At 43.4% G+C, this 70,212-nt stretch overlaps 1 protein-coding gene and 1 long non-coding RNA gene across 2 annotated transcripts; one reads left to right on the top strand and one right to left on the bottom strand.

Moving 5' to 3' along the window:
* Positions 1-12,887: 12,887 nt before the first annotated feature.
* THBS4 (thrombospondin 4) lies at positions 12,888-61,701 on the bottom strand. The gene is made up of 22 exons (XM_045566099.1): positions 61,419-61,701; positions 57,178-57,381; positions 36,990-37,237; positions 34,342-34,450; positions 33,925-34,007; positions 33,555-33,606; positions 33,145-33,350; positions 31,604-31,741; positions 29,286-29,354; positions 26,461-26,613; positions 24,578-24,682; positions 24,242-24,349; positions 23,816-23,975; positions 22,706-22,824; positions 21,771-21,823; positions 18,826-19,019; positions 17,721-17,899; positions 17,002-17,050; positions 16,717-16,913; positions 16,010-16,182; positions 13,655-13,794; positions 12,888-13,113 (listed from the first exon to the last, which is right to left on the bottom strand). Exons 1-22 carry the CDS (start codon positions 61,504-61,506, stop codon positions 13,052-13,054), a joined length of 2,889 nt encoding a protein of 962 aa, XP_045422055.1. The 5' UTR covers positions 61,507-61,701; the 3' UTR covers positions 12,888-13,051.
* On the top strand, positions 13,892-25,822 carry LOC123648363. The gene is made up of 3 exons (XR_006738589.1): positions 13,892-13,960; positions 15,295-15,393; positions 25,673-25,822. It is a non-coding gene; the product is annotated as an uncharacterized LOC123648363 (long non-coding RNA).
* Positions 61,702-70,212: the final 8,511 nt, after the last annotated feature.

Genomic DNA, 70,212 nt, shown 5'->3' with positions numbered 1-70,212 from the left:
GCCAGGAAGCTGCCTGCCCTCTGTTCCCTGGAAACTTGTTCTTCCTGGCAGGGATGTTTAGGACAAGGTTCTCTTTGGACCCAGCTAAAAACTCTCAGGATTAAATACGTGTGGTTATTCCAACAGAAAAATACCTTTGAAATAGAGCCAGACAGCAAGAGAATCCAGAGCTTGGCTTTGAGGTTAATCCAATTCTAAAATACACTATACTTTCGCAATTGTGATCAGTATCAGAATGACGAAGGCTTTTACTCACATGAGGCCTGGGCTAAAACCACCTGGATCTGTGCACTTTTCTGTACTCCTCACAGCGTCTGGTACTTGCTCGATGGGTATTTGAAGAATGAGTGACGAATGGACAGACAAATGGCTCTTTGCTTTGTTCACAGAGAAGAGTCTGTTCTGTGAATTTAGGCTGAGGGACAAGGGGGAGAAGTCTTTTGTAGGCAATTCCTGAAAGAAAATGAGGCTTCAGCGTTCATTCAGAGCCTGATTTGCAATAATTCAAATTTGGATGGTGGTTTCCTATGTAGTGGTGGCTGCTCTTTGCTGAGATGTTTGTTTTGGTAAACAAAGGGGTTCTTAAGCACTGAACTCTTAGCACTTAGTCTAGTGCTAGGAGCAGCATAAGTGTTTAATAAATTGTTGTTGTTTGACTTTCTTTGAGTAGAGTCTCACTTTGTTGCCCGGGCTAGAGTGCGTGCCGTGGCGTCAGCCTAGCTCACAGCAACCTCAAACTCCTGGGCTTAAGCAATCCTCCTGCCTCAGCCTCCCGAGTAGCTGGGACTACAGGCATGCGCCACCATGCCAGGCTAATTTTTTCTATATATATTTTTAGCTGTCCATATAATTTCTTTCTATTTTTAGTAGAGACGGGGGCTTGCTCTTGCTCAGGCTGGTTTTGAACCCCTGACCTCGAGCGATCCACCCGCCTCGGCCTCCCAGAGTGCTGGGACTACAGGCGTGAGCCTCTGCACCCGGCCTGTTCTACTTTTGATGAACTTTACTGGTTATCTTTTGCTAAAAAAGGTGGCTGGTTTAGAATGGGGTTATTTTTAGAGGATTGCTGCCCCCTAGTGGGTACTTTGGAAAGAGGCCAGCAGTTGAGGCCTCTTGCCGCTGACCTTGATACCGTTGGCCTCTCCAGTTCCACAAACACACGCTCTGTTGAGGGGTGGAGGGTGGGGTAGTGAGATGACTATGGCATGGTCCTCAGCCTCCGGGAGCTCACACACAGGGCCGAGGGGACTTTTGAGATGTTAGTTCTTAAACCCCGGTCCTCAGAGTTCTAGTGGGAGAGGCTGGAGTCGGGTGGAATGGTTGTGAGGATAACGCCTTAAAAATACACTCATGGAGAGAACTTTCCATTAAAATCTTCCTTCCATACATTTTTCTCAGACAGTAGATGTCTGCTTCTGTTTACTCTAGGGGATGCTAGTGGGCAATTAATGAAGGACTATTTAGTAAAATACCCCAAACGTGGCAACAGATGTTCACACTTAGTTGGATATCTCTTCTTTTGTGGATACATAGGCTCTCAACAGTGAATTCCTACATTGTTTTTGTAACATATAAATTTAATGTGACTTAGCAAGTTAAACTTAATGACGGAGAGACCTGTGTGCTGGATCACAGCTTGGGTAATGGATTGAAACAAATCCTTTCTCCGGAGTATTCCCGTCCCAAGCTGTGGTTTCCCAGGGCTCCTCCTCCTCCAGGGCAGGCCGGATCCTGGACTCAGCCACCCATCTGCCTGGAGCACTCAGCTCACGGGCTATTCGTGGAATTTCTAGGGTGAATGACGTGGCCTGGTCTAAAGACAAGCATCTTTTACTTTTAAGAACAAATCGAAACAGGAGCTGAATAATCTGGGTCCTATTTGTAGTGGCTCAAGAAACTAAACTTAGAATGAGTTGGGGTCCAGCCTTGTTGGTGTGAGTTGGAAGGTAAAACCAAGGGCATTTGTTTTATTTCAATTTTAGTTTTTCCCATTTATATTAATATCATTTAATCACCCATACTTCACTTAGCCAATGTTCTGCTGAACCAATTTAAACTGCTTATTAGTTTCTTTAGCCCTTTTTTGACTTTTAAGCTATTCTCATTCTTCTTGTAGAAGCAACACGTGTAGAGTTGTATTTTAGGGTGGTGTGTGTGCCTCGCAGGCTCCTCGTCTCTGCACGTGGGCTGGGCTGCCTGTTCTGCCTCTGGTGACTGGGGGTTGAGTGCACAGTGTCACCAGAAACACGTTTTGGAGTGGGGAGCACAGGGTGCTGGTCCTGGCTGTCCTGTGGCCCACGTCCCTCCCCCGAGCACAGGCCCCTGTGGGGCTGCCCTCATGTCTTCCCTTCCTCAACTTTTCTTCCATCTGCTCCCCTCTCTCAGCGCTGAGCAGAGCCCAGCTCCCCATTCTCATTCTGTAGCCCAGTCCTCGCACCCAGTGACCTCTGATGCCAGCTCTCTTTGGGGCTGTTCCTCAACCCCATCTCCCCATTCCGGAATCCCAGGGCTTGTAAAGCTTCAGAAGATGAAGCCTTATCTTTGGTGGCTGCTGCTGCTACTAACCATTGCTCCTTGGTTACTGGATGTTCCTGGGGGATCTGGTCCTCCACCACATGGGGCACTTTTCCAGGATGGCTACAGTGATGCTGCTCACCTGGGCCTGCCTGCCCACCACTGCAGACTCGCTATCGGGAGCCCTGGCTTCTGCTCTTAGGATGTGGGCGAAGTGTCTGGTCCACGGTCACTCACAGGTGCCCCATCAGAGGCTCCTGCCACTTCCTCACGCCATGTGGGAGTGGGGCAGATACAGCCACTCCAGACCCTGCCACCCTATGCTCCCCTAGCCTTGGGGTATCCCTTTCTCCCCTTCCTCTGGCCACCCACCTCTGCCTCTGGAGCAACTCCAGTTTCATTCCTGGATGAGTCTGATTTTTCCAAACAGTATCCTTGGTGGCTGTTTTATTTTTTCAGGTAGGCTCCAGAAACCCAAACATGAGCCTACACTTTAGACCATCAACATCCAAGGTCATCAAGAATATGCTGGGGCAGCACCGTGAGACAGTGACTCATTTCCCTCTCGTACTTCCCTTTGCCCCAGTCCTCCCATTCAGGCAGAGGGAGCCTGTTATCTCAGCGAGGCTGCGGCAGTGTGAGTCAGAGCCAGCCTGCAGACTGTTCTCAGGGTCATGTATCCAAAACTAAGCCCACAGGGGAAGTTTGGGGTTTGGGAGGGTGTCTTAGTCCATTTTGTGTTGCTATAGCAGAATACCGCAAACTAGGTAATTTATAAAGAAAAGACATTTATTTTGTGCAGTTCTGGAGGCTGGGAAGTCCAAGATCAAGGTGCTGGCGTCTGGTGGGGGCCTTTGTGCTGCGTCATCCCCTGCTGGATGGCAAGAGGGCAAGAGGGCACAGAGAGCAAGAGGGCAAGAGGGCACAGAGAGCAAGAGATGGAGCTCACAGCCTCCAGCCCTTTTATGGTTGACGTTAATCCATTCATGAGGGCTGCAGCCTCACGAATTAAACACCTCCCGGCGGGCCTCACTTCTCCACTGTGCTACATTGGGGGTGAAGTGTCCAACACATGAACTTTGGGGGGCACATTCAAATCACAGCAGGAGTAAGTAAAGGAATGCTGGGAACAGACAGAATTTCTTTTCTTTTCTTTTTTTTTTTTGAGACAGAGTCTTGCTCTGTTGCTCGGGCTAGAGTGAGTGCCGTGGCATCAGCCTAGCTCACAGCAACCTCAAACTCCTGGGCTTAAGTGATCCTACTGCCTCAGCCTCCCAAGTAGCTGGGACTACAGGCATGAGCCACCATGCCCGGCTAATTTTTTCTATATATGTATATTTTAGTTAGCCAGATAATTTCTTTCTATTTTTAGTAGAGATGGGGTCTCACTCTTACGGAGGCTGGTCTCGAACTCCTGACCTCAAGCAATCCATCCACCTCGGCCTCCCAGAGTGCTAGGATTACAGGCGTGAGCCACCTCGCCTGGCCCAAGACAGAATTTCTTAACCAAAAGCAGGAGGGATAATGAGACTTCTATCCTCACACCAGAGAAAGATTCTCCTACCCTGAGAGAGAGGGGAGGGGAGCTCTGTGGGGGCCTCTTACAGCCCCACAGGTGAGGGCCAGTAAAGAAATGGCTATACAGATTTGGGGTCCCCACTTGCCCCAGAGCATGGGGGGAGTGGGTGCTGACTATGGTCATGTCAGGAGGAATCTGGGGATAGATGTCCCCCTCCCCAACACTTTGGTACTGAGAAGACATCCTAGAGTCTTGATTCTATAGGAAGGCTGGACACTCCAAGAAAGACTAAGGTTATATTTCTCTTGAGTCTGGCACAAGTTCTCAAAAACAAGTTGAAATTTGGGCAATAAAGTTTTTCTTAAAAAGCTGAGTTCAAGGCCTGTTGCATGTCCAATATGGAGCTGAGGAGGTAGACCATGTGAGGAAAATATTTTTTATTCTTTTATGATAAGCCAGGGAAATAAGCTGAAGTTAATTTTCCGTCAAGTTGTCCAGCCAAAATAGGAGAGCTTCCATTCTGTAGGCTTCATGCTCCCCCAGCGCTACAGAGGAGTAGATATATGTAGGTAGCCTTATAATTTTTAACATAGTGGGGAGAGGAGAGAGAGGTGCTACTTGCCACGTTCCCAGACCAGGGACCCAAGTTAGGGCTAGTGTGTTCCTCAGGCCATGTGTCCTGGCACATGAGGGGTTTGAGCTGAGAGCAGGATCGCTCGGGTCACTCAGTAATGCTGTGGCCAGCTGCTTGGTGATGCCCTGGAGCCAGGGCGATGCTGCACCAACGTCCTGTACCCTCTGCACAGTGACAGTTACCAACGTAGAAATGGGCTGTGCTCTGGAATAATTGTCAGCCACTTATTTAGAATTGAGAATGCATTTCCCCAGATCTCCCTCACCCCCAAATAAAAAAATCCTGTCAGTATTGACTGTCATGGTGCTGCTTTTGGTTGGTTTTGTTTTTTGCTTATGAGGGCAGCTTTTGTACACAGAGAATACAATTTATGGTGACTTTGGTTTTTAAAATTAATATTTAATTAAAGTCACAAACTGTAAAACCTTAAGTTCAAAAGTTCAACTTAAAAATCTTATTACTCTACTATACTCTATAAATATGCAAATCTACTTATTACTCTAGCAAAAGTTATAATCACTTTTAAGCTTTAATGTTTAGTGCCATTTGCAAACTTAATTAAATTTCCTTAAACATTTAAAATTCCATTTATAAATATGTCAATTTATAACAGTATATAATATAATGCTATGCTAATTGATAACATAAACTTAATATGTTTTGATATATTTAAATTTCATTTGTAAGTTTAATGTTTTTATTTCTGTCATTTGATAAAACCTTACCTACATGCTTATATAACTTATAAAAAAACTTATAAATACGGTAGATCATAAATTATCTTAACTACCTCAATATTATTTACACATTCAACCAAATTTTCCCTACCTTTCAACTTTAAATGGTAAGTTTAAAACCAAATATTCAATGACAGACAATCCCCAACTTACATGGTTCAACTTACAAGTTTTTTACTTTACAATGGGTTTATCAGAACCTAACCCATCATAAATTGAGGAGCATCTGGACTTAAGATGGTTGACATGATTTTTCGACTTTATGATGGGTTTATCAGGTACTAAATGCACTTTCGACTGAGGATATTTCTGACTTAGGATTGGTCTATCAAGAAATAACTCCATCATAAGTTGAGGAGCATCTGCATACATTTTAAATTGGAGTCACAAGGTCAGTTTGTTGGATTCTCTAATATACCAAATTCTCTTAGATATTTCAAGTGGTTTACCACATATCAAAGATAATTCCCAAACACCACACAAAAAAATTAGGATGATAGGTCTACTATATTTAAGCATTTCTATGCTTAATTCTATATCTTCTCGTGAATAAAAGACCTTTACACACTAAGGAAACTATACTGTCTCAAGAAATTTGGGGTGAACTTCACAGTTGGCTGAGGTTATTTATTGCCAGTTTGGGTGAGGATGGAAGATCCTGTGGACACTGCAAAGGTTTTTTCTCATGACTCTGAAGAAAAGGTTGAGCCCTTTCTACAGTCCCAGTGTAACCAGGGACCCCGAATATGTGCCCTGAGCAGGGGTACCCCACGTCTCTTTCCCCAGATTCATGTTATAAATTATCTAGTTCTCAAGTTGCCTCATTCTGGATAAGATTCTTTTATGTTCTCAGTTATCTTTCTAGTCTGGGCCATAAAAAAATGCCTACAGATATTTAAATAGTAGGCGACCAGCTTCTGTGTCTTCCTCATTCTCTTTGACTCTGTAGCCCATCTCCAAAAGTATGTGCACTCTTTTAGTTATTTTAAAGTATACCCTAACTTATTGTTCATAATAGTCACTTTTTTGTGCTATCAAATATTGTTCATTCTATCTAATTATATTTTTGTACCCATTAAACAACCCCACTGTATTCTCCTCTCCCTACTACCCTTCCCAGTCTCTGTTAACTATCACTGTACTCTGTCTCCAGGAGATCAATTGTTTTAATATTTATCTGCCACATATGAGTAAGAACATGTAAGATTTGTCTTTCTGTGCTTGGCTTATTTCAGTTAACATAATGTTCTCTAGTTCCATCCATGTTGTTGCAAATGGCAGGATTTCATTCTTTTTTATGGCTATATAATATTCCATTGTATATATGTACCATAATTTCGTTATCCATTTATCTGTTGATGGACACTTAGGTTGATTCCAAATCTTGGCTATTTTGAATAGTGCTGCAATAAACATGGGAGTGCAGATATCCTTTTGATATACTGATTTCATTTCTTTTGGATATATAAATAACAGTGGGATTGCTGGGTCATATGGTAGTTCTGTTTTCAGGTTTTTGAGGAACCTCCATACTGTCTTCCATAGTGGTTGCACTAATTTCCATTCCCACCAACAGTGTGTGAGGATTCCCCTTTCTCCACAGCCTTGCCAGCATTGTTATTGATAAAAGCCATTTGAACTGGGGTGAGATGATATCTCATTGTACTTTTTTTTTTTTTTTTGAGACAGAGTCTCGCTTTGTTGCCCAGGCTAGAGTGAGTGCCGTGGCGTCAGCCTAGCTCACGGCAACCTCAAACTCCTGGGCTTAAGCAATCCTACTGCCTCAGCCTCCCGAGTAGCTGGGACTACAGGCATGCGCCACCATGCCCGGCTAATTTTTTCTATATATATTTTAGCATGCCCGGCTAATTTTGTCTCTTCTTACAGCTTTTGTCTTGAAATATATTTTATCTGATAGAAGCATAGTTACTCATGCTCTGTTTTTGGTTTCCGTTTGCATGGAATATCTTTTCCATCCCTTTATGTTCAGTCTACCTGTGTCCTTATAGGTGAAGTATTCTTCTTGCAGACAACATAGAGTTGGCTCTTGCTTTTTAAAAATCCATTCAGCCACTTTATGTCTTTTGATTGAGGAGTTTAGTCCATACACATTCAATGTTACTATTGATAGGTAAGGACTTACTACTGCCATGTTATTTGATTTCTGGTTGTTTCATAGTCCTCTCTTCCTTCCTTCCTGTCTTTCTTTGTGAAAAGTGATTTTTTTTCTGGTAGTGTGTTTTAATTTCTTTTTATATGTTTGTGTCTATTGTAGGTTTTTTGATTTGAGGTTACCATGAGGCTTGCAAAAAACATTTTATAACCAATTATTTTAAACACATGACCACTCTGCTTACAGACAAAGAAATAAGCAAAGAGAAATCTAACAGAAATTCTACCTTTTAACTCCATTTACCCCCACGCCCCACTTTTTAGTATTTTGCTGTTTCCAGCCATATCTTTTTATACTATTTCTCAAAAAGTTGTTGTTATTTTTGATGTTTGTCTTTTAGTCTTCCTACTCAATATGTAAGCGGTTTATACACTGCAGTTACAGAATTAGAGTATTCTGTATTTGTGTCCTTACATTTACCAGTGAGTTGTATACTGTCCGGAGATTTCTCCTTGTTCATTAATACTCCTTTCTTTCAGATTAAAGAACTCCTTTTAGCACTTCTTGTAGGGCAGGTCTGATGTTGATGAAATCCCTAAGCTTTTGTTTGTCTGGGAAAGTCTTTATTTCTCCTTCATGTTTGAAGGATATTTTTGCAGGATATAATATTCTAGGATTGAAGTTTTTTCCATGCAGCATTTGAGTATGTTATGCCACTCTCTCCTGTATGGTAAGGTTTCCACCGAGAAGTCTACTGCCAGATGTATCAGAGCTTTTTTATATGTTATTTTTTTCTTTTTTCTTGCTTCCCTTAGGACCTTTTCTTTATCCATGATCTTTGGGAGATTGATTATTAAATGCCTTGAGGTAGTCTTGTTTGGGTTAATTCTGCTTGGTGTTCTATGACCTTTTTGTACCCAAATATTGATATCTTTCTCTAGGTTTGGAAAGTTCTTTGTTATTATTTCTTCGAATAAACTTTCTATCTACCCTAGTCTTTCTCTCTACCTCCTCTTTATGGCCAATAACTCTTAGATTTTTTTCTTTTAAGGCTATTTTCTAGATCTTATAAATCTTCATTCTTATTCTTTTTCCTTTTTCCTCTTCTGATTGTGCATTTTCAAATAGCCTGTCTTCAGGCTTACTAATTCTTTCTTCTTGGTCAGTTCTGATGTTGAGATACTCTGATGCATTTCCCATTTTGTTAGTTGAATTCTTAAGCTCTGGAATTTCTGCTTGATTTTTTAAAAAATTTCAATCTCTTTGTTAAATTTCTCTGATAGGCTTCTAAATTCCTTCTCTGTGTTGTCTTGAAGTAAATTGAGCTTCTTCAGGACAGCAGTTTTGAATTCTTTGTCTGAAAGGTCACCTATTTCCATCACTCCAGGATTGGTCACTGGTAACTTACTTTGTTTGATGAGGTCGTGTCTTCCTGGATATTCTTGATGCTTATGGATGTTCATTGATGTCTGGGCATTAAAGAGTTAGGTATTTATTTTAATCTTCATGGTTTGGGCTGATTTGAACCCATTCTTCTTGAGAAAGCTTTCCAGATATTCAAACGGAATTGAGTATTGTGGTCTAAGTCTTTGGTCACTGCAGCTGTGTGAGCACTGGGAGTGTCCCAAGCACAATAACCCTGTGACTCTTGAAGACTTCTGGTGGTACCACGTTGGTGGACTTGGGTAAAATACGGGAGAATTTCCTGGATTACCAGGCAAAGTCTCTCACTCTCCTCCCTCACTCTCTGTCCTGGGTTGCTGGAGTTGGGGGAGGAGTGATGTGAGCACTCCTTCATGACCACCAGCACCAGGTCACTCCTGATGCCAGCCAAATCTTACCCAATGCCCATGGTCACTGCTGCTTGGCTACCTCTGACGCTTACTCAACCCAAGGGCTCTTTAGTCAGCAGGTGGTGAATCCCGCCAGGACTGGGTCCTTCCCTTCAGGGCAGAGTGTTTCCTTCTGGCCTAGGGTGAGTCCAGAAATGCCATCCAGGAACTAAGGCCTAGAATCGGGGGTTTCAGGAGTCTGCTTAGTACTTTATTTTACTGTGGCTGAGCCTGTACCCAAGTTCCAAAACAAAGTCCTCTGAACTCTTCCCGTTCCTTTCCCCAAGTGGAAGAAGACTCTCCCTGAGCCACATTGCCTGAAGTTGGGGGAGGGGTGACACAGGCATTAGCTTGACTGCCACCACTGGTGTCTTACTGGGCACGTGCACCCCAAGGCTACTGGCTCTGAGCCAGCGGAGCTGCGATAATTGCACAAGGACTGCAGCCCTTGTGGCCTGACTGCCTTACAAATTTAGTCCCGGCCCCAGGTTGCTTTTTGTCAGCTGGTGGTGGGGCTAGCTGGCACTCAGGTTCCTACCATGGGGTGGAGGATTTCTCTCCTGGCGTGCTGGTCTAAATGCTCCCTCTGTGGGCACCGGCAGAATTCTGCCCTGTGCTGTGCCCCCCTGTGCCAGGGCAGCCCTGAGTTCCAATGCAAAGTCCCACAGTCACTTCACCCTCCATCGCTGGGGCACACAGGTTCTCTCTCCACTCAGTGTGCTGTCATGGCACTGCTGGCTGATGGTGGGGGTGGCAGAGGCAACGCAAGATTGTCTTTTCTGCCCTCTTTAGTGCTTCTTTCCTCGATAGAATGTTAAAACCGGGTACTGTGATTGCTCACCTGATTTTTTGTTCTTCTGAAGGTGCTTCCTTGTGTAGACAGTTGTTGAATTTGGCATTTATGCAGAGGGACTATTGCTAGAGGTTTCTATCTCCTCAGTACTTTTTTTAAAAAATAGAGACAAGGTCTTGCCATGGTGCCCGGACTGGACACAAACTCCTGAGCTCATGTGATCATCCCGCCGCAGCCTCCGGAGTAGCTGGCACTAAGGCATGTGCCGCTGTTCCCGGCTTCTCAGCAAGAAGTCAGGGTGAGTGGGCATTGGAAAGAATTCATACTAGCTGGTGAGTGATTGATGGCTGCTCAGACTCCTAAAGGTGTAAGATTCAAATGAGGTGCTTACTAACCTAGTGGAACTCTAATAGGGATTTGAATCACTGTGCTAAGGTTGAGTATAAAAAGCATTTTATTACTAGAAGCCCACAGAGCTACCTGGGGGACAGCATACCACACCTGCTAGCCCATTCCCTTATCTGCAACTGGCCAGCTTCTCTTGAGTGCTTCCTGATTTTCACTGTTTCTACTTCACTTCTTGTGCAAGTTTCACTTCTTGTGCAAGTTGTTTTCTGAACGCCTTAAGATTTCTTATAGAGGAGGGACAACTAGGACTAGGACAAGGCAGTGCAGGACTTGTGTGCTGATACATGTTTAACAGCCAGCTCTCTGGAGCCCTGATTTGCAGTGTTTGACAGTTTCTGTGCAAACACTCCCACCATGGCCAATTTTAAACTATCAACAGTTTAACTGGCTCACAAAACTCCTAAAACTTGAGTCATTGGCTCTTATGAGCTGGTGTGAGCTGACTGTGGCGCACGGCTGGACCTACCTGCTTCTTTGTTTCCCGATTGTTCCGCTTAAAGAACAAGTCTTGTCTTCCCAACAATGTCATAAGCTCCCTAAGGGCTGGAGTTATGTTCTAGATCTCCAGTGGGCCCATGGTTTCGAGCATGGTTACAGACACAAAAGTACTGATTTAATGAAGAGAGCCTGCTTTCTATGGACGTGCTGCGTTCTGGGAGCAACAGCAATTGTGCAGCTAACAGTAGGAGGCTGTACTGGGGGTGCGAGTGGGCTGCCTCCTCCTTCCACCAGCCCAGGGGGCAGTGCATGGGAGAATATAGGAGCCACAGGGCATTTTGATAAGGGAACCAGGCTCACTGGAAGTCAGACCAGGTACTATAAGAATTAAGTTCAGGTTGACATCCAGATCTGATCCTCCAGCACGCTTTGTACAGCCTAGATTAGTGTACTTTGTACACAGGATCTGGAGCGTACTTCAATATTAGAATGAAAATTCCTCAAAATGAGGATCTGCAGCCTTCCTCACAGACTGCCTAGTGAAGTGCCAAGGACTCTGGATGGAGGGAATTAAACAGCTATAAAGGTGCAACCTAACTGCACCACAGAGTGGGCGGAAGACTGAGTGGGCCAGAGAGCTCTTGGGAGGACCTCAGGAAATAACCTTTCAGTGAGATATAAAAAGAGAGGAAAGGAGCGAAGACTGAGAGATGATAACCTCCAACAAAATGAATTTATTTCTCTCCCTTGGGTTTTGTGGAATTGGGAGAGGTTTGTAGATGTGGATGTTTCAACCATAGCTGAAAAAAGGCTATGGCAGCAACACGGCCCAGGGACGGTTGGGCGGCAGCTCCTGCAGCAGGTTTCCCGTGGAGATGGGATAGTCAGAAGCAGTGACAGTTGGTGGACGGGCCTGAGTTCTCCCCACCCACTGGCAATCTTGATATAGATCAGATGTCCTGGATGACAAGGCAACACAGCTGCAGGTTGTACACGTGAGGAGGACGTCCAGAAATCCTCCACATTTCACAGTGGCCACACGTGGGTCATTGTATTTTTTAACTGTTATAAAGTCATGGTAAAACTAGGGTAAGAGTATTTATCCTTTACAAATGATTGAAGATATTTTTGGGAATTCCAGAATCATATATAACTACCTAGCAATATTCTTTGATCCAAATTCCCAGGGAATTTACAAAAATTGCCTGCATCTTTGACTTACAACTGACATGTAAGCCAGGCTAGTGCACAAATTAGGCAAGTTTCTGCCCTGTGCATACAGCTATGCCGTAGTTACAGCATCTGCTGTAAGCAGCTTTTTGAGTTGTAGGAGGGCTTATAGACATTCTATTGTCCTTATTCTTAAGGGGTGTTCATTCTTCTTTTATTCATTCAGCAAACACTAGATAGCTGCTACATTCCAGATACCGTGGGGATACTGACTGCAGTAAGACATGCTCCTTTATTTCCAATAAGCTTACAATCCACTAGGGGGAGCCAAATATATAAATAAGCCTAAGAATTAATGTTCAAGGTGCCAGAATAAAAGCTTCTGCAAGGTGGGGGTGGGTGTCAGAAAGAATTGGACACATCTGCCCCAGGATTGACCAGAAAAATTCTTGCAGGGAGTGCCCCCTGAGAGTGTGCTTCTGAGCCCACTGAGCCAGAGTAAGGAGGCTGCTAAATGAGCTCCCAGCTGCTAGGCTTGTGTATGAAGCTAATGTGGTGACCCCGGATGGGACCTCTGGCCTGGGCCTTCCGATTCATGCACATGCTCCATGACTAACCCCAGTTTGAGAGGAAAAAAAAGATCACACTGCAAGTTCCACGTGGAACCCTCAGAGAACAACATGCACCATCAAAGCCTGAACCACATAAGCAACGTCTGAGTAACACGGATTTTAAAAATGATCTCTTCTCCTTTATTGCCACATTCATATAAAAAGTTCTCATATATCTGGGCTGGTAAAAGAAAGCCACGGTGCATATAAAGAAAAGTATAGGAAGCTAAAAAATATATGGTTTTAGTGTTTGGAAAAGCAGTTACGGATTGCTTCCTTGGTTTAATTATCAAAGCGATCGAAATTCTGGGTTTGAAACTCTTGGAAGTCCTCTGGGATGGTGTCTGCAACGAGAACAGGCACAGGAAAGGTTAGCAGTGCTCCCTCCACCCTGGAATCCGGGTCCACCGCGTGCTGTGCAGGCATCCTTCCTATAGGGGGCGCTGTCTGCCTGCCCAAGAGGCCCCACAAGGTCCCCGCAGCCATTTTCTACTTCGGGCTGCTTTGCAAATTGTTGGCTTAAAGCCCGGGAGTGCTCATTCACAGGCCTAAAGAAAATTAGCAGGCAGAGTGGGTTTTGAGTCTATGATTAGATTTGCACCATATGAAAATAAAGGCTGCCTGTAAATTAAACCTGACTGAATTCTTCCCTGAACCCCAAACCCTAAACCATGCAGTTAAATTCTATGGGTCTCAGTTTCCACATATATAAAACAGGGAAAATGAGATCTACTTTTTACTTCTGTTACACAGGGACTATCAGGTTTTAATGAATATGTGGTGTGAGCTTTGGGCTTCTGGAGGGAAATTATGCTATAAAAGTAAGGTGGTATTATTTGATTCCCTGCAGTAGTAATACTGTGCAGTAATAGCAGTGCACGTTACCGTTGCAGCGATACTTGAGGTTGGACCAGATGATGTTTTCTTGAGAGAAGCAGAAAACGCCAAGTCGGCCTCCACGCATTGTGGTGTCTATGGTGACCCCAGAGTCAGCCACCAACTCAGAGCCTTCATAAAATCGCACCCTGCAGACAACACAACCCAGGGTGAAGCGCCCACTGTGAGACCCCAGGCTCCCACTTCTTAAGACACCCGTATCTTTATTCTGTTCTATACGCCACTCCTCATGGACCTGGATTGTGCTCTGTTTCCCCTTCCCTACTGGATCGGAAGTCCTCAAGGGCAAAGACTGTGAGTACATGTCTTCCCAACCTGTCTCCCAAAAGGCCTAATGTAATGCTGGGCACACAATCAAACTTCATAGGTACTTGCTGATGAGTTCAAAAGAAACAGCCTGATGTCATGAACGAGAGGCTTTGCATCTTTGTTGTAATGTGAGCTACTTTGTCTATTCAAAACTTCTGCTTTTGCTTTGGTTTGATTTCTATCATTTGGTAGAATCTCAGAGCAGTGATTTTCAGCAGGAGACAGCATTCCCTAAGCAGAGTTTTAGAAGTTTAGGGGTACGCTGGGTTGTCACAGTGGCACTGAATGACAGAAGCCAGGGATGCTGGATGGCTTACAATGCCCTGGAGAGAACGATCAAAACTCGTCCTAGGCTGGGCACGGTGGCTCACGTCTGTAATCCTAGCACTCTGGGAGGCTGAGGCGGGTGGGCTCGCTCGAGGTCAGGAGTTCGAGACCAGCCAGAGCAAGAGTGAGACCCCCATTTCTACTAAAAATAGGAAGAAATTATATGGCCAACTAAAAATATATACAGAAAAAATTAGCTGAGCATGGTGGCGCATGCGTGTAGTTCCAGCTACTGGGGAGGCTGAGGCAGTAGGATCGCTTGAGCCCAGGAGTTTGAGGTTGCTGTGAGCTAGGCTGATGCCACAGCTCTCTAGCCCGGGCAACAGAGCAAGACTCTGTCTCAAATAAAAAAACAAAAAAAACCTCGTCCTGCATCTCACACACATCTGGAGGATAGGTGAGGAGCCTGTTTAGAATTATTGGGGCCTAGAACTTAACTAATTCCCTTTTAGTATGAACATCAAGTATATTCTATGCTAATTGTAATGTAAACTGAATTTTCCAGGGTAAATTGAGAAACTACTGAATAGTTTGTTGGAAAATTAACATTGTAACATGTGCACCATTTTAGAAATTCACATCACCCTTGATACAACACCACTGTAACATTAAATCACTGTCACAAAATCTGCATTAGAATGTCATCTTCATAGTGATTCTAGTATGGGTACAAGTGTCTATCTCATCTTCTGGTGTGGTTGTGCCCAAGTAATTACATTATTTTGTTATAAATTCTTATTTCTTTATTATATTATTAAGGCTTGGACTGTTTTTCTAAAATTACATGTGTAGGTAGATAGGTTATATTTTCTGTAATTTCATTTTGGGACAAACAAGGGGGCATTTCACCATTTTTGTTACAACAAGGGGCACTGGGCTTCACAGGGCAGAGGACATGATCCACCCCCCTGTGAGCCAGAGTACATTTGACACAGTGTCACAGAGAAGAACAAAATATGAATTAGCCTTCACAGCTTCCCTTTTCCCACCAGGCTGCTTTCTGGCCCCGATGAGAATGCACCCAGTACTCCTGCCTACACGTGCTGCATAAGCTGGCATGGGTGCTGATCTGCCAGTCTGAGAATGAAGAAGTAAGTATGCTGTCTAAATTTCAAAGATGTAGCCCTAAGCAATCCTAACTCCTGAGTATACTTAAAAAAAAAAAAGGTCCTATAACAAAACAAGGCAGATACATTGGCTTCCATGAGGCTCAATTCCTGCCACGCAGCATGTGCCAGCATTGTGCATGGCTCTGCAGGGACTAAGACACAATATGACACAGGTGCTGCCCTCATGGAGTTTGTGATCCAGTAGGGAAGACAGACCATAGAGGGTTAGTGTGTTCAGTGTGTATTATGCACGAATAAGTGACTGCACAGGGCCCAGGGGCGTGACAGGGCAGGGTATGGATAAGAGGCTCTTACCTCACACTGGTCATTGTGTCTACTCTCAGGGTCTTCTGCAGACAATGGCAGAAAGCCACTGCCATTCAAGCATGCCGATACCCCTGAAAGTCCTTCTATCCCACCTTTGGCCCTACAGGCCAGGCGGGTGTTTTCTCTCCCACCTCTTTTCTGGGGCCATAATCCAGCCACCGAGGTCCTGGCTTGTCCTTGAGGACTATCCTAGGTCAGGACTGCTCAGGGGAGTGACAGCTCTGGGATGCAGAACGGAGTGTGTGCTTTGCTTCTCGTGCAAGCTGCCTACCTGATGTAGCCCACCTGGGGCCTGTGCTGCAGGAACCAGCGGTAGGACACCTTGTCCTTCCAGCCCACGTTCCTGGAGTCCTTCCACAGCAGTCTGACCTGGTCACTGGTGTCTCCCGTGTGCCACAGGGAGTTCCGGAGATGCTCTCCTGGACCTGTCTTAGACTTCACAGCCTGGACAATGACATGAGCAAGGTTTTAGGACACGATACAGAGACTACCCTTCCTGTGTCCTAGATCTGAGCTGATCGGTGGTGCTTGATTCAGGGTTACAGACTGGCTGCCTTGGATTCAGACAAAAGCATCAAACACATGTCATTTCTACTGAGGTGACCCCCAACCTTTCTTTTGCTCACCACGTTTGCCCAATGAGCGTTCCCAGGAAATGTCTGGGTAGCCTATCAGCCCTCCAGTACAAAGTTGGCCCCAATGACAAAACAGGCTCTTAGCCAGTTTCCAACACAGTGTGCCTGAAGATGCACTCCAAACCTTCCCCACCTCTGTGACCCCACTCAGGCTGAAATTCCCACCATGACAGGTGAGAATGTAGCTGGTACATAGGAATGAAGGCAAGGCCCTTCCCTCACTTGAACCTTAGCAGAAATACATCAATTTCTTAGATTAACTAAGCACCACAGAGCACAGGATTTAAAAGGAGGTTGACGAGCCCAGAAGAGAGGGAGACGAGTGGCTTCAAGCCACCAGTACCTTGAGCTGAATGCCAGGTTCGGCCACCGCGCGGAACGGGGTGGCTTGCCAGTATGTCTGCTCTGTCTGCTTCCACATGACCACGTAGAAGCTGGAGCTATCTTGGTAGCCAAAAATAAAGCCTGCATAGTCATCATCTGTCTGGGTATTTACATGGAAGGTCCCTTCGAAGTCAACACCATTAAAAGCCGTGTACCCTGTAGAGATCAGGTATGATTAGAAAAATAAGCCACAGCAGTAGCTGGAAGAATCCTACACATGTGGTAACCAAGGCCCTGGACATACCCACTGCCAGGCCAGGATCGCTGTTCATGGTCTGCACGATCTCCATGCCCTGCAGAGAGAGTTGACGGAGTTCAGAACACTCTTGAAGGGGACAAGTAAACTCAGGGAAGCCCAGAACCTCAGGTCCTGTGGGTGAGTGGCCAGTGATACCTGACTCCCATGTAAAGATTTCATTATCTGAGTAGTGGCTCTGTCTTGTTATATGCTCAAAGAAAACACATACTTGTAAAGAAGGTAAAAAAAAAAAAATCTCAAAGTTGAATAGAAATGATTTTGCTAAGACTGTCAATTAAGTTGATTCAATAAACCCTTAACTGGGGAATATACAACATATACTTCCAATGACTGTGACTTGCTCTGTGACTCTGGGTAACTAAGAGGCTAGTGGACTTTCCAGTGAGGGGGACAGGCAGAGGCAGTCCACTGAGGAGATTAGGAATGTGGGCTCTAGGATCAGACTGCCTGGGTTCCAGTTCTGGGCATCCCAGCTGCTTACTGCAGTGCTACCATGAACAATCATTAAAGCTTTATAAGACTCTATGTCCTCATCCATAAAATAGGCATAATGAAAGTACTGCGTCATAGGGCTACTGAGGAATAAATGTGACGTGAACAGTGGCTGGCCCGTTGTCAGCACCCTCTAAATGTCACCTAGAGCTCGCAGAGGTGGCCTCCATTGAGAGGCAACGCTGAGCTGTTGCCAATGGTGTGACACTCACCTGATTCAGGACCACCCAGTTGGGATCAATCTGGGCGTCCCCTTCAGGATCCAGGACGACGGTCTGGTAGGCCCTGAAGTCGGTCAGGGTGACCTCCGCGTTCTCCGGGCAGACGTCGATCCGATCGATGACCTGGTCCTGGTCAAAGTCAGTCTCACAGATGTCTCCCACCCCGTCGCCTGAGTGGGGTGAGGAGGAAGAAGAGCTCTGCAGCGCCCCCGTCCACCCCACTCCCCCGCAAGGGGCGGGCGAGGACCAGAAGGGCCCAAGCTCCCACGGCCAGGGCTGTGCTTCTCAACCACTGCTAGGAGAGGACCAGTCACGTCTGAGCCGGCCCTGGGCCCCATCCTGGAGGACTTGTGGTGGGTGACCAGGCCAGCCCGCAGAGGATACCCAGAGCATCTTGTAAGAGTGATTTGAACAGTTGCCCTCCACTCTGTCCCCAAGAACTTATTACAGATACCTGGATTCACTAACTGGTGGATCTTAAGCCTGACCTTACACATGTAGCTATAGCACTTTTTGGACTACGATGTATAGAAAGCAGAGGAATTATCATTGTTACCAGAACATCTCTAAGGCTGTAACTTCTGGTAGCCCGTAGGCTGAATGTGGCCCACACCATGCTTTGTTCAGCTGACATGATGGCAGCAAAACATTTGCCACTGCACTGCTGTGTACGGGCATGCCCTCTCCAAGTCACCACGGTGCTCACTGCTCCCCCTGCAGTAGCTGGCTCGGTGCATTGTGGTTCCATATCTGCCTGGCCCCTGCAGGCACGTGAGTTTGTGGGCCAGTCTGCACCATCCTCTCCACCCTTGCCCCTTTTCTGGGACTCCCAGTGGAATGAGCAAGCAAGATGGCAGAGCAGCGCTCCAAGCCCTTGGGGGACTGAGCTGTGGCATGTGGCTGCTTCCTGCCCCACATGAGCCCACCCTAGGGCTGCTGCTCAGCTCTGACATGGTGGGAGGCTGGTGTCTACTGTCCACACAAGCTCAGCTGCGCAGTGAAGTTGGGGGTGCTTTGGGCCGGTGCCGGGGAGAGGTGTGTCCCCAGCTGATGGGAACCTGGGGGAGCCGCACAGCCCTGGGCTGAGCCCGCTTACTGTTGCTATCTTCCTGGGCTGGGTTGGGGACCAGCCGGCAGTTGTCTGGTCCGGGAGGCACCAGGTCTGGGATGCCATCGTTGTCATCATCATCGTCACACTCATCACCAATTCCATCTTTATCAGTGTCCAGCTGGGCACTGTTAATGACGGTGGGACAGTTGTCGGTGCTGTCCTGGTGCCCATCTCCGTCACTGCAGGGGAAAGAGGTGGTTCGGATCACAGCTCAGCAGGGAACAGGAAGCAGCGGTTCTCAGGAAGATGAGTCTGTGTGAAATCTCTCCCCAGGCTTGGCTTTTTTTTTTTGTTGTTGTTAAATCAAACCCACTGGGGTCATTCCCTTAGATAAGGCTGTGGATAGGCCTCAGAGACCATTTTCCCACTTCCTCAACCTCTTGAGAAAAGTGAGTCATTTCCTACTCAAGAAGATAAGGGTCTATTTCTGTGATTTATGACCAGAGACTCCTTTCGGTCCCTGGGGACTGCTAGATGATACCCGGCTCAGAGGATGAGTGAGGGTGAGGGGCAGTGGAGCCTCAGTGTAGATCCTGGCTCAGCCCCTGGCCAGCGTGTGACCCCAGGCACGATACATGATCTCCCTACGGCTCAGTGTCCTAATCTGTAAAATGGGGATAATAGCAGTACCTGCCTGATAGGGTTGTTATCAAGACTGCAGGATTCAAATGATCAAGATTTTGCATATTAAAAATGTTTAAAGTACGCAAAAGCACTTCCTAAGTGCTCAACTCTTAGGAGGCCCCACGGTGCTTTCTGTTCTATTGTTCCTCACAGTCCCTGGCCGGTGGACCCAACGAGGACTCAGACCTGACTGCCGGGGAGAGAACGGCAAAGAGAACAGGGCCACCGCTTCCCGAGAGGGGAGCACGCAGGTCGCGCTCAGTACGGTCTGAGGACGTCTCTGAACTCTCCTCCTCTGTCCACCTGACTTTCCAGGCTGAAGGGCCACCCCAAGATGAGTCTTCCTGTGCCCAGAGCCTTCCCTGAGTCTACTGAGATGGCTCGGGGCAGCTCTGGATCAAAGAGAATGCTCCTCCTACCCTGTTCCACCTGTGACCTGTCCGGGGCAGAAACTGCCCCTACACCCTCCAGGAGAGTATAGAGGACGGAAGCTGGGGAGCAGCCCATGCCCTCTGGCGCCAGAAGGGGCCCAGAGAAAGTGAGGCCAACCAGGACAAGCTCAAACAGCAGAATTCTCCAGCACACAGCAGGGCTGCTTTATAAACAAAAGATTGTGCTAGTTCCATTAGCAGCCATTCTTTACAGCCCTGAACATTTTTATGTAAAAACAAGCAGTTCCTGTCCTCCTCCCCAGGGTTCAAGTTTGTGGGAATTAAAATGTATCAGAATGAGTCATTTGTTTTAGGCAACTATCTCTCAAGGCTGGTGGGATAGGCTAACTTAGACATTACTGTAGATGGCAATCAGAGTGCGGGATGACCTGCCACAGGGAACATTCTTGATGTGTGTCACTTAAGGCAGTTGTTAGGGTACCAGTCCCACCTTCCCCTCAGAAAGGGAGAGGGACATTTGATGTCAGACTGTCACTGACATGCTCCTAATTGTGTTGTGACACCAGATATAACACAGCCACTATTTTCTGCATGTCACCTGAGGGCCACACTGTGCTGGGCGTTTTACCTACATTATCTTGAATTTTCATCATAACCTGTGAGATGTGTTTAATTATCTCTGGTTTGCAGACGAATAAGTTGAAACTCCAAGAGAAATACGTTCACTCAGCTAGTACAGTTGGCTCTCTTTATCCACAGCTCCATAGCCACAGATCAAAAATATAGTATTTGGGGAAAAAAACAATAAAAAATACAAGTAAAAAACACAGCATAACAACTATTTACATAGCATTTACATTGCATTAGGTGTTTTAAGTAATCTAGAGATGATTTAAAGTATACAGAAGGATGTGCATAGGTTATATGCAAGTACTACACCGTTTTATAAAAGGGACTTGAGTGTCCGTGGATTTTGGTATCCTCAGGGGTCCTAGAACCAATCCCCTGTGGACAGCAAGGGACGACTGTACGCACTTTGCAGCAAGGACCTAGAGAATAATGAAGGAGATGGGACTTTATAGGAGGCGTCTTGAGTAAGGTTTGGGTTGGGAACTGGTTTCTGTAGGGCAACCTCTGATCCAGGCATTAGAAGAGAAGCTACAACTTTTCCTGCTTTGCTTTTAGAATCCTTTCCTTCTCATCCCTGCCCTGGCTGCCTCTCAAGGAATTCACTATGGAGATGAAAGGGTATAGAGCCTTGGGTTGCAGGTGCCTCTAGGGCTGAGTGGCACGTGTCTATGATTTTGGTGATGTTCCTACACCATCCCTCAGTTTGTGATCTCTCAAGCAAACTGACAGCCTTCTATTTTGGGATGATGGTGAAATCTTCCTGAACTGAAAGAATGTAATGATAAAAGAGCTAATATTGACTGAGTGCTACATATATAACAGAAACCACAGTAAGTACTTTTCATGGATTAACTCAATCTTCACGACAGACTCATGAGTTGGATCTACTGTCACCCCCATTTTACAGATGAGAATTTGAGGAGGCACAGGCGGAGGATATAATTTGCCTAAGGTTAGCCAGCTTGTAAGAGAAGGAGCTGAGATTTATATGTAGCTGTCTCACTCCAGAGCCTATCTGTGAAGCATAATGCTACGTTGACTCTCCTATAATAGATTTCAGTCGCTGGCATGCCTAGTCCCCCATCCTGACAACATCACCCCCCCTACACAGAACAGTCAGGGAGAACTTTCATGGTAACCCTAACCAGAGGCAGGACTACTGGTCTAGCCCAGTCCACCCAGAGAGATCCCAAAGCATGGCAGGTAGCAGCAGAGAGCCCTGAAAATTAAAACTCTCTCCGGATGTTCACATCTAACTCCCTGCAGCTAGGAGATGTGCCATACCTGTCCTGATTGGTGTCACAGGAGTCCCCAACCAGATCATTATCCACATCAGACTGCGAAGAGAACAGAACATGTTGTTATTTATCCCTAGGGCTGCATGTACAGAATGTTCCAGAGAAGGCAGACCTGGCCCATCATCACTGGATTTCAGGAATTATTTCTCTGGAACTGGGGTGGTACAAAACTGCAAAAGGACACCACCATATTGGTGTAGGCACAATGCTGAATTTTCAAAAAAGCCTTCTGAAATATCAAGCTACATGGATGCGCTGCCCACACACCAGATGAGCTGATTGGATAGGGGCGCTGGGGCAGCGTGGTGGCAGGTGGAGACGTGGCACTCTGGCGCAGCTCGGAGGGGAGCCAGCTGCAGGCACGGGGGTAAGGCAAATTAATGTTGCGTTGCTTCTGCAATTTGGAATTGAGCCAAAATGGTAATTGAGTCACAGAGGGCAACCATGACTCCCCTCTCTCGGGGCTCTGAAAATAAATGACATATCACACTCAATTATCCAGACTGGGAGGGGGAGTGAGAAGGGAAATGTGACGCGTCACTGAACTCAATCTGAAGTGTCCATACATGGGCTGTGTAGGGGTTTGGGGACTAAGGGACAGGAGCCTCCCAACGGTCAATTTCCACTTTCCATTTTCCTTTCAGCAGAAAAGACTCGTTTGGGGCACGATTAAGCTCATGTTACTAACCTCGTAGGCACTCTACAGCCTGGGAGGTTAGTCCCAAAGGCCTCAGATCTCCTGCAGTATTTGTCCCATCTTCACGCCTAAAGTGTTAATTTCTCCACCTCTGCTCTGTCAGGTAAGTGGCAACAGCAAAGAACTGGCCGGCAGGCTCTGTGGTGTTTCTAGACACTGGTGCAAGTGAGCCTTTGCACCGGGGAGCTCAGCCTAGGGTTTGAATTCCCCTGTACCCCACTAACCTGGTTAGGGTTGCTGACGTCAGGACAACTGTCACAGGCATCCCCCACACCATCACCATCCTTGTCCCGCTGGTCATGATTGGGAACTTTGGGGCAGTTGTCCAAAATGTTTTTTATTCCTGTGAGAAAGAAATGCTACCTTGGGTCAGGGGAACGTCACTGACTTCTAGGGGCTGTAGAGCTCAGGCACATGGGGAGGTACTTCTGCCAGGCCATCGGCACAGAGGCACTACCCTTTCCACCAGCCATCTAGATTCTGAGGGACTTAAAAATGAACAGCTCTTGGAGGCATCCATCCACTGAACTCTACTTTGTTTATGATGTCAAGGGCCAGGACAGTGACCAGAGGAGGGGTCGTGGCAGCTAGGTGGGCTGGCCCTGCACAGGGATGCCCTTGTGGATGTCCAAGTTATGACGGACACCCCAGGGCTCGGGGCAGGGTTGTGCTGGAGCTGGGCCTGGCGGGCCCCCCTCTATTCAATTTTGCACTCGATGATGTCATCCTGGTAGTGATGATAACAGTGCTTATGTATATGCTGTGGAAATTTGCGAATGCTATGAGTCAGGACTTGCTTTGGTTTGTTTCGTTGAGCTGGTTTACCAGCTCACACTGGATCTGGGGGCCGGTCGGGCTCACTGAAGGTGACGTCATGTCATAGGGAGGTGTGAACATTCTGGAGTGGGGTGTGTGTGCTGGGGGCAGGGTGGTATTTCTCAAAGGATTTTCCTCCCAGGGCCCGTGATGTATGTGTAGCCTGTGGCCCTGCTCAAAGTCCTCTCGTCCAGTTCTCCACCCCCATGTTCCTCACCCCCAAGGAGGCTGGTGGGGGAGTGGGGAAGGTGTAGTCTGGGAAGGCACAAGCCCTAAAACGACACACCCTGACGAGACACTGCTCGAAGGGATCAATGATACAGAGTCCCTGAAGCTTAAACAGGGGAGTGGGCTGTGGAGTACAGAGACCAGTCCTCCTCGGGCCCTGCAGACGCAGGCCGCAGGGAACCACCCGGAGCTGGAAGGCCCCGAGTCAGTAGTGCTATTCCCACTCGCAGAGAACCAGGGCAAAAGGACTAATGAATCCCAAATAAAAGACAAAAGCAAGACAAACCCACCATCTCCATCCATGTCGTCATCACAGGCGTCTCCTTTTCCATCCCCATCTGTGTCCTTCTGGTCGTTATTTATGACATTCACACAGTTATCACAGGCGTCCCCAAAGATATCCTTATCATTGTTTCTCTGGTCCACATTGTGAGTCAGGACACAGTTATCCTAGAGGAAGAGAAGACAGAACACTCACTCAGACTTTTGCTGAATCTACTTCTCCCATTGTTGAGTTGTCAGAACTCTGGTGGCCCAAGTTTATCAGTTGTGTATTTTAAACATCTGTGAATCTTACAGGATGAAAAGCTGCAGTGCTACGGGAACGCAGGCAAGGAAGCTACACTTAAAGTGATTAACAGAGATCGTTAACTTCCCAGGCTCGCCCATCATCCCTGGTCCGCGGCAGCTCCTGGGCCCCCCGGCAAAGCGGGTACCTGCTCGTTCAGGATCCCGTCTCCGTCTGCGTCCTCATCGCAGGCGTCTCCGATGCCGTCTCCGTCTGCGTCTTCTTGGCCAGAATTTGGCACATACTTGCAGTTGTCCTGGGGGTGGGGGCAACACAGCTCAGCGTGACAACCCACACTTGCCTTAAGTCAAGAACTATTTCTGACCTCAAGACCGAAGGACGGTGGCTGCTTGGTTTTATTGTTGGTGGCTGTTTTGCTTCATTTGAAATGCATCGAGTTTAAAAATGCAATGTTAAATGAGAACCACAGAACCTCTCCCCGCAGATGGGACTTCGGAAAGCCGCGGGGTAGAGACCCCCTTACCTTCTTGCAGTTCCGGGCAGAGCACGGCAGCTCCTCGTCGGGGTAACTGTCGATGTCCACATCCTTCCCACAGATGTAGCCGTCGCCAGCCCAGCCGACTCCACACTGCGGGGGGCAAAGCGCATCTCCTGTGTGCGCATCCCCAAGGGGACGGCCCAGCCAGACAGCATTGTTGGGTGGGATTTAACCACCATTGGATCGTATTTGAATAGTCTAATGGTTTAAAGTTCAAAAAGTACAAAGGGGGCTGTGGAGAGAAAACTCTCCTCGCCACTCCTGTTCCCAGGGACGGGCGGAGCAGTGGAAGGAGGAAGGGAGAAGGACCCGCAAATGCAGAGGGAGGAAAAGTTGGCCGGTGACAGGAGGTGACAGGAGGTGAGAGGAGAGAAGGGGGAGAGAGTCTGAGGAGCAGAGTCAGGGCCCAGGGAAAGCAAACCTTAGGGGGGGGGCACATGTTACATTTCCTGGCCTCTCTCATGAAAACAAGGTGCCTTCAGGCCAGTGCCGGCCTGAGCCTGTTCTCAGTCAGCTGCGCCCCGCCGCAAGCAGGGGTTAGGAGGCAGGATGGTGGAGAGGCCCCCCGGAGCCCCCTGCGCCCGCTCTGTTGCTTCAGCAGCGCCTTCAGAGGGCCTGGAAGGCTCCGCCGTGGGGTACGGTCCTTGACTCATGCTAATGAGGAAAAAATTTCCTCTAGGAACAAATACATTTTTAATGAACCATTTTCTGGCAGATTAAATTATTTTAGTAGTCACACCAAGTTTATTAATCCTTTACCATCTGTCGTTGTGCCTTACTGCAAATTCAAAAACATATTAAGAGCCCCATCACCCACATCCCAGGGGAGTCGTCCGTTTGTGCACAGAAAATGAGGATTTAAACAGAGATATACACTCGCTTCTCAACGACTGTGTTTTGGTAATAAACATGCCTAATCAACAAGAATTAGGGAAATTGTTGGGGTTTTTCCCTAAGCCAGCATATTCCTTCACCATGACCTTGTTACAGAATCTCTGTATTGCCAGGAAGGACAGACTTATTTATGTTTATTTATATTTTTTAACTTATTTTTGACTCTTATTTTTCTTCTTTGAACAGTGATATGCTTATTGTAGAAAATTTTGCACAAAGATAAAGAGTCCAAGTCTGAGATATAAAGAAGAGGGAAAAGGTCTCCCAGAATCCATCTTGCTGCTCAGGGGCACTGCCGGGGACCCGTGAACCCCAGACCCTGAAGGGCCGCCTGCGGAGGGCCTGGCGCCGCAGATGCCAGGAGGTGTGGGCAGCCGGGGTCTGCTGACTATCAGCGCCTAGAATCCCCGAGGACTCCGGACCCTAGGACTTGGGAATGGAGGGCGGGAACGAGCCTTCTCCCTGACTACAAGCTCAGCATGAGCTGCTCCTCTCCACTGCGACACCCCCCCCGCCCCAGGAGGGTCAGGCCAGAAGGAAGCTGGAAGTCGTAGGGCGAAGACAGTGAGGAACGACAGCAGGTATGCTTGTCAATTATACAAACAGGTAGACGGGGCAGAAGGAAAAAGGAGAGAGGGAGGCTCCTCCACCTCCCCTCAGCTGGCTTCTTAGGCCTTTCCACAGAAACTGCCTGGGGGCTGGGGCTCCACTGGAGGCTCCAGCACCCAGGTGCCCCCGTGGGGGGTGCCACCCCATGGCCATGCAGGAGAGAAAAGGCAGCTGACGGTTGAGGGACTCCAGACTGCTCCGCCACACCCCACAAACTCAGCAGACACTGCTACTGATACGTTCTGTGCTCATTTTGATTTCAGTGCTGTCACTTCGGAGTGCCTTTGCTGTGAAGCAAGTAGAAACCGGAGAGGGCTGGTGTTTAAAACAGAAGTGGAAAAATGATAAAGCAAGAAACAACTTACCACGCAGGTCACATCCCCCTGCCTCTCTTCAATGCACTGCGCGTTCACACTGCAAGGATTCAGTTCGGGATTTCTGCAGTTTCTTTCGGTTTTGCATCCCCTTGTCTGATCGCCCGTGTACCCTGGTTTACAAGGCCCACAGCGATAAGATCCCTGCAAGAACAAAGACAAGACGATGAGCCAGGGGCTCAAAACTGCGAGCCAAGCTTCTGCTGTTGTGCACGTTTCCATACATACTAGTGAGAACCATGCCTGCCTCTTTGCTTACATGCACGTCTTACAAGATCTTGTGAATGCTGGTGAAAACACCATCCACTTAGATAGCGGGGCGGGGCGGGGAGGGTGTGAATAAAAGTGAAGTCAGAAGAAGGCTGGATGGTGAAACGACAACACTGGCTCACCAGCTCTGCTGTGGTGGCCAAGGAGGAAAGGCTGGGAGTTCCAGTGACATCCTGGCAGGTGGAGTGAGAAGTTTTCTCGGGGGGCAGGGAGATGATTTGATTAAAAAGCAAGTTATTATTTCTTTCTGTTCCTTTGGCTCTTTTACAATTGAATGACAAAGGAATGGGGACACAAACGTTCGTGGCTTGCATTGAGAATTCTTTTTTAGCTGTTGCCTGGGCTAGAGTGCCATGGCTTCAGCCTAGCTCACAGCAACCTCAAACTCCTGGGCTCAAGGCAATTCTTCTGCCTCAGCCTCCCGAGTAGCTGGGACTACAGGCATGCGCCACCATGCCCGGCTAATTTTTTTTCTACATTTTTAGTTGTCCAGCTAATTTCTTTCTATTTTTTTAGTAGAGACGGGGTCTTGCTCTTGCTCAGGCTGGTCTCAAACTCCTGAGCTCAAACGATCCTCCCGCCTCGGCCTCCCAGAGTGCTAGGATTACAGGTGTGAGCCACCGCGCCCGGCCACATTGAGAATTCTTGATGGGGTAAGGCTGCTGTGGAGAAATCTGGCAAATGGGTGTTGGCCCAGCTGCAATGACACTTTTGAGATTAGGCAGGACTTTTTTTTTTTTTTTTAAACAGCTTAAAAAATATGTGCATGTATATGTTAATATTCAAAATTTTTTAAATTTTTTCAGCTTTAATGAGGTATAACTGACAAAATTGTATATATTTAAAGTGTACAATGTGATGATGTGATATATTAATACATATACATTGTGAAATGATTACCATAGTTAATTAACACATCCATCACTTCACATAGTTACTTTCTTTTTAATCCTGTTTTGGTGAGAATACAAGATCCACACTCTTAGCAAATTTCATGTGTATAATACAGTATTATTAATTGTAGTCACCATGCTGTATGTAGAGTCTCAGAACTTATTTATCTTCTATAGCTTGAGATAAAATTTACATATCATAAAAGATACCCACCCACTAAAGGTACACAGTTTAATGATTTTAGTCACTCATGCCCTCTCAGTCCAGGGGATGCTTTCCAGTCATCTTTCTTGATCGATTAGCCTCACCGGACATGTCAGCTCATTCCTTTTCTTGGCTTGTGCTCTTTTTCCTTTGCCTATTTTTTCATTTTTGGGGTTTCTCTGGAGTTCTATCCACTGTCTACTTTCCTTCTCTCTGAGTGCCTTTGTACCAATGTCTCTCAAATCTATTTCTGCACACCAGCTTTGTCCTGGTAAAAAGCTAAGAAGTGGCTAGGCCAGGCATGGTGGCTCACGTCTATAATCCCAGCACTTTGGGAGGCTGAGGTGGGAGGATAGCTTTAGGCCAGGAGTTTGAGACCAGCCTGGGCAATAGCAAGACCCTAACTCTACAAAAAAGAAAAATTAGCTGGGTGTGGTGGTGTACAACTATAGTCCCAGCTACCTGGGAGGCTGAGGCAGGAGGATTGCTGGAGCCCAGGAGTTTGAGGATGTAGTGAGCTATGATGACACCACTACACTCCAGCCTGGACAACACAGCAAGATGCTATCTCAAAAAAAAAACAAAAAAACAAAAAACAAAAAGAAAACTAGATCCCTGTATATTCCTAAGCAGTACAGCATTGTGGAGAAGAACTCAGGCTCTGTAACCAGACTGGGAGTCTTACAAGATGTGTGACGTTAGCCTAATTACATTATATTAATATTTCTGTGCCTCAGTTTCTTCAATTGTAAAACAGGGATAATAGTGCCTGATCATATGGCTATTGTAAGGATTGAAATAAATGACTTGATATTTGTAAAGTGCTTTTCCTTACAAAGAAACAAGGAAACTAGGGATTAAATAACTTTCCCAGAGACATATGGTAACTCAGAAATAGTCATACATGGAATCAGTAGTCTTTTTGTTGATTAAAAAAATTAAGAAAGTTAACTCTGCTACATCTTTCATCTTGGACAGAGTTGACAGGAACTTTTAGAAATAAAACCCATATCTGAATATTTACATTATAGACAACCCTGAGTGCTTAAGTATTTTAATTTAATACAAATGACGTTTGAGAAGTTTTATGAAAATAAAGATTACCATTTGGGGATCTTGTAGTCATTGGTAAAATACTGAACTATTAATATAAACTGCCAAGCTCTTCATATTTTTAAAATACAAGGGGTAATATTTTATTCAACAAATAGTTATCTGAGAGCCCAATATTACAACTTTGATATAAGATAAAGAACAAACTTGGCACTTACAAAATTCTTATATAAAAAATTACTCTTATATTAAACACTTTTTTGCACAAATTTTTACCCTTATTCTGCCAATCAAATATATTATGCCCATATGTTCTATGTGTGTTTGGGGGCTATGATCCATAAACACATACTTGTTTTAGTAACTGGTTCTGCTTTGATAACAGAAATACTTACCAAAGTGTTGACACAGATAGAATTGAGAACGCATGCTCCATTTCGACACTCATCAGTATCAGTGCAGATCTAGCGCAGAAAAGTTGAAAGTTTAGAGTGACACGCTGATTAAATAGGAATGTAAATAAGTTTCCTTTGTTTTGCCATCTTTATGTGAAGCAAAGACACAGAATTTCAGGTAGAACGGTGATCTGAGGGTTATTTTTGCCATCTCCCTGCATTTGTACCCATTTGTACTTAATCTAATTGAAAATGATAATCACGTTCATGGTACTTGAAGTGGTTTAGCAAAGACGACTTGCACAATTCATCTGTTCCACACCTTTTTAGTTAGGAAAGTTTTTATCCTGCTTGAGACTCAATGTACTTCTTCTACCTGAGGATTCCTCTCTTTCTTCAATTCTGAAAAATTCTAAGCTTCCCTCTATTCCTTTATATTCTTTCTTTGGCACTACAATTAGATAACATTGAATTTTCTCATTAATATCTCCTTTTGACTCTTAGCCTCTTGTTTATATTTTCTATGTTTTTCTCTCTCTCTCTGCTAGATGCTGGATGATTTCCTTAGATTCATCTTTCAGCCTATGAATTCCCCGCTAGCTGTGTCTAATGTGTTCTGCTCATCTGTTGAGTTTTTAAGTTCACTGATCGTATTTTTCATTGATAAAAGTTTTATTTAATTATTTCTCACACTCATCTGGTTTTTTTCACATTACCCTCTTCTGTAATTATGGTATTTGTTCCTTCTTTTATCTGTTTATTCTTTTAAACTTATTTTACGTTTATCATGTTTCCTCACGGTAGTTTCTTCATATAAACTGCCATTTGTGTTTATGGGCATATCCTTAGTAGCCCTGATTTTGCCTGTGGGCCCTCCACCGGCCCTGACTTTTGGAGTATCTTTACATAGTGGCATGCCTTTGACTTTTGCCAGAGCTCTGGGGATGATTATTTTAATTTTTTGGCTTGTGTTTCTGCATTATATGTGTAACAGATTTGGAGCTCATAACTGTATGTGGTTCAAGCTCAAAGCTTTGATTTGTTGTGGGTCATGTTCATTTTTGTCAAGCACATCCCAAAGCTGAAGTCAAGCTTCTTTGTTGTTGGCTCATCGAGTTTTTCCACCTCCTTGTAATAGACAGGGTAGTTCTGGAGGCCCCTGGGTTCATGGCAGGTCTTTGTCAAGTTCTGAGACTGCACGGCTGCACCACGCAGGTGACGGAACCCCAGCTCCCCACTCCTAGGCACAGACCCCCCTGCCGCCTCCCAGGAGGTGCTGTGGCATCGGCCCACTCACAGTTCTGGCTGTGAGTTCCCTTCTTTATTTCTGGAAACTGCACCATTTCCTTTCATTTCTTTTGCCCTTGGGATGCATTAAAACTTGTTAACTTTTAGCAAGGTGTTCCCTTCTACTTCAGTTCGGTCTACCATGTTGCTGGAAGTCCACAGGAAGTGTTTCTTACTGCCCTACAGCAAGCACCTGGTATTTCATTTTGTCTATTTTCCTTGGTTTATTCTTAGAGATTTAGAAAAACTTTGGGTCATCACTCTAATGGCTTCTTGTCATTCCTATGTTTAGCTTGCCTCCTTTTTCTAGTCTAAAAAATCATGCCCTCTAGAATCCTTTGATAGGCAGCTAGGAAATAATGAACCCCTGCCCTTCTTCAAAGCTAATATAATAATTTCTCTAAGGTAGTAAAATATATTTATAGACCTACCATTTGCAAGGGCTGAAAACATCAAAAAGAATTTCATAGTCAGTCAGTTAAATAATGACCAGGATATAGTAGAACATTTGGAAATAAATGGAGACTGTCATAAAGCACTCAAGTGCTTTATGGCAATTTATAGCTTATATAAGAAAAAGGAGAGGTTGCCTCAGGGGATCATTTCTACTCTTGAAATCCCCTCATCTCTAAAACACTTTCTGATTGGCAACAATGACTTTATGAAAGTGACCTAATTTTTCAAAGCTTTTATTTGTTTCTCTGATTCTCAAGTTATTCTGGAGGACAAAATTTTCAATGGCTATCAACAAATAAGTCTGAAATTATGCCACATAGCCAGTATTGCCCCATTGACTGTTTTTCTAGTGATACTCTATTATCCCAACGGAACAGCTTCCTCCCTTCTAGACATTATGAATATATACACTCAGAAATGAGTAGGAAAACTTCCTAGTTGGCTTCTTGTGCACCATGATGTTCCACATGGCACTGGCTGCTCAAGGAGGTGAAGGGTTATACTGAAGAGGTGGGAACCAACCAAAATTGTTCTGTTAAGATGAAAACCAAAGAGAAACCATAACTTTAGCCCACCTGCTTGTTTGTCTTGGCAAAATTGATCCCAACACCCTGCACCATGGGCCCTGTGAAGCCCACCGGGCAGGCATCACATCTGAAGCCAGGAGACAAGTTCACGCAGCGCACGCCCGGGTAGCAGGGATGGTATTTGCACTGGAGACCAAAAAAAAAAAAAAAAAAAGTTCAGAGAAAACTCTCTCAAACTTTTCTTCATCTATCTGTGCATTTGTTTAGTCATTTAACTGTTTTTTGGTGGAAAAAATGATAAAAGGAAATAAAAGCTTCTAACTTCCTAGTTACCCACTGAATGTCTGCCCCACACAATCTAGGCTGCCTTTCAGCAGGCTTCTCTGCTTTACAGAATAAATGGCATATCCAGGTGGAAAGGGGCCCTGATGTTAACCAGCCTACATCCCGGTGTAAGCAGCTCCCTGGTGTTCTAACCTGGAATTCACAAATCTCTGTGAAAGGACCATGTCCCTGCACCGCTCGTCAGCGGGCTGTTAGATGACTCCAAAGGCATTAGCAAACCAACTGCTTAAACGGAAGGACCTAGGGTAGGCAAAGCCAGGGCAGGTGCTTCTTCAGTAAGGTGTGATCCATCAGGGTCTGTGCCTGCCTTCATGTCTATCAAGTTCATGGCTATTCCAAGGCTTTCGGAGTTTTGGAGATTGGTTCTGGTCCTTTTTTTTTTTTTTTTTAACCACTTCGACTAATGTAAAAAACATGACCACTTCCTGCCCTTTCAAATGGAGGAAAATTCTAGTTCACAGATAAAAACCAGATGCGGTTCTGTGAAACGTGTACAGATGTTTCTCCAATTGAGGGATTACTAGAGACCATCTTTAATTGCTTACTACCGGGGAAGGTAGTCAGCCAAGTGCTGCTGTGAGCCTGTGGGAGTCTGTGGGGGTCAGCGTGCACCTAAGTTCCCCGTGTGTGCCCCTCCCTCCACTTCTCCTTGCAGCCCTCCTCCGGCTGGGTGAGAGGGAAAAGGCACATATCGGTGGCAACCTTGCCACCTGCTATGGACAGCCCATATTTTCTGGATCCTGCTGGCTCCATCCCTGGGCACTTCTAATTGCTCACAGGTTACAGGGCCACCCTAACAACTCTTGCTGGCATGAGAGTCCCCTCTGCTCCTCTATCTAGGAAGCCTGAAGAAATCCATTGTTAACCTTGAAAATATACCCTTATAAAAGTCCTCCCCTTCTACATTTGCAAAATCATAGGAAAAGCAAAATTGTAACATAGACTGCTTAGGAGACATAATCAATGCAGATGTTGGCAGAAGTCTCGGCATTGTAGCAACACAGACTGGTAGAAGAGTTGGAAACCCAGCAAGAATGACAAATATGGCCACAACCGTGTGTCATGCCTCCTTCGGCTGCTCATGGTATCTCAGGGTCTCCAAGGATTCCTAAGCAAGTAGTTTGTATGGAGCCTGGAGGACAACCCAAGTCATCCTTTATTCACCCGCTCGGCTTCTTCTGCCATGTGCTGTAGGGTGTGGAGGAGACTCAGGGAGCCCCTACTCTGTGTAAGTGAACTTTTACCTCATCCACGTCAGAACAGGTGATCCCATTTCCCACGTAGCCGTCGGGGCAGGACCCGCACTGGAAGCCATCTCTGGTGTCAGTGCATTGGACGCCTCGGAAACACGGGTTGGAGTCACACCGGCGTGGTGGGCGTGTTGGGGGTGCCGGGGGTGCTGGGGGCACCAGTGTGGTGCTTGGGGTTGGAGACTGAAACCTGAGAGGACCTAGAGAAAAACAGGAATCCACGGGCTTATTCCCCACCAGGAAGACATACAGGATGCAAAATGAAATTTGGTTTCCCACTGAACTTTTCTTCCCTTCCCTGCAACTTCATGGTGAACCTTCAGAAACGCAGTCAATGCAGGCAAGCCCTTCCCCAGTCTGCATCACCTGACTCAGAAAGAGCCAGTCACTAGAAAAGCACTTACCACAAGCTTGGCATTCAGCTATGGTATTTCGCAAAAATGTTGTTTCCTTGACCTTTAAAGATGAGAAAGGGAAAAAAGCATTGAAAAGGAGTGCCTAATACGATCCAGGAATGAAAGAATCCACGTCACACTTCTTACAACAGTGCTAACATACTACTACTTAGACTTGCAACTATGGTGTGTTTGTCACAAGCTCGGCCCGCACTTCCAGAGCGCTTCTAGTAGAGGCCTGGGGTGGGGAGTTGTATGAGCCCCTCAAGGTCTGGCTCAGAGCCCGCCTCCCTGCCTGGGCAGGCTGCAGCTCCACAAGCTTGTATGAGAGCTGCTCTGATAAGACTGGGGCTTTTCTGATGTATGTCCTGTTGGTTACCTGCTGTCTCAGAAGGTCCTTCACCTCTCCCAGAAGTTGGTTTAATTGTGTCATTTGACCCAAGAACTGCCGGTTAAAGTCTCCTGTAGGAACACCAAAAGGCAAGGAGCATTCAGCCAGTGACAGTCATTTCTAAGTGACTCAAAACCAAATGGTTCCTCGGAGAATCATCATGACAAGATGATTCAAAAAGTTAGGGTATCTGAATTTAATTTCTCTAATACACCAAAAAATAAAAATAAAATAACAATGATGCCACTGGCTAGTTAGTCCAGATTCATGTGAGTTAGAAAAATAAAAGTGCAATGAAAATATTCCTTGTCCTAGACTTTGATTCTGCTGGGACCCAGGCCATCCAGGGGACCTGGAGTTTGCTGTGTTGATGGAGGCGTGCAAACTGCCCGGGGCTCACCACACCTGTGCCTGCGGTGGGCAGCGGCTCGCTCTGCTGCAGGAAGCAGTCTTGCAGGCTGGCCACCTGGAACAGCGAGCCTCTCACCACCAGCTTCAGCTCTTCCAAGAAGTCCTGGAAGAAATCACAGTCACACCATAGATTGCTGACACTGTTCACAAGCCAATGTGCTTGCATATTCATGCAATTTTCATAACAGAGCAGCCCTGTATACTTCGACTCTGACATCTTACATAACTTTGTAGGTTCGCATTTTTCCTAAAGCCTGCCAGCCTATTTTTCTGAAGTGAATATGGAAGTAGCCAGTAGCCTAGGAAAATGCTCCTATCCAACTCGGCCTGAAAGTTCATCAAGGTGGCCAAGAAGAGGAAAGGCTATTTTCCTACATGGTGAAAGAATAATTTTGTAGCAGAAGCCTCTTAAGAATTGTCTGGAATTTGTTTATGGAGTTTAGACTAAAATAAGATACCAATCGCAGTTTTATTTTTTTGAGACAGGGTCTCACTTTGTTGCCCAAGCTGAGTGCAGTGGCATGATCATAGCTCACCGCAACCTCAAATTCCTGGGTTCAAGTGATCCTCCCGCCTTAGCCTCCCTAGTAGCTAGGACTACAGGCATGCACTACCATGCCTGGCTATTTTTTTCAATTTTTTAGAGACAGGTCTCACTATATTGACCATGCTGGTCTTAAACTTCTGGCCTCAAGCCATCCTCCTGCTTTAACCTCCAAGTAGCTGAGATTACAGACGTGAACCACCATGCCCGGCATCTGATCCCAATTTTAAACAGTATTGTTTTTAGGATGTGTTAGCTCCACATTTCAGCAAAGCCTCTGATTTCCATGGGCTATGAGAACAAATAAACAGTATCTTCTATGATCATTAGGTAGTTGATATCATATTTTAATATTACTAGTTGATGTCAATCATTCATTGTTAGTCAAAAAGTCAACTTCCTCACCCTTTTATCTTGTAACTTTTACTTGTACTCATTTTTATTATATTTATATATGACAGGAAAAGTTTATGTTAACTGCCAATGTAAAGTCACCATTGTTATTTTAGAACTGAGCATGCTAAGGATTTTCAGAGGAATTCTACTTTTTAATTTTGCTAAGATTTACGCAGCATGTGCTATGTAAGAGATACTGTGTTGGACATCAGGCTTTAAGCTCCACAGAGGCCAGGACGACAGCTGGTTTTTCCCACCGCAGGATCCCTAATGCCTAGAGTGTGCCTATTTGTTGACTAATTGACTGAATGAGTAGGTGACCTTGAAACCAAGCCACTGTGATCCCTACTGATAGTCTAAGGAGGTAAAACTTCTGAGAAAATTCCAGTGAGTATAGTTTCTGATGACCTTGTCAGGCTGAGTTCTATATTTTAGAGATTGACTTATTTGGTGGTGGATACTAATTTCTGAAATGACTAGTGACACAATTTTTGACTGTTATTCTGATGACTTGGGCTACTTTGGGGATTCAGAAATAAAGGTTAGCATATCTTTCTATTCATTAATTTTTTTTCTATAGGTAAGCCTACATTAAAGATCTCTCTATATGACTCTGCAAAACCAAAAAATAAATAAATAAATAAAAAAAAGAAAATCCAACAAACAAAAAAACTTTGGATTTTAGCTTTCTTGGCATTTTTGCTTTAAAATGATTCCTGTTAAGCACAAAATTTCAAGGTTAGATTCATAGTTTTTATATTACTATCTAAAACTTCACAGCATTCCTGCTTATAATGGGAATTGTTTCTTACACACCCTGTCTCTTTGTACAACGGGCTCAGAGAAGCTTGTAACTAAAGCATATATAATAATAAAATAGAAATGGAAAATGAAGATTGAGAGCTAGAAGAAAAATATTATGGGCTATAACAGATGAACATAGTTATTGATTTTGACATTGACTTCTATATCAGATAAAATTCAGGAACTGTAACTAGTTATGCATTATTGGAAAGGACAAAGAATATTAGTTCTTTATAGGAAACAAAGCATTTCTTAGCACAAAATCCTAAAAGACATGCATGTGGCAATTTCTACAGCAGGTGCAATGATATAATGATAATAATAATAATAATAACCACCATTAACAGGTATAAAACAGAAGACAAAGGTGATGGGATTTTTTTTAAGACCACATTGAACTAAGCTAGCAATAAGCTCCTTTTTTGTTAGTGGATGTTCTGACAAGACCTGTGAAAAATGCCATTCCCGGTGCTTGGCAGTTTCCAATCATTCTTTTTAAAATTTTCATTGAAAGTAATAAATATTAATAACATTACAGAATATTGAAAATAGGTAATGCTATCATCCTAAGGTAGTTATTTTTATTTTTGCCAATCTTTTCCAACTTTACAATTGTATCCAAAGTCTCTACTAATCATTGAAAGCAGAAACTCTCAATTTTGGCTTCACATTAGAATCAGTAATTTAAAAAAATGCTGATGCCTAGCACCACCAAACAGATTCTGATTCAGTTTGTCTTGAGGGTGGCCCTCTAGCAGTTGTTTTCCAAGCTCCCCACGTGATTCTAATATACAGCCGGCATGAGACCCTGGCATATTTTTCTCAGCACAATCCTCTGTACTCTCTAGGCCTTGGCAGCCCACCTTTGCACTTCAAAGAATGGTCTATGGGTTCCTACCTGTGGCCGCCTCTGGAAAGTCCTCAATTCAACGGACTCAGGACTCTGGGAGAGGCCAGCAAAGGCTCTGGGGAGATTGTGAACGGAGTCCACTTGGGAGCAGTCCAGGTAGAGCTCTACAGAGCCAGCCCCTCGCTGCAAATTGGTCAGTCTTAGGAGGACCCTGTGCCGCCTCCCATCAGCCAGCTGCAGGTTGTTGAAAACCACCAAATGGATCTTCCCATCATTCTTCATGTAACGGAGGATGGCTGGAACCAAGCATAGATCGGTGAATGGCGTGACGAGGGGAAGGGGGTGGTCCTGGGCTGAACAGCTTCCTGGCCACAAGACTAGGGTCACTGGAAAGAATGTGAGCAATTCATAACCACAACTACTGACTTCTGTTCACCACCTTCTGTGTGCCAGGCACTGTCTCAGGCACCGGGAATCCACTCTCCTCCTGAGGACATTTTGTACTGATGGAGAAACAGACAATATGTAGTAAATTTGAAAATAAAAAACTTCAGATAGTCATAAGTACAATGAGCAAGAAAAGCCCTCTAAGAAAGCAAACTAAAATCTAAGTAAGCTCCTGAGAGCATGAATTTATTAATTTGCCAAACATTTACTGAGCAAACCATGGTGCTGAGGACTGTCCTTAGGTACTTTAAATACTTAATTTCTACTCATTGCAACCCAATGAAATTGGAATAACTGTAAATGAGGAAAATGAAGCTCAGGTAAATGAAAGTACTTGCTCAAGGACATAAGAAATGGCAGGACAAGACACTGAACCCAAGTGTGGCAGATTCCATGACTAAAGGAATGCTAGGCGTGCACATGTCTTGGTAAACCCATGTCAAATCAAGTGTGATCTGTCACATTGTCCCTCAGCAACCCATCCCTAAATTTAACAATGCTCAGTTAGGAAATAAAAGGCTGCAAAAGAAGGACTAGGAAGGAGATCCATTATCTTATTTTCTGTTTGCTTTTTTGTTCCTATGTGGGTAGCTATCTATTCACATATCACATTCACTAACTATTATGTGAATAGTGAGCATATTCACATTAAGCTCACTAAATGAAAAATCACCCTGATTTGTGGGCTTGGTTTTTCACTCCACTATTGTCCTGAACATAAGCTGACCCTTTGTGAGCTGAGCCCACTGGCAGAGGTTTGCTAGGAAGACCAAAGAGATTTACTTCCAAAGTCTCAGTGAGTCTACCCACCACACGTCCAGGACCATCCACAGGTACCACTTTCAAACCCAAATTCATCACCAGTAACAACCCCAGGAACAAGGTCGGAGGCTGATTGCAAATGCTGCTGGCTAAGTGAGGCAGTAAACACATGACTGCAGCTCCAAAGCTCTGAGTCAAAGTCTTCATCTGCTTGAGGGTGGGAAAGCCTTAAATTGCTAGAATTCTCCGGGAGGGCAATTTAGTTATGTGTATCAGAACCTTAAAGATGTACAGAATCTTTGGCCTATCAATGCTACTTCTAGGAACTAAAACTGAGGAAATTAAAGAAAAAAGAAGCACCAAGATATATGGAGAAGAATGTTCATTTCAGAAATATCACAATAAATATTTGACACAACAGATATGTCTAAAGAGAGGGCTGGCTAGTTCATGTATAATCATAAAATGGAACACTATGGAATAGTTGCGTATTAAAAACACAAAAAGACATTCCCAGTATTTTGTTAAGTGAAAAAAAAAAAGGTCATAAGTCCATATATTAATAGTTTCATTCAGGAAAAATTGTGTGTGTATATATACTATGTATACACATGTATATACATACATACATACATAGAAAATTAGAAGAAACTATGTCAACATTAACATGCTGGGTGCTTGGAAGATGTATATTATTTTTTCTTCTTGATCATCTTCACTGTCTAATTTTTCTACAAGAAACACCATTACTTGTATACAAAAAAAGGAAAACAGAAATGTATTACACACATGCACACAGACTGTGTTCCTGTCAATTTGTACGATTTGTGACAAGTAACTTGGACCATTTTTCCTTAGTTACCTTTTCTGTAGAGTGTAAACGCCAACTCGGTGCTGCCCATGGATTAGCCAGCCATGAATACCTGTTTATGTTGCAGTATTGCCAAAGGAAACATCACTACCAGGAAACTTTAAGGATATATTTTAAGCCTTTCTCCACATTAGACTTTCTAGGTTCATTTTTTCACCCCTTCTGAACTATGACTAGATTTGATTTTCCATTTGATTATGGTCTGGAAGAGCTAGTTGGCATCAGGTTCTGTGATGCAGAGAGACAGCGGGAGGAGTCAGACAGGAGATCTCTTACGTCTGTGTGGTCACACCACTGGCTCCTGGAGAGAAGAGAACTGGTAAAGACTTGGCAAGACAGACCAGCTAGAAGGACTCTCTACAATTCCAGTACAATACTAAGTTTCCTGAAGTACTGAATAAATGTAAATAAATGGTAAGACTTAAATCAATGTGGTATGAAGAGAAAGAAAATAATAGAATGGAAGAAAATAGACATGAGTAGAAATTCTAAGGTATTTCTAATCTGGGACACAACAGAATTCTTATCCTTTTATTTAATGTTAATTTTGAGAATTCACATGTACCCTATAAATATGTAAAACATTATGTACCAATAAAATAGACAAATGAAAAAAGAAAACAAATTTGAATGAAAAATTTTAAAAATTGTTGAGAATTTACAATAAGCAACTGCATGGCTGGAAACTGTCGACATATATAGTAACCAAAAGAAGGAGACATTGAACCCAAACATATGAACTTAATTTTTAAACAACTTCTATTACTTTACTATTTAGAACAGTTTTGCAAATACCTGGAGTTTTCACAGGCCAAGAAAAATACTATTTGGACCACCAAACTTGAATTAGGTCACACATACATTTACTCAATATCTTTTTACTTTAGTTATAGCTACCATTTTTGTTCCCTGTATTAACTATTTAAGAGGATACACATAGTGGCATAAAACAAGTACTTGTGATTTTTCCTCCCTAAATTAATATTTCTGTGAAATCCAAAGGAAACATTTTCATGGGCATATTGCCTGCTTCTAATAGGCCTCTGCATGGCAGGTGGGTCATGGTTTATTTTCATAACTGAATATCTGTGTTTATTTTTATAAATAGTACCTAAGCAGTACTTTATATACAGCAGGTGTGCATTAAGTGTTGTGACTATGAACTTTCAATGAATAATTAAATGATTGCATTTAAAGCTTTTCCTATGGAAAATACAAAAGTTTAGAGAGTTATAATTCAACATCTAATTCCAGGTAGCAAAACCTACTACTGTATTCATACTCTCATTTAAGGGGATTCTGTACTTTTGCCTTGCTTTATGTCGCAGTGCAACACCCAAATGACAATCCCTCATGCTCCTAGATCTTGTGACAATAGCAAGAGGAAAAAAGGCAAAGAAGAATCATGGAAACTTTCATCTTCACAGTGTCTGTTAGCAGAAAAATTATCAAGTGCCTTAACATCTACCATTCTTCATACTCGATCCAATAATTCTCATTTTTCTTGTGGCTTCCAGTTTTCATTTTTCTTTTTTATTGCAAATACTTTACCTCAATGCCTCTACACTTATTTTATCTTCAGAGCAGTAAGACTACCCCAGAGGGCAGACAGGCCCCATTCAGGAAACTCAGCATTCTCACATCAGTCATACTGAGTCCGGAAACAGTGAAAAGCTGCAGCCCCAGGAGCCTGCAGCCTGGTTGGGGAGCTTTCCTGACCTTCTCCAGAGGCGGCACCATGGGAGAAGGGAGAGAACAGACAAGTTTCCCTTCCTCCCTCCAGCATCCCTTTCCTAGTGCTCACCTCACCCTATCTTTGCCCGACACACACACATAGCAGAGCCAGCCAAACAGAGGGAAAAATACTATGGCGGGAGGACAGTCATTCTGCCCCTCCTGGAAGGAGTGAGAAGCCCGTCTCCTGAAGCTGGAACCACCACACCTCCCAGCTCCACCACACCTCTGCCCGGTCACCACCCTCGAGAGCCCCATACTCAGGAAAACAGTCCCTGGGTACAACCCTGTTTCTTCAGCTGCGGCCCATTCAGTTTCCGTGCTTGGTGTTCACTCACCAGCAGCTGCACAAGTTTGCTAGGGGATTGCAGCCTGTTGTCTTGAGGGCTAGTGCGAGAACACAGCACACACCAAACGGAACTGAGGCTGACGGTCAGCAGGTGGTCATCTCTCAAATGACAGTTCGGCTCTGCTCTGCATCTCTGGGCTTCTCTGTTACATTCCTGACTCACCTGCCTACTTTAGGTCTCTTTCTGCACAGATTTTTTTGAACTGACAGATTGAGCGTCTTGTGACTGTTCTGATCAACTTATTGCCTTCTCAAAGCAAGCAAGCAAATGAAATCCTTCAGTAACTCCCTTGTGGATTCTAAATATTATCTAAGCTCCTTATCCCAGGACTTGCCCCAATCTTCCCATTACCTTCATCACCCCCATGCTGCCAAGTCTATTTCTTACTAATTTTCCCATATACTATAGCATCCAAGGGCACCAATACATCTATTTATGGAATGAAAAAATAGATAAAATAGAGTATTTGTGTCCACCCTGATTTTCATTACCCACCATTATATCTTTTCTAAACCGTGGAGACACTTTCAGTTGGTTTATTTATATAAATCTGTTCCTTTAACTTAGCATCTTTGTGTATTTGACAATTTTGGGTCTGATTTTACGGCACTGTCCAAAAGCCACACTTCCATGCCTGGATACCAGCCCGACACAGGAGCCACGTAGCCCAGCCTGATTAAATATGATTTCAGGGACCAGCAGGAGGTGGAAAAGCAGACTCAAGCAATGAAGATTTGAAATATTGCTAACTTGGGAAAGAATTTTCAAAAGGTGCTTTTTGAAAAGTGAACCTGGTAGTCAAAAATATTATGATATGCTGAATGTCAAAATAATGAAGCAGGGGGTCAGCTTTAAAGAACGGGAAATGGTAATATTTCGTCTGCTTGGGCAAAAGAGTCCAGACTGGCCTGGCCTGCAGGCAGCAAACTCACAAAGGTAGTCCAGGGCTCTCTGCTTTGCTTGGCAAATGGCTTTGCTCTTTGGCACTTTTAAATATATGATGAAAGCCATCAATGTCAACCTTCCCTCTTCTTTTTAAATAATTGTGCATTTAAAAATTGTCTTCTTGCCATTAATGGCTTTTGTGATGGATATTCTTGTTTGCCTTTGCTTACTTATCTTTATGCCCTGTACACTAGGTCTTTGTAACTTAGTGCTTTGGAAATACACATAAAAGGTAAATCATCAAATTGCTTTTCCTGAAAGTACTCTAGGTGACTCGTAGCTATGATAAATGCAGTCTGTTTGTTTCAAATTTTTTTTATGGTTGTTTGAACAAATGGAAAGAGCACATACACACATACACAGAAAAAAGAAACTATCTAGTGAAAGAAAACATGGAAATTATATTAAACATCTGCAGAGGACTTTTATGTTTTGAGAAAACGAGATTCATCACAGTATGCAACTATCTGGTTGATGACAAAGCTGTGAGTGTGCACAGAATCCCAAGGTCATGTTATAGGAGAGAACTGCAAAGCAGTTTCTTAAGTGCCCATGGAACCTCTCTAGCCTTAGTGGAATCACTGAATATTAGCATTATAAGTCATCCAGCTTAATATCTCACTTCACAAATCCCCTCAATAAAAGTGCAGCCTCTACCAGCACATTTCCAGTAACAAGGAACTCATTACTTTGCAGAGAAACCCATTTCACTTTTGGATCGCTCTCCAAGATTTTCCTAATACAGAGCCAGCATCTGTTTCCTCTGACTTCCACCAGTGGGTCCCAATTTTACTCTTCAGAGCTAGACGAGTTTTAGTCTGCTCCTCATTACAAATGACATTCTTCGAACATTTTAAGGCAACTTTCATATAGTTCATGTCTTCGTCAACTGGCTCCTTTATATCTCCAGTTCCTTTAACTTTTTGACTTAGATGTAGTAAAAAAAAAAAAAAAATGGGTCCAGATGGGTGCTGTTTTGGTGACTCTTCTTAAAGTAATCTCTGACCTGACAATGTCCCTGTGAAATGTGTCCAGGACTAGACACAGTATCTAGATGTGGCCTAGACAATTAGGAGTACACCAAGATTATTAATTTCCTTAAGCAGGCCACATATATGCATTAATGAAACCTAAAATTTAAGGAGCTTTTAAAAAACAGTTGTATCACAGTATCTGTTCATTCATTCAGTCAGCAGACCATTCTGAGCATCCACTGTGTGTCAGGCACTATGCTCAACAATGATTGGTTCTTAATGTTGTTGACTAGAACTCTTAGGATAGATCTCCCACATCTGGTACTTATGCAATTGGCTTTTCACTCCTCAATGATGAATTTACATTTATTCTTGTTAAATTTCATCTGATTGCTTGTGGACCATTGTGTCATCTGGTAAGAACTTGTAAATATCAATGATGGCATCCAACAAGTTCAACTCTTTTCCAGCTTTGTGCTGGTTGAAAACATGATAAAATACTGGGTCTTGACTGAAGTCACTGATATGTTGAACAGTTCAATGTCCAAGACAAAGCCTTATCAAAAACCACTAGACATCCTGCTATAAGGCAGCTTACCAACCCCTAGCAGTACTATTACCTAGCTCATTCTTTTTTTACATTATTCAGAAAGGTGTAATGAGTGACTTCGGAGGGTTTCCGGAAGATGGCTGACTAGAGATGTTGGTAACCAGGTCATCTCAGAAAGAAGGAAAAGTTTTAGGTGAAGAAAAAAAAAAAAAAAAAAAAAACCAGCTCAGGTGTAATTCTGAGAAAAAAGTTCCAGAACCTACCAGAGATTCCATGGGAAGAAGTTGCAGAGCAGAACAAGGAGCAAGATATCAGCAGATATCAACCCCCAAGAAACTTAGAGTCCCATGGGAAGGGTAGGTGGGGGTTTTGTTTCTCCTTCCCTCACACCTCTGGTAGTCAGCAGGCTTCCAAGCTGCTGGAGAGCTTTTCTACCCTCATGAGCCCCAAAGCTGCTGCCACCAGTGAACTGGGAGCTGCTTGAAAACAAAGCACCAGGCCCCTCAAGGTCACTTCCTGTCACCACAGACAAAAGCTGAGACAGCATGTGCCATTCTGCTTCTCCACCCATCGTGTGCCTTTGTCCTCCCCGGGGAGCTTCAGCCCTTCAGTTTTCTTTTTTTTTTTTTTTGAGACAGAGTCTCACTTTGTTGCCCGGGCTAGAGTGAGTGCCGTGGCATGAGCCTAGCTCACAGCAACCTCAGACTCCTGGGCTTAAGCGATCCTACTGCCTCAGCCTCCCGAGTAGCTGGGACTACAGGCATGAGCCACCATGCCCGGCTAATTTTTTTGTATATATATTTTTAGTTGGCCAGATAATTTCTTTCTATTTTTAGTAGAGACGGGGTCTCACTCTTGCTCAGGCTGGTCTCGAACTCCTGACCTCGAGCGATCCACCCGCCTCGGCCTCCCAGAGCTAGGATTACAGGCGTGAGCCACTGCGCCCGGCCTAGCCCTTCAGTTTTCATGTCACTTGTTCCTACACAAATATTTCCTAACTCTAGTCCAGACTGTGGTGGCCACAGGAGCTGGGGGGGGGTCCCAGGGGATCTGTGCAATCCCACAGCTTGGACATTCCAGGGGGGTTGCCTTCTGGGGAGAGGGACAAAGATGACCAGAGTGCCAGCTCTCCTGCATTAAGACTCTTTTCTTCCCAGTCCCCTTCCCTGCCCACTGCTGCCAAGTGGCATGGATGCCCCAAGGCATGATTTAGCCAGGGCTCTCAGGAGCAGCTGCTTTCTCTCTGTTGGCACACCCACTATATCAAGGCTCTCAGAGAAGGGGCTCACACCTTTCCTCTTAAAGATCTGCAGTGGACTAAGGGGTGCTCAGACTATGAGCTCCCTGACCGCTGGTCCTCCCTAACGCTCCTCGCCTGGCTGCTCCAGCAAAGCAGGGCACACCCCAAAACAGAGGGACATTAAACCTGCTTGAGCACTCCATGAGCAATTCAGGATCAGCACGCTTCTCCCTGACAAGGTCAGGGATTGATCTTAGGGAACCACGGGACAAGCCCACAGGCCAGATCCCACACTCCCAGGACTCAATCATGTTGAGGCACGGAAGGGAGATTTGTGAACTAATTTTGGGAGGCGAGGGAGCCCACATGGACAGAACTGAAAGCAGAGTGAAGTGTGGGTATGAGCTTCAGTGTGCTCTTGGGGCACCCCTCTCCTGCAGGAAAGCCACACTTTCAGTCCAGGGCTGGATCCTGGACAGGGAAGGTCCCGGCTTGTGAGCCCAGCTAGTTTGAGCTTCAGCTGGCCGCCAGACGCTGGAAGATCTTGGGGCAGGGGAGGAGGGGGAAGAGTGAAACCCACTCCTAACAGCCAAACTGTGAATCTCAGATGGGTCCACCTCCACAAGCAGACTTTCTGCCTTGGTGGGGACACTTTAGTCCCTCCCTGGGGGCTTTCCCAAGCAGGCTGGGAGCAGACCCTCAACCACTGCTGAGACAGTACTTGTGCCCACCTTCGTGGAGCTGGAAAGCAGGTTGGTCCAACTCAGCCCTACTCAGCCTCACTCTTCCACCCACTTCTGCTATGGTGGAGAATAAGGAGTCCCCTGGGAGCTCCGGGGCCCCACCTACTGCCTGGGGCATCTGAGTGCTTCTGCTGATGGACTAGAGCTGGTCACAGGTTACAGGGGGACCCAAAACCAACACTGCTGCTGGCTCTTTCCTGCAGGTGCCACCTACTGGCAGGGAGGACAACTTGTACAGCCCATTACAACATGTACTGAGTCAATCCTATAGGGTGTGGCTGATTCTTACTCACAAGCACCACCTACTGTCTCAGAGATTAAACTGAGTGTCCCAATGTAATTCACGCAGTTAAGAAGACCACAGGGCTGGGGAAAGAGAAAGGATTTCAAAGAGAAATCCCCTCAACAACAAGAGATCTCCCCCCCCCCCCACAGTATACCACCACTACAGCCTATAACTAGCAACTGAGAAAACTACCATACTAAGAATATCTATAACCAAGGTATCCATCCAGAACCTAGATCTCCACCAAGGTACCCACAAGCAAAGCTGAAGGTCCTTACTCAACGTATGCTACAAACACACCCTTAATAGTGAGGGGGAAAAAGCCCTATCTAAACAAAAGAAAATACAAAAACAAGAAACAGCTGCTCTGGATGACAAAGAATCAGAGCAAGAATTCTGGAAGTATAAAAATCAGAGCAAAAGGACACCTCCAAATGAACACACCAGCTCTTTAGCAATGGATCCCAACCAGAATGAAAATATTGAAATGCCAGATAAAGAACTTCAAATATGGATTGTAAGGAAGCTCACTGAAATCCAAGAGAATATGGAAAACCAACTCAAAGAAACTAGAAAAACAATTCAGAAAATGAATGAAAAATTTACGAAAGAGATAGAAATATTTTTAAAAAACAAAATAGAATGTCTGGAAATGAAAAATTCATTTAAGGAAATGCAAAACACAGTGGGAAGCTTTAAGAATAGACTAGACCTAAGCAGAAGAAAGAATTTCAGAGCTTGAAGACAACTCTTTCAAATTAACCCAGTTAGTAAAAAATAAAGAACAAAGAATCCACAGGAATGGACAAAGTCTACAATAAATATGAGATTATGCAAAATGGCCAAATATAAGAATGGTAGGCATCCCTGAGGGTGAAGAAGAAAAAGCACAAGGGCTGGAAAATCTATTTGAGGGAATAATTGAGGAAAACTTCTCTGGTCTTACTGGACATTTAGACATCCAGATACAAGAAGCTCAATGAACACCTGGGAGATTTGTTGAAGAGTAGGAATCACCAAGGCATACCACTATCAGACTGGCCAAAGTTAACATGAATGAGAAACACCTACAAGCTGGGAGCTGAAAACATCAAGTAACTTACAAAGGAAAACCCATCAGGCTAATTGCAGACTTCTCAACAGAGACAAGCCAGAAGGGATTGGGACTCCATCTTCAGTTCTGTCAAACAGAATAATTGCCAGCCTAGAATTTTATATCCTGCAAAATTAAGTTTCATAAATGAAGGTGAAATAAAGACTCTTCCATACAAGCAAACACTGAGGGAATTTTTCATGATCAGACATGCCCTGTAAGAAATACTCAGAATGGGATTATACACAGATCAGCACAATAGATATCCACCAGTGTAAAATCACCCAAAAGCTAAAGCTCACAGCTCATATAAAACAAAATCATACAAGAGGGAAAACAAAGCGATAAAGTACTACCCAACATGATGAACAGAAGAGCATCCCACATATCAATCTATCACTCAATGTTAATGGTCCGAATGCCCACTCAAAAGACACAGGATGGCTGAAATGGGTGAAAACACATAAACTAAGTATCTTCTGTCTCCAGGAAACACATCTAACCCACAGGGACACACACAGACTCAAGGTGAAGGGATGGAAAAATACATTCCACGCAAATGGAAACTAAAAGAGAGCAGGTGTAGCCATTCTCATATCAGACAAAATTGACTTTAAATCAACAATGGTAAATAAAGACAAAGATGATCATTATGTAATGGCATGGGTAGCAATTCAACAAGAAGACATAACAATCCTAAATATATATGCACCTAACACAGGAGCTCCCAATTCATAAGGCAAATTCTACCAGATCTAAGCAAAGAGATAAATAACATTTTAATTGCTGGGGACTTCAACATCCCATTGATAGAGCTAGACAGGTCATCTAAGCAGAAAATAGAGAAAAACTGGACTTAATTAGGGCTCTAGAACAAGTGGAACTAACAGACATTTACAGAACATTCTACCCCCAAACTATTGAATATACATTCTTCTCATCAGTGCATGGGACATTCTCAAAGACTGATCATATCTTAGGCCATAAAACACGTCTTGACAAACTAAAAAAATCAAAACTATACCATGTATCTTCTCAGATCACAGTGGAATAAAACTGGAAATCAATTCAAGAGAAATGGTCAAATCTACAAAGAGTCATGAAAATTAAACAACCTGTTGCTGAATGATTATTGGGTCAACAATGAAGCTAAGATGGAAATCAAAAGATTCCTTGAACTAAAGACAAAGGGGACACAAGCTATCAAAATCTATGGGATTAAGCAAAAGTAGTCCTAAGGAGAAAATTCATAGCCTTAAATGCCTACATCAAAAAGACAAAAAGATCACAAATGAACAACCTAACATCACATCTCAAGGAACTGGAAAAGGAAGAGCAAATCAAACCCAAAGCCAGCAGAAGAAAAGAAATAACAAAGGTCAGAGTAGAACTAAACAAAATGGAAAATAAAAAAATACAAAAGATCAATGAAATAAAAAGTTGGTTCTTTGGAAAGATAAACAAAATGGATAGACCTCTTGCTAGGTTCACCAGGGATAGAACAGAAAGGACCCAAATAAGCTCAATCAGAAAAGAAAAAGGAGATATTACAACTGATACCATAGAAATACAAAATATCATCCATGAATACTACAAAAATCTCTACACACATAAACTAGAAAATGTAGAGGAAATGGAAAAATTCCTGGAAACACACAACCTCTCAAGACTCAATCAGGAAGAAACAGAACTCCTGAACAGACCAACAATGAGCAGCAAGATGGACACAGTAATAAAAATCTCCCCAAAAGCCCCAGATCAAATGGATTCACAGTCAAATTCTACTAGACCTACAAAAAAGAGCTGGTACTTATTCCATAACATTGAGGAGGGAATCGTCCCTAACTCATTCTGTGAAGCCAGTATCACCTTGACACTAAAGCCACAAAACGACACAACAAAAAAAGAAAACTACAGACCAATATCCTTTATGAATATAGATGAAAAATCCTCAACAAAACACTAGCAACTAAATTCAACAGCACATCAAAAAAATAATCCACCATGACAAAGTGGGTTTCATCCCAGGGATGCAGGCATGGTTCAAGATATGTAATTCAATAAATGTGATTCACCACATAAAGAAAAGCAAAAAAAAAGATGATATAATCATCTCAACAGAGGCAGAAAAGCATTTGACAAAATCCAGCACCCTTTCCTGATAAAAACTCTCAACAAACTTGGCACAGAAGGAATATATCTCAACATTAATAAAGCCATATATCACAAACCCACAGCTAACATCATACTGAATGGGGAAAAGTTGAAAACATTTCCACTAAGAACTGAAATAAGACAAGGGTGTCCACTGTGACTACTTCTATTCAACATAGTGCTGGAAGTCCTAGCTGGAGCAATCAGGCAAGAGAAAGAAATAAAGGGTATCCAAATCGAGAAAGAGGAAGTATAATTACTGCTTTTTTCTGATATGCTCTTGTATCTAGAAAATCCCAAAGACTCCACCAAAAGACTCCTGGAATTGAAAAGTAAATTCAGCGAAGTCTCAGGTTACAAAATCAATGTACACAAATCAGTAGTATTTCTACATACCAATAATAGTCAAGCTGAGAGTGAAATCAAAGATTCAATACCATTCACAATAGCTACAAAGAAAACAAAATACTTAGGAATACACTTAATCAAGAAGGTGAAAGATCTCTACAAGGAGAACTACCAAACACTGATGAAAGAAATCACAGATGACAAAAGGAAACAGAAAAATGTATCATGCCCATGGATCGGTAGAATCAACATTGTTAAAATGTCCATACTGCCCAAAGTGACTTACAGATTCAACGCAATCCCCATCATATTAATGTCATATTTTAGAGATCTAGAAAAAATAATTCTATGCTTCATTTGGAACCAAAAAAGAGCCTGGATAGCCAAAGTAATCTTTTTTTTTTTTTTTTGAGACAGTCTCGCTTTGTTGCCCAGGCTAGAATGAGTGCCGTGGCGTCAGCCTAGCTCACAGCAACCTCAAACTCCTGGGCTTAAGCGATCCTACTGCCTCAGCCTCCTGAGTAGCTGGGACTACAGGCATGCGCCACCATGCCCGGCTAATTTTTTCTATATAGATTTTTAGTTGACCATATAATTTCTTTCTATTTTTAGTAGAGACGGGGTCTCGCTCTTGCTCAGGCTGGTCTCAAACTCCTGACCTCGAGCAATCCACCCGCCTCGGCCTCCCAGAGTGCTAGGATTACAGGAGGGAGCCACCGTGCCCGGCCAGCCAAAGTAATCTTAAGCAGAAAGAACAAATTGGAAGGCGTCACATTACCAGACTTCAAACTATACTATTCAAGGCTATAGTAACCAAAACAGCATGGTATTAGTATAAAAACAGAGATGTAGATCAATGGAACAGAACAGAGAACCCAAATATAAAACCTACAACCAAATGATCTTTGACAAAGCAGAACAACAATATACACTGGGGAGAAGAAGCCCTATTCAATAAACGGCACTGGGAAAATTGGATAGCCACATGCAAAAGAATGAAACAGGACCCCTATCTCTCACCACTTACAAAAATTAATTCAAGATGGATGAAATAATTGACTGTAAGGCATGAAACCACAAAAATTCTAGAAGAAAATGTAGGAAAAACTCTTCTAGATAACGGCCTAGGCAAAGAATTTATGACTAAGACCCCAAAGGCAATTATAGCAATAACAAAAATAAATAAATGATACTTAATTACATTAAAAAGCTTCTGCACAGCAAAGGAAATAATCAACAAACAGAAAACCTACAGAAGGGGAGAAAATATTTGCAAACTACACATCTGATAAAAGGCTAATATCCAGAATCTACAAAGAACTCAAACAAATCAGCCAGAAAAAAACAAACAATCCCATTAAAATGTGGGCAAAAGACATGAACAGAAGCTTTTCAAAAGAAGATAGACAAATGGCCAACAAACATATGAAAAAGTGCTCGACATCAATAATCATCAGAGAAATGCAAATTAAAACCATATTAAGATATCACCTTACCCCTGTCAGAATGGCTGTTATTAAAAAGTCAAAAAACAATAGATGCTGGCATGGATTCAGAGAGAAAAGAATCCTTATACACTGTTGGTGGGACTGCAAATTAGTACAACCTCTGTGGAAAACAGTATGGAGATTCCTCAAAGAACTAAAAGTAGAACTACGATTCAATCCAGCAATCCCACTACTGGGTATCTACCCCGAGGAAAAGAAGTAATTTTATAAAAAAGACACCTGCACTCAAATGTTTATTGCAGTACAATTCACAATCACAAAGATGTGGAATCAACCCAAGGGCCCATCAATTCATGAGTGGATTAACAAAATGTGGTGTATATATATATACCATGGAGTACTATTTAGCCATAAAAATAAATGAATTAATGTCTTTTGCAGCAGTTTCAATGGAACTAGAGACCATTATCCTAAGTGAAATATCTCAAGAACGGAAAAAACAAATACCACATGTACTCTCTGATAATTTGGAACTAATCGATGGGCACCCATGGGCACAGAGAGAAGTAAAAGTCATTGGAAATAAAGAAGGGAGGAGGGGTAAAAACCTATCTAACAGGCATAATAAACACTAGGGTGATAGGCACATTTATAGCCCTGACTTAAGCATTATAAAAGCTATCCATGTAACAAAAAAATCACTTGTGCCCCCTTAATATTTTACAATTAAAAAAATGAATGACTTCATAAAATTCTTTTCCGAAGTCAAGATATGTTATGCTCACAGCATCTTTTTGATACATTAGCTTAGAAACTTTACTAGAGAAAAAGTTTGGCATGATTTATTCTTAGTAAACCCTTTTTGTCTTCAAAAAATCCCAGATTTCTTTTCCAGGCAATCCCAAAATACACAAATAATCACATAACCCTCTAGAGGTCTGTCCTAAATTTCACTAGCCTGTGGTTTTCACAGTCCACCTATCCCTTCTTTATAAAAATGGAAACATTTGCCTGTCCCCAGTCCTTTAGGACCTCTCTGTTCTCTGTGATTTCTAAATGTTAACAACAGAGGCTCCACTAACACTTTTTTCACTGAATACCCCAATATATAATTCACCTGGAGGTAGATAATTAAACTCACTAAAGAGACTGGGTCTTAGTCTCAAAGCAACTCAGCTATCTCCTCATCTAGCTTGGGTTTTGTTTTCTTTTAACCATTCTTAACAATTTGAAGAATATTTCCCTTGATGAGTAAAATAGAAACAAAGACCTGACTATTTATGACTGATCTCAGCCATCTGTTAATCTTGCATTACCTATTTGAGGCAGTGGGTTTATTCCTTTCTTATTCTGAATGTAGCTGAAAACATCCTTTTTATTATCTTATGTGTAAATTACTATTTTGACTCAATTAGGTTTCAGCTTTTCTATCCTAATTATTACAGTGTTGTGTCAAATTTTAAAATTCTTTTCATCTTCTGCATATGACTGCTTCAAAATTAAGCTCATTCAAGGGCATCTCATTAGGAATATTGTGAAAGTTAAAAGCGAAGATGAGCATTGATCTTTTAACACAGTCCTCATACACTGTAAAGGCTCCATAAATATTATTATTGTTTGAGGCCCTTCATCTTTCCCCACTCATTATTGCATCCACAATTTTAATTTTTAAAGCTCTTGGATCTCTCAAGCTGTATTTTTGTTTAGCTTGCAAGCTTCAGAACCACCACTCTGAACTATTTGATGTCTTCCATCCTTAGGCCAAAAGGAGTTTGACTGACTCTCTCTGGTCATTACAGCAAAATCTTTGGGTTCATTTCCACAGCACCAAGTTATTCTTCTGTAACAATCAAATTAATACTAAAAGTAGTAGTTACTCTTGTTTTCTTTTTCTGAAAGTTAAAACTGTCATCAAGGCGAGAGCCGAGAGTTCACCAAACCATCATCTTTGGAAGACAGTTGCCTAAATAGTAGACATCTTTTTATCTATCTATCTTATACTATTTTAGAACCTGAAAATTTTACTGAGCCGCATAGTATAAAGAAAATTATTATACCTTATATAATTCAGTTACTGCACTCATCCTGTGAGGTAGCTTTTATCACCCCACTATATAGACAAAAAACTGGGGCTAAGAGAGATTCAGAGATGTATTCATGGTGACACCACCAGTAAGATTTTTGGCTATGACTCAAACTCAGGATACTAACTGGAATGTTGTCTCTATGCCAGATTCTAAAAGAGAATCAATCATATCTTCTATCCATCCAAGTGGTTTCTGTAGACTGCTTATTTCTATCAAGATTATACCATCTATATTACTAATTATCTGACAGATCATTTCTACCAGAAATACCACCTGTTTTCTCTTATATCCTCATCCAAAAGGTCTTCAACAATTCATTCTTTTAAAAAGAACCTTTTTTTTGAGCACCTGTGTCATATATTGTGAAAGTCCAGAATTTTCACAAGGGTGTATGTCTTCTTTAATGAACAAGTCTACTTTTCTCAGCCTCCATTTATTTTTTTCAATCTGTTCATGAGCCACTTCCATGTACAAGGCACAGTGCTAGGAGGTGCTGCAGTAAATACAAAGGGCTTTTCAGTCCCTGCATTCAGAAAGCTCACAACCAACTGGGGAGAAAACCTAGAAATAATTCAAGATGTAAGGTGAACTAAGATTAGTGCCTTCTTAAGAGGTACAAAACCACATAAGGAAAAATATCAGAAGGTGTTACAGATCTGTCTTGAATGTGGAGGATTTTGGTGTCTTCACATGGTGCAGGACATGTACCAGGGGGAGGAGAGGGCAGGAGCAAAAGGATGGAGGAGGACAGGCAGCATGAATGCACCCAGGGAATGGCACCAGCCCACCTAGCTGAAGCACAGTGTGCGTGGAGGCTAGAATGAGGGATAAACTGGAAAGGCTGGTTGAGGTCATGCAGTGGGAACCCTGAATGCCCAGTGGAGGCAGGTGGTGGGCCTTATTCAGTTTGGAATGGGAGTCGCTAGAGGTCTCTGAGGTTAACTGTAACTTTATCCAAACTGTGTTTTGTGAATAGTAATGAGGTGGCCTTGGGTAGGATGACTTGGAGAGAGTGACAGTAGAAGCAGAGAGCTCAGTGGCAAACTCATTCTTTGCAGTCTCCATTTGCTACATTTTAGTTTGTTCCAGGAGCTCCTCTGGAGCTCAGACAACCAAATCCTGCTCTTTGATACTCTTGTGTAGGCACCCTCCTTACTCCCCCAAATCATGGACTTTAATGGAGAGAAGGATGTGTTTTATTTCCTACTCAGGTGTTTTAAGTCAGAAGAGATACATTTGGATTTCTTCTGTTTTATTGTTTCCTGTGCAATTCAACAGAAGAGATCAACTGACCTTTGCTTGCAGTTTACCATCCAGGAATATAATTCCCCCCCGCCTCCATAAATTATGTCAGGCCAGCATTGCCACTACGGAATACCCTCAATGGGGCGTCACACCACATGCCATGTCTTTTTCCTGGATTTGATGGACCCAATGACTTTTTTTTTTTTTTTTGAGACATAGTTTCACTCTGTTGCCTAGGCTAGAGTACAATGGTGTCATCACAGTTCACTACAACTTCAAACTCCTGGGCTCAAGCAACTCTCCTGCCTCAGCCTCCCAAGTAGCTGGGACTACAGGTATGCACCACCACACCTGGCTAATTTTTCTGTTTTATAGAGACGGGGTATTACTCTTGCTCAGGCTGGTCCCCAACTCCTGGCCTCAAGTGACCCTCCTGCCTCAGCCTCCCTAGTTGCTGGAACTACAGGCATGAGCCACTGTGCCTGGTGATTCCTCCCCACACCCCCCAATATTTTCTAAGAACTGTGTATTTTCCTTAACAGGATGATGCAGGGTGGAGAGTCGTTCATCTTTGAACCCTTCATCTCAACTCTTTCATCTTCTCCCCTAAAAATTTCAATCAGCTGGTATTTACAACTGACTCACATTACTGGTGATTCTTCAGAGGAAATACACTAACAACCCCCTTACCCTCCACTTACCTGCCCATATATCCAGTGTTACTTCTGCCCATATAGAGTGAACTGAAAGAATCAGTTCAGGGGAAGTTGCTTCCTTGTGTTTCCCAGCAACACAGACTCTCCACAATGGGGTCACACATACTGGCCCATTTAGAAATAGAGCGTGAGATGCAGTGAGGGGGAAAGCTAGAGCAGAGTTTTTCCCTCTATAGAGGACCTTCTAGCATTAAGCTGGATGAGCTGAAAGAAAAATCTTTCCAATGCCTCTAAAACAGTTTAGTGAGAAGCTGCTGCTCTACAGATGAACAGTGATTTTTACAGATCACAAATGGAATCACTGGGTTGTTAGAAGATGAGCAGTTCCTTCAATAGATATTAGGCAAAATGGGGCTGTTTGATTCAAGGCAGAGAGGGGGCAAAATCACCTCTCATCAGGGCAGAAGATGGGGCACAGGGGGCAGGAAGGGTTGAACCATCTGCTGCCCATGTCCCTAGACTTGCTGCATTATCTGAAACCTCCCCACAGCCCCTGAGAGGCTGAGAGGCACAGAGAAAGCAGACTCGGGAGGGGGTGGGAGGAGGGAAGGAGGATGTTGGAATTTGACATAAAAGAAGGGTTAAAGTTCCATTCCTTTTTCCTCTTAACTCTATAGTCCTATGAAAGCTAAGAATTAGGCACTTCTTTCAGCGCGTAATGACTGCAGATTTAAGTGTTCAATCACAAGTCGAATTTAAGAGAGAGTCTGAAACACTAGGAAGTGTCTACTTTATAAAGCAAACCGAAGTAAATATAAAACCTAGCCAGAAGGACCAGTCCTCCTATTTTATTAAATGCATGAGGCAGCACGAACACGCATCTGTCACATTCCTCAGTAAACAGGAACAGGTGTTGTCCCCACGGCACGGGCGGAGGGGAAGGCAATGAAAAATAGTGACCATTTTCTTTGGGAGTCATTACTCAGTGCTAGTAACTCACTATGACAGCAAAACAGATGACCACAGAGGGATCAAACAGGTCTGTGTAAATTGGCACAAACAGGTAGAAAAGAGAGCTGTTCACTCTGTTCTACCGGGTGAGGTATATTCTCTTGGGTGATCAAGGCCAGTGAGGTGCTTGCGGAGCTAGGAGTTAGGTCTGCTAAGCCATGGGCTTCCCAGGGAACAAAAGAATGGTGGGGGAAGCTGTCATGGGCTAAATGTTTGTGTCTCCCCACCACCCATGCATACACTGAAGTTCGAATCTTGAAAGTGATGACATTTGGAGGTGGGGCCTTTGGGAGATAATTAAGTTTAGATTAGGTCCTAAGGGTGGGACCCTCATTATGGGAATAGTGCCTTTATAAGAAGAGACACAAGCAAGCTTGCTCCCTCTCTCCACCATGTGAGGACACAATAAAAAGATCATCATCTGGAAGCCAGGAAGTGGGTCCTCACCAGGAACTGAATTTGCTGGTGCTACGGTCTGGTTATGGTTTATTTGTCCCCACCAAAACTCACGCTGAAATTTGGTTGGGACGTGGGGCCTAGTGGGAGGGTCATGCAGGTCGATCTCTTACGAATGGCTGGGTGCTGTTCTCTCAGTAGTGAGTGAGCTCTTACTCTCAGAAGACTAGACTAGTTCTCGAGGGAATAGCTTAGTTCCTGAGTGGGCTGTTGGAAAGCCAGGATGCCCCCCAGGTTTTCCCTGCTTCCCGCCTGTCCACGTCCCCTTTGACCTTCTCTATCATGTTGTGGCACAGCATGAACGTCCTCACCAGAAGCCAGGGTCGTGTCCTTGAACTCTGCCTATAGAACCGTGAGCTAAATAAACCTCTTTTCTTTATAAATGATCCAGTCTCAGGTATTCTTTTATAGAAATACAAAATGGACTAAGACATCCAGCACCTTATTCTTAGAGTTACCAGCCTCCAGAACTGTGAGAAATAAAAGTCTATTTTGTTATAGCAGCCTGAGCTAGGACAATGGCCTAATTGTCCTGGCTCCTGTCCCTTCCAGAACTGGCCTCAGAATAATGTGAGAATGGGACTATGTCAAAAGGCATCTTGGCCACAAGCAATTCTTCCTTTTTTCTCCCAACATTGCCTCTTCCCCTCCCCCCAGCCCCACTTCCCCATTTAGGTAAATGTACAGTAAGAAGAACTTGATATTGAAAACTGAAATGAACACTGGGTGAGAATAAAATTATACAAAGGAATGAGCCATCTTGAGGAAAATAGACCCCAAATCCTAGAATAGGAAAACAGGATTTTTAAGAAAACGATTTCTACAGATTTTCTTACCTTTGTTTAAGCGTCCCATCACAGTAAATTCAAAATATTTGCTGTTGTCAGTTGAAGAGTAAAGGCCAAAGATGGTGGCTGAGCTTTTCGTCTGCAGCTTGAAGGTGGAGATCACAAAGAGATCATTCAGGGTGGGGTCTGTTAGGAACGGCTGCAGAACACCTGGGTTCAGCCTCTGACTGGAGGACTGGAGAAGGTCAAACACTGGGGAGAAGTGGGAAAGGGGCAGTCAGTGAAAGATTCAACTTTGGGGAAAACACGTTTGTTTGGGGGTGGGACAATGTGACAGCAAGCTATGAAATAATAACTCATCTTGTAATCCCTTTTCCACATTGCCAAACTCACTAGTTCTTCCCTGTCACTTTTATAGCGACTGGACATTTGAACCAGAAGAAATATAGCACAGTATTCATCAGTGAGTATAGCCCTCGAGAGAAGACTCAATTTGTAAACACAAAATTGGATTTGGCTGAACAAGTGGCTCTGAAAATGCCCACTAGGAAAAACGCTAAAGGCTTAAAGTACAAGGGGGACTGGTGAAGCATCCAAGCCGTTGTTTTTCTCACGTCCTCAAGAAGTGAATTTCTGTCATCTGGTCCCTTATGTACCTCCAGGACCAGAGCCAATTGTATTTTCCTGGTCAGTGACAAATGACAGGAATGCAGCAGAAATCACGGATGGGGTAGATGTGCTGTCGGCAAAATGATTTGCTACCTTTGTGAGACCTAAGTGTTCCCTTTGTGCCTTTATAATTCTCCAATATTTCTGTTAAAGAAAATCGCAATGTGGAAACAAAACAAAACAAAATGATGTAGTTTCTATTTCTTGACTGTATCTTGACCAATAGAGTTGATCTATAAAAATTAGAATTTATATTTGTATAAGTTGCTTTTGATCAAGCAAACAGCATTTTCTCTCAGAAACTAATATTTAGAAAATCTATGAGAGAGTATGTCCAGAGCCATTTAAAAGGCAAAGGACAAATTTGGGTAATACTCCCTAGAAGTCATTTAATATTTCTACTAGTTTATGCAAATATTATTTGAACAATTCCATATCCCTAGGAATTTCAGCACCTAGAGCTGTCTTTTGGATACAATAATCTGGTTACCAAAAGGGTAATATTAATAATTTATAAAGAGCTCTTATCAATAAAATAATAAGCATTCTAATAGAAAAATGGTCAAAAAACATGAAAAAACAATTTATGGAAAAAGAATTACAAATGACCATTAAGTATATAAATAAACATTCAGGTTTTTACCTAACAATGAAGGTATTGCTAACTTAAACAAGATATTATTTTCACCATCAAATTGGAAAACTAATGAAAACAATAATACCCAACTGCTTGTGAGAGTTCAGGAAAATGGCACTCATATACTACTAGGTAAGATTTAAACTAGTATAAACATTTTGGAGACAGTTTAAATAACAGCGTCAAAGCCCCTAAAACATGCATCCTCTTTGATCTAGCAATTCTATCTATAGGAATTTATCCTAAGGAAATTATGGATAATGTAAATGATTTAGGTACAAGGATATTCGCCACTGGTGGTAATTCTAGAATTTCTATTTAGGAAAGAATTAGCTGAAAATCTAATTGGAAGAGGGGTAAACCTAAAGCTCTGTTGGCATAGCACTTTGATATGACAATGTAATCTGTCCTTAGCAAACAAAGAAGGACTCTGCAGAGACTAAGAGGTTGGCTGAAGCCAACTCAAGCCATCCTGTGGCACTGTACTTGTTCAATAAATTATCATTTATAGTATCAAAACACTGGAAATAGGGTATAGCATAGCCTTGGCTAAATACATGTGATCCTTCCAAAGAGCAGAATATTATCTATTTTAAAAATGTAGCTGAATATTTACAAATGTGGAAAGATGTTTATGCTATATTAAGCAAAAAAAGATCATAAAACTATATGTATAAGATAATCCCATTTGAAATATATATTTGCATAGAAAAATATTTGAAATGAAAGACAATGCAACATGTTAACATTAACAGAAGCTACGTCTGGGTTGTATAAGTTTTTAATTTCCTCTTTTATTTGTGTTTTATTTTTGCTTATCCAATTTCTATTTTCTCTATGCTGAACAGGTACTGCTTCTATAATAAGAAATGAATTGCTAAAACAAACAGGCAAAAACCTAGTTTTTCAACAATGTCTACTCTTTTTCAAAGACAGTTTGTCTTCAAACTACATCTATAATTTTTCTTCACGTGTACCAGAGGTCCTTACACAATAATGAATTTAATACTAGAAGTGTTAGAAGGCAGAACACCTATTCTGCTCCCTCTAGCACCCACATCCCCAAACGATGAAGACTGTTGCCTACTGCAGTTCAGACGGGAAATTGGATTTCTTAACTTCCAGAGAATTGGAAACTTTTCATCTCCAGCAATGAGGGCAAATGGAAATATGGCAATAAGTTTAAAAGTTCCTTTCAGGGCATCTTCAGAAAAGAGATGTGTGTTTAAGGTATGGGAACTGCTTTCAAAACTAAACTCTTAGCACTCTTGATTCTTGCTTTGACTATGAACAGGACCATAATTTAACTCAAACTAAACTTGCTATATTTCAATCTATGGTTCGTCTGATCCATTTGCTTTTTTCCCAAGAGGCAGAGCTTGGATTAGTTAGTAATGAATACAGAGAGTGTTTTGAAAAGGAAATGAGACATTACCATTTTCTATTAATGTTGTTATGTTTTTGTAAAAACGCCAGGATCTAAGCACAACTCTCTAGTTTTAGAGGTGAAATTACTGCTACCAATGAGCCCAGCTACCATGGTATGTAAATTGAATACATACTTATTTAAGACTAGCAATGCAGCTCAGAGGAAGAAGAGATAGCAAATTATGCTTTGAGCTGGTAATTGCAGACTAGATAACTCAACAAAAGGATCTATCAGAAACTTGACTTAATCAGATCAGATCGTCTCCAGAAACTAAGTTAACCAGATAATTTAGGTTGTATAGCTTGAGTTCAAGTCTCCATAAAACGGCCAGTTCTAAGAGGAAGCAGAATCCACACCTCAAGCACACCATGAAGTTGTGTGTTCAAATGTCAAGAGTTTATATAGTACAACATAATACAATCCATGAATTCAAACTGGCCAAATAACATCTGCAACAAGAAAACTTTCGAATTGTGTTAAAAAGCTTCCTTTTTTACCTTCCAAGAAGCACAGGGCTCAATACATATTACAGATTACGGCATTTCAAATATTTCAAACTAAAAATTAGCAGTACAGCGCCCTCTGAAACCACAATTCTGGCTGCCTGGTCCAGAATCAAAATGAGTTACGTGGTGAAATGCAGCTTAATGGGTGATTTGATTACTGCCGTGGGAGGAGGGGATTTGAGAACACCCTCACAGGCATTCTTTGATCTGGCATCGTGAGGAATAACAACATTTACTTCAAGTTGTGTGTCTTTTCCAGTTTTACTTCCTTAGTCAGTAATAAATCAACCAAGCCACCGAGTTCAAACCAATGAAGGTCACCACTGACCAGTCAGGGCCAGTTAGAGCCCTAAGGCTTTTTTCTCGCTTAAATCATTTCTTCCTTTTGATCTTTACAAAAAAAATTCTGTTTAACCTTAAGTGCTTTCTGCCCAATGGCTATTTTCACCCCATCTCACACTGGGGTTTGAGGTTTATCCAGGTATCTTTCCACATTATTTATTGAATTTTTATGGAAAAAGACCGATTTCTCAGCCCTTCCTATTTACCTCAGGAATCCAGAGATCAAGCCTACTCCTGAAAAAGCCTTTGCTTTTGGGGGATCCAAGTAAAGTCAGAGCAGAAAATGGGGGGGGGGGGTGGCAGGGCAAATAAGGTAATGATGCGCCGTTCAAGGCTGAGCGGAGGCCCAGGGCTGCAGGGGTCAGAACCGGGCTTCGTACAGAACCTGATCGCACCCTGCACCAGACATTACATGTCAGGGGTCTAGGGTCGTGTGGCAAGTTCTGAAGTAACCCCCACGTCTTTGCATAGACTGAAAACAAATTTGTACTCCCCAAACTGTTGTTCAGAAAAGTGGTCTCTTCGTTGGATAAGCGAATTTCAGAAAATTCTAGACTCTAATCACCGTTTCCAATCACAATATGCTTTGCCTCGGCCCCAGAGGAACAGAGAGGGGCCGAGCAGGGTCCCAGGAGCACAGGTCCGAGCCGCACGAGCCGGGCCGGACCCGGCGCCTCCTCCCCGCGCCCGGCCCGAGCCCACTTACCCTGCGGGGTGGCCTGGGCGCCGGCCCCCAGCCACGGCTGCAGGGCCAGGTGCAGCAGCAGGAAGGCGGCTCCGCGCCGGGCCAGCATGTTGGCTGTCCCTACGCCCTGCGGGGCTCGCGGGCGACGGCGACGTCGGCCCTGCCTCGGTGTCCCCGGGCGGCGCGCTGTGCCTCGCTCGGGGCTGTCCGCGGCGGCGCAGGTGGCGGGTGCGCGGCGCCCGGGCGGCCGTCGGGGGGGGCGCTGGCGTCCCGGCTGCGCGCAGAGCGGGGGCAGCTGGCGGCTGGGCTGGGCGGCCGGGCCCAGCGCTTTATGGTCCGCCCGGCCGGGGGCGGGGGTTGCGGGGGAGGCCGGAGGCCGGGCGGCCCCCTTGGCGGGGATCCCCTGTCACCGGGAAGAGCGGGGCCGCCGAGAGAAAGGCGCGGGTGTGGGGACGGGAAGGAGCCCGGACGGACTAGGGCCTGCGGGGGGCGTAGGGTTTAGGAGGGTGGGAAGAGCGAGGCCGGGCAGTGGAGGCTGGAGGGAGAGGAGGGCTGGGCAGAGGCACGCACGGGGACAGGGGGAGATGGGGAGCAGGGCGCGAGGCGAGGAAGAAAGCGACGCTGACCCGTTAGCTTTGGGAACCTTCAGTCCCCCACCCCTCATACTCTGTTTTCTAAAAAGAACATCATTTGGCTTTTAACGCCCAGCTTGGGTTCCCTTCCGAAAGAATCCTGAAGGCTCTCCAGGAACGTTCTGCCTCCTAAAGTGGTCCAGAGAGCAATTAGTTTCTTTTACTTCTTCAAGCTTTTCTTGAATACTTGAAATGTTGAATATTTTTTTCCTATCGAGTTTTGATACATGAACAGTGAACGCTGGAAAGTTTTTGTGTTTTTAATGGAAATAAAACACGTCTCAAGGAATCCACCCAAACAGAGCCATTTGCAGGTTGGTGAATCTGTGCTTTATAGGGAATTTATTTGCAGTTCTGTGTCCAAACACCCTGCTGGCCCACCTTTATTCCGCTCCCCCGGAAGATTCCGTGTGGTAGTTTAAAGGCATATATGGGGGTAGGACCTGTAAGAAATGGCAGGAACGGAAGTAAGTAGTCTTCCTCCTAGGCAAACCCCTGAGAATGATATGGATTAACTAGAGGAAAAAATATTTGATAAATAACAGTGGCAAAACTTCCCCTCTGTAACAATCTCAACTCATGGAGAACACCAGCAACGTATTGCTGTTCCTATCTCTTATGCCCTAAAGAATTCCATTGCAAAGTTTAAGAAGCTATCTGCCACAAACAGGGAGATTAATGCACCATCTTATTCCCAAACTGTCCTTAGAATAACCTGTCAGCAATTATGATTCCATTTAGAGCTAATGACCTACAGATTTGTGAGCTATCTTCAGCGCTCTCTTCTGTTAATATTTGAGGTCTAACACAGCTTCCTTTAATTACACTGAAGTGTAATTACACAATTACACTAAAGTCATTCTATGGAATGGGGCACCATATGTCTACATATGAGAGAGCACTGAAGAAACACAAAGGGTGTATGCACATCTCTAACAATGTGACTGTAAACTAATGAGATGGACTAGACTTGGGAATCTTCGAGTCCCCTAACTGTGTTCCCAGGAGTGGCCTGGGTTGGAATGGGATCCAGGCTCCCAACCTGTGCTTCAAGCAGAACAGCCTTGCTTTTATATGTTTTGTACAATGGACTTTAGAGTGTAAGATTTTATGTGAAGAGAGAGTTTGGAAAGTCACTATTCAGTGGCTCTCAGCTGATTGGGTACATCAGAATCTCCTGGGGCACTTAAAAAAACACAAATTAGGTGGCTACAAGGAACAAATGAAACCAATGATCAAAAGAAGCAGTTAGTATACTATATTGCACCGTACCCTATTCTGACACATAAAATAGGACTACTCCCTAAATGAGTCACTGAGCAAGCCTAGTAGATGCCTGTGAGAGTTCTTGTGCAGTGTGCCAGACATCGCCTGCTTCCTCTCACATCTAGTGTTAACCCTTCTTCTGCATCCTTGTTTGGATAAAATGGGAGACTAGAAAGTGATAAGAAGGTAGACGGTAGAAACTAGAGTATTTCCCTCCCTCTGACCTGAATGGATGCATCTTCTTTGTGACTCTTGCAGGTCAGGTCCACCATGGCTCTAGCTTTTGCCCTGTCACCTTTTGTTCCTGCAGCCATGGAATTAGAGGTTGCTAAAATGTGGATGGCCTCACTGTTCCCTCTTTGGCATCTCAGTTCTTCTATCACTTATGTAACCATTTCCCTGTACTAAATTTCTTCTATTTAAAATATCTAGAGTGGTTTATGTTTTCCTGGTATGTACAAACAGGACTAAACTGTAAGTTATTTGAAGGCAGATACTACGCCACTCATCTTTGCTTAGTTATCTTTGCTAGAAATCTCCAATTCCTAGCAAATTCCCAGCAAAACAGCTTGCATATATAGGCACCCAATAAATTTTGGTTGAACTGGATGACTACTAAGTACAATCGAGAAACAAAAGAATCAAATGACTTTCTGTTAGCCTAACAAAACTTACAACCTAGTTTTGCTTCCAGAGAACCTATATTTTTAAGAAGCCATTCATTGGGGATTCTCAGTAAACTTTCTCTTCATGTCCTCAGAATCAAGAGGAAATTTGATTATGATTAAATAAGCAATGAAATCTATGGTAAAGGAGATGAAAGAGTTAGTTTCATTTCTGTGCCCCCTCTTGTTAAAAGATTTGTTGTACTTATACTGGATTTTATTTTAATAATGTATTAATTTGTTTAATTTTTTTCCTACTATCCGACTGTGAACTCCTTAGGACTATCTCATTTATTTTTTCAGCACCAATTCCAAGTACAGTGCCTAGAACTTAATAGTGAATAGATCGTTGAATTGACTTTCCTTCACTTAATACTGTAAACTAGGCTAAGAGTTCTGATATGTTAGTAATCCATCTGTAGGTGCAGTAGGTTGCAAAAATGGCCCCAATTCTTTATTCTTTTGTATACACATCTTTTGCCTTCCCATGGCTTGGCATGTAACTTGCTTGGCCAATTGGATTTTAGCAAAAGAGCCACCACAAGCAGAGACTTAAAAAGTGCTTGTGTGATTGTGCTTGCTTGCTCCTGCCCCTCTGCCTTTGCCATTACAGCATGCCTGTGCTAGCCTATGGAACGATGGGAGGCATGCGGCAGAGCACAGTCACCTAGGCAAAGCCAGCCAAGATGAGCTGACTGCTGACTCAGGTGAATGAGTTCAGGCAAGATCAGCAGAGCTGTCTAGGTGACTCCAGACAAGTGAGCAATAAACATTTATTTTTGTATACCATTGAGGTTTGGGGACTGTTTCTTATGTAACACCATTATTGCAATAGATAACTGATATTGCTAGATTTCCCTTCTTTTCTAGTTGTTGTAATATAGAGTATAATTCCATTTTTGATGTTTCACTGCTGACAACTTTCAAGCCCCACCAGTTCCCTTCCTCTCAGCCCCCTTCTGGCAAACTGACAAGAAAGCCCAGGTGCTCCCTCCTTTGGTGCTAGCAGGAAATCCCAGTGGTGCACAGGAATCCTCACCACTGCCCCCCCTCTAACCACCATAAAAATCCCACAGCCATTCTCCTTTCCCTGCTCTCTCAGGTGAATGAGTTCTCAAGCCATTTTCAGCCAAGCTTAGGAGCCCATCCTTCTTTCCCCCAAAAACCTCATTATGTGAGCAATAAACCTTTTAAACCCTTCTGCTGCACGTGTGACATCATCATTAATCTTGACATCCAAACCCAATTTTGAGAGTAGGGGCATGTATCTTGCTCCTGCAGGGTGACTACAGTATTGTTCTTCAGAAGCAGGAGAAATCACTCATAGTATGCACTGCTATTTGGCACAACTAAGTAGAAGTTTTATACATATTTATTAATTGATATATGTATACAATTACAATTAGTTATGTCACGTTTTCACTTGAATTCTTGAAGGAAATAGAAATGGAATATACTTATTAGCATTAAAAGATGGATTATATTCTACTGGGTGATGAAATTTACACCATAGAACTGGGAAATGTATACTTTGCACCTCTATTTAGTTTACTGTTAATAACAAAGGAAGATGCTTAAATGACAGGAAATAGCTCTTCTAAACATGACTTAGCACAAGTAAGGGCCCCTTAAATGAACCAGAGGGCTTTTGATTAGTGTGCAATTCAAAGTAGGAATTTTTTTTTTTTTTTTTTTTTTTTTTTTTAGAATTTAGAAGATATTTTGCTTTAGCAATCAGGTACTGAAGATTAGTGAAGCAAGAAGAGTGAAAAATCGTTCATTTTTAATCTCACTAAGGCTCTCAGTAGACTCTATATAAAAAAACCCCTCTCATTAATTTCTTTAATATACTTCACTAAATAACATGTAAAACTCCTTAGAAAAATAGCCATAAATGTAATTGCGAGGACATTTGTTATAGTTAATAACTATTAATATTGTAACTATATATACTGAACTTGAAATATAGAGAGAGTTTTGACAACTAGAATCTCTTACCTTCATTAAGCAATACATTAGTCAATCCACATGGTGGTTCCTACAATGTTTAATGACAATAATGATTATTGTGCCAAGAAAATCCCAAACTTAGTGCCAGATGTCAAAATGTATTTGCTAGGAAAATATGATGCAGAGTGCAATGAAATAATATGACATAAAACAAACTACAAAATACACTAAAATTACATCAGTTTGGGTGTAAGGAGTTTAGAATTTGGGATGATTTGATTTGATTTGGGTTGAGGTTCATCTATGGGGAAAAAAAGGTTTGTAGGCAAATGAATAGTTATTACTTGAATTCCTGGGGGCATGTTTAACCTAACTAAAAGAACTAATACATGAAGGATTTTAGGCCGGGCGCGGTGGCTCACGCCTGTAATCCTAGCACTCTGGGAGGCCGAGGCGGGTGGATCGCTCGAGGTCAGGAGTTCGAGACCAGCCTGAGCAAGAGTGAGACCCCGTCTCTACCAAAAATAGAAAGAAATGATTTGGACAGCTAAAAATCTATATAGAAAAAATTAGCCGGGCATGGTGGCACATGCCTGTAGTCCCAGCTACTCGGGAGGCTGAGGCAGTAGGATCACTTAAGCCCAGGAGTTTGAGGTTGCTGTGAGCTAGGCTGATGCCACGGCACTCACTCTAGCCTGGGTGACAAAGCGAGACTCTGTCTCAAAAAAAAAAAAAAAAAAAAAAAAAAAAGGATTTTAGTAGTTAACTTTCAACAGGAAAATTGGTGCTGCTAACTACAAATGACCTCTAACTAAGTTCATAAAGGAACTGGACTAGATAACTGTAGTTCTTTCCAAATCTAAATTCTAAAATTATGTAGTTTTTGCTATCCAGTCATTGACAAAAGTATTGCGTTAGAAAGAATATTTGCCTATTAGGCATGAAATCTCAATTAGAGTTTCTTCTCATTAATATAATCAGTTATCCAACACATAATTATTATGTGTCCATTCATTAATTCACTCAACAAATATTTATTGGCAGTCTTCTAGAATGTGTCCAGCACTGTGTTAGGCAATGGGCACGCACAGATGGATGAAGCACAGTTCCTGCCCTCCAGCTCATCATCTACTCAGACAAATAGATGATACAAACAATATGATAAAGACTATAAAATGGAGATGTGTCCTAAGAAATAAGGAAGTACTGGGAAGAAAGCAACTTGTAGCTAGAGTGAGTTAGAAAAGACTTCCTAGAAGAGCTGGCTTTTCATTTGGGTCAGGAAAGATGAGGAGCCATTCTCTAGGCAATAAAATAAGGGGAGAGCATTGCAAGTAGGGGGAATGCATGTTATATGCAAGACCACAGAGAGAAATGTCAATCTGTCTGGGGCTCCGACCTAGGCAACTTAATGGATTGTGGTGCCATTCACTGAGACACTAGGGGTAGGTAATGATTTGGCTTAGCCATGTGGAGTGGAGTTTAAGACATCCAAAGGGAGCTGTCCAATAGGCATTAGTTACATGGGTTTGTAACTCTCAGGAGGGAGGCTTATAGGTGTGGGCATCTTTAATTTATAGGTAGTAACTAAAGCTGTAGGTATAGATGAGACTACCTAAAAAGAGTGTGTATAATGAGAAAACAGAGGAACACTAGAGAATGCTAGCATTAAGAGACCAGTAGAAGGAGAAGCCAGCAATAAAGACTGAAGTATATTAAAGAAAAATCTGGAAAGTGCAGTGTCAGGGAGGCATGGTGAATAGCAACAAATACTGTGGAGAGGTCAGACCAGATAAGGTCTGAAAACTGTGCTTGGTGTTATCAACACGGAAATCACTCGTGACTGTGTTGAAAGCAGTTTGAAGGAGCAGTATGGGTGAAAGAAAAGCGGAGTATTGCCATTTGAGAAGGGAGGATGACAGGATAGGAAGCAGAGATAGTAAGGGTAGGTAACTTTTAAGAAGCTTGGGCCGGGAGAGGTGGCTCACGCCTGTAATCCTAGCACTCTGGGAGGCCGAGGCGAGTAGATCGCTCGAGGTCAGGAGTTCGAGACCAGCCTGAGCAAGAGTGAGACCCCGTCTTTACTACAAAAAATAGAAAGAAATTATCTGGCCGACTAAAAATATATATAGAAAAAATTAGCCAGGCATGGTGGCACATGCCTGTAGTCCCAGCTACTCGGGAGGCTGAGGCAGTAGGATCGCTTAAGCCCAGGAGTTTGAGGTTGCTGTGAGCTAGGCTGACGCCACGGCACTCACTCTAGCCGGGCAACAGAGTGAGACTCTATCTCAAAAAAAAAAAAAAAATGAAGTTTGCCTGTGGCTGGGCACGGTGGCTGTAATCCTAGCACTGTAATCCTAGCACTCTGGGAGGCCAAGGCAGGAGGATCGTTTGAGCTCAGGAGTTCGAGACCAGCCTGAGCAAGAGTGAGACCCCGTCTCTACTGAAAAAAAAAAAAAAACAAAGAAATTAGCTAGACAACCAAAAATATATAGAAAAATTAGCCGGGCATGGTGGCACATGCCTGTAGTCCCAGCTACTGGGGAGACTGAGGCAGAAGGATCGCTCGAGCCCAGGAGTTTGAGGTTGCTGTGAGCTAGGCTGACACCATGGCACTCCAGGCAACAGAGTGAGACTGTGTCTCAAAAAAAAAAAAACAAAAAAAAAAAAACACTTTCTGTGAAGCAGAAAGTGGATATAGGGAAGTAACTGTGTAGCAGATATAGGAATGTATTTTGATTTAGGTAGAATAGGGCACAGCCAGGGAGGGAGTAGTTGTTTTGTGACTTTTCTTAATCAAGGGACACTAAAACTATAACTAGCGGTGGTCTAGGAAATTTGATATTTTCTTATAATGGTTTTTCATTTTATGTGTCATATCACCCCTCTAAAGATGTAAGCTTCACAAGAATGAAGGCTGTGTGATAGATGGTAACAGAATTCCCATCCTGGGCATTTATTATCTCCTATAACATGAAGTCCAGAGGGAGAGAGTTGTAGGGGTACTTTGGTGAATTAACAATGTTATGCCTCTGGATCAACTATTGGATTTTCCTCATGGTTATAAGATAGCTACTGCAGCTCTAAACATTATATCTATACATGATATTCAAAGCAGGACACATAGGGGAGGGGAGGGTTTCTGCTCTTATGGTTCTCTCCCTTTCTTTTTTTCCAGTGAGGAAAGCCTTTCCCAGAAGCACCCCAATAGACTTCTCTTTAGGCCTTACTGTCCAGGAGTGGGTCACAGACATACCCACATGTTGTCTGCCAGGAAGGGTGGGAATGTGATGATCTGGTGTTTTCATCCTCTGTTATGAGAGGTAGACTCTATAGGAAGAAAGAAAGAGAAGAGAATGGATTACTGACCATGCCAACACGATGAGATACAGGCTGTCTTCCACTTCATTAGTGCCCACTGCAGTACTGGGTGTTTACAGGTGAGTCTTTGGCAAATGGTCTTCATTCTCTTGTGAGGTTTATGGTGCGATAAAACAAATACGTGGGGCTAGAAAGGAGAAGTAATGTACCAGCAAATCAGAATGGGAATGAGGGTATAGGGGAAAAGTGGACAGGCCGGAAAAAAGGGGAAATGACTCCAATTTCAATGGGTTTAATGTGAAGAATACACTTTTTTTTTAAAATTTCAAAATATTAAGGGGGTACAGATGTTTTTGATACATGGCTTGAGTCAGGGCTATAAATGTACCCATCACCTGAATAGTGTTCATTGTACCTGTTAGGTGGATTTTTGCCCTCCCCCTCCTCCCCGCTTTGCCCTGCTTGATTTCCAATAACGTTTACTTTCTTCTGTGTACTTGTGTGCCCATTGGTTAGTTCCAATTTATTAGAGAGTACATGTAGTATTTGTTTTTCCATTCTTGAAATACTTTGCTTAGGATAATGGGCTGCAGTTCCTTCCAAATTGCTGCAAAAGGCATTAATTCATTCTTTTTTATGGCTAAGTAATACTCCATGGTATACATATACCACATTTTGTTAATTCACTCATGAATTGATGGGCACTAGGCTTGATTCCACATCTTTGCTATGGTGAATTATGCTGCAATAAACCTTTGAGTGCAGGTGCCTTTTTTTTCCTTTGGGTAGATACCCAGTAGTGGGATTGCTGGATCAAGTGGTAGATCTACTTTTAGTTCTTTGAGTTATTTCCATACTGTTTTCCATAGGGATTGTACTAATTTGCCGTCCCACCAACAGTGTATAAGTATTCCTTTCTCTCTGCATCTGCACCAGCATCTATTGTTTTTGGACTTTTTAATAAAAGCCATTCTAACAGGA

This window comes from Lemur catta, chromosome 12, assembly GCF_020740605.2.
Source record: "Lemur catta isolate mLemCat1 chromosome 12, mLemCat1.pri, whole genome shotgun sequence".
NCBI classification, from domain to species: Eukaryota; Metazoa; Chordata; class Mammalia; order Primates; family Lemuridae; genus Lemur; species Lemur catta.
The sequence above is the reverse complement of the archived record's forward strand: the minus strand, read 5'-3'. Positions and strand labels throughout refer to the sequence as shown.

Excerpts from the sequence above, each read along its gene's own strand:
- THBS4 (XM_045566099.1), bottom strand. The coding sequence starts at position 61,506 with ATGCTGGCCCGGCGCGGAGCCGCCTTCCTGCTGCTGCACCTGGCCCTG. Across the intron at positions 24,350-24,577 it reads CTGCCCGGAACTGCAAGAAG|GACAACTGCAAGTATGTGCC; the intron begins GTAAGGGGGTCT and ends CCCCACCCCCAG. Across the intron at positions 23,976-24,241 it reads ACGGGATCCTGAACGAGCAG|GATAACTGTGTCCTGACTCA; the intron begins GTACCCGCTTTG and ends CTCTTCCTCTAG.